This window comes from Enhydra lutris, unplaced genomic scaffold (assembly GCF_002288905.1).
Source record: "Enhydra lutris kenyoni isolate GAN:26980312 unplaced genomic scaffold, ASM228890v2 scaffoldscaffold25, whole genome shotgun sequence".
NCBI classification, from domain to species: Eukaryota; Metazoa; Chordata; class Mammalia; order Carnivora; family Mustelidae; genus Enhydra; species Enhydra lutris.
The window spans coordinates 6,676,744-6,746,706 of NW_019154109.1; the positions used below are offsets into that span (position 1 = coordinate 6,676,744).

Here is a 69,963-nt window from a genome sequence, read left to right on the forward strand (position 1 = left end):
CCCAATGTGGGGCTTGATCCCAGGACCCTGAGATCATGACCTGAGCCGAAGGCAGAGGCTTAATCCACTGAGCTACTCAGGTGTCCCAACACTGTGATCTTTTTAAAGGTGTTTTATTTTCTGTTTCTCGCATTAGACAAGCTCTCCAGGAGGGCAGAGACCATGTCTCTTTGACCTCTTCAGAGCCTCACACGGCACCAGCCACAAAGTAGGCACCCAAGAAACATCCGTGAACAGCACCAAGCCTGTGCAGGGTGCTGGGGACACCGTGAACCTCACAGAGCTGTGATCTGAAGGGGACCCCAAGTGACTTCAGTTCAGTAATTGCTCTGAAGACAGTCTCAAGAGGCAAGCAGAAGGTATGAGGTAAGGAGCCTCGAGTGAAGAGAGAAGGACAGGCCCAAGGAGGCAGGTGGCGGCAGGGGCGGGCCCAGGAGCCCTGACGGGGAGGCAGAGGGGCACCAGAAGATGCGTTTAGGACAGCCGGATGGCAGGGTGGGGGACCCAAGAAAGGGCCCAGCGCTGGGCTTAGAAAGTGGAGTGGGGTCAGGAGGAAGGCTGGAAAGTGGCTCCTGTGCCCCACCGTGGTGGTGGGTGGGGAGGAGGGTGCTCGGATGGGGAGGGGATCAGGAGCAGGGTCCCAGGGCAGGGGTGGGGGGGTGCGGGGGAGCGGGCAGTGGGTGCCCCCCCCGCCCCCCAGCCGCTGAGCTGAAGCCGGCAGTCCTGGTGGGCCTGCAGGGTGCGGAGGCTGTTGGGCCCGATGGGAGGGGAGGAGAGCAAGGCTGGAGAGCAGCGGCCCATGACTTAATCCTGCGGCAATGTGGCCGCTAATGAATTTCATATCCCCTCCCGAGCCTGGGGCTGCAGGAGGAAGCAGAAGGCAGGAAAGAGGGGGAAGCTAGGATCGAGCAGCCGCTCCTGCCTGCCCCTCCCCCACCAGGCCCAGGGGGAGGGGAGGCAGCAGAAGGACAGGTGAAGGGGGCCGAGTGGGGCAGAGAAGGCAGGCGAAGGTAGAGGAGGAAGGCCACCAAGGAGGAACCGAGTGTGACAGCCTCACACCCCCGGGGTCACCCACATCACACCCGCCCTGCCTCAGCGCCACCAGAAGCCAGGCTCTCATCCGCAGCCTTCCTCCTTGTCCCTAGACCCCCCCCGCACACCCCCACCTCCAGGAACAGACCGGAGCGTGACTGCCTGCTGAGAGCTACTGGCTTCAGGAGGGCCACAGATGAGTAATGCTGATGTTACAACAGTGCCAGTGACACACTGGTTACCCAGCACCATCTCCAAGGAGCCCAGAGCTCCCTCAAGTCCAAGTTCTGCTGAAGGCGGCAGGGGGCTTCCCTTTTCTCCAGTAAGGTCCTACATACAAGAGAGGAGCCTGAATTCCAGCATGAGAGGCGAGGTGGAGGGAAGGAAGAACTTCCCAACAAGATCATTTCAGTCTGCAGAACACTGTGGGAAGGAAGCATGGTGGGGTGACAGCCTTCATTTCGGGGGGGAGGTCTCTGGGGAAAGCAGAGCCACCACGATCCTGGCTGTTTTCCCCCACCCCCCACCCCACTTTGCCAACCCCACAGCCTCTCACTGAGCCCTGGCTGATGGAGCAGACGGACGGGGCTGCCAACCACCTTCCAAAACATGTTTTGCCTTTTTGCCTTCATTCTGTGGCTTGGCTCGATGGGGCTTGAAAATTCCCCACACCTGAAGTGGGCCAAGATGGGCCGCTCCATCGCTAGCATCACTGTTTCCAGCCTGAAAGCCCTACACTGTCCTCAGAACCGCCTTCTGGGATGCGACAGCAGGCCTGGGGCCCTTAGATTAATAGGGGTTGGGGGGAGCTTCCAGGGCCACAAAGGGGGAAGGGGTGTCAGGAGGCCATAACTTGGAGCCTCAGGGTCTTGCTGCACGGTCCATGGTCCCTTCGCCAGAGTGCCGCCCAAGACGGGGCATCCGGGATGGCTGAGAGCAGGCTGGGATGGTCACATTAGCTCACTGCAGGAGCAGCCTCTGTGCCCAGCAAATTACTTCCCTGCTCGCAGCCTTCAGGCCGGAGCTCCCTTGGCTAAATCCTCTGTCCATGGATACCAAGGCCAGCATAAACACCAAGAAGGAAACACAGTGTCTCTTGGCAAAGTCGCTTCATAACAATGCTCTGGATCTTTCCTTAATACTGTTTCATGAGCTGCAGACATAAAAAATTATTTATCTTTTACCCTGTATCCTTGGGGTCAGACAGTCGTTGTGGGTCTGTGTCCCGATTGTCCTGTCTGTGTAGGTACTGCCCATTTTAGTCTGCGAGTCCACTCTTATAGGAGAAGGAAGCACGTTTCCTGGCTCATTCCATGGAGCTCAGTGAATGGGCCCCCAGCCCCCAGCCATGCTCACCGAGCACTGAGTAGGGAGAGTGGGGATGAAGCCGAACACGACTGCTCTTTCCCACACCACCAACTGGGAGAAACCCTTGTCATGCTGCTTTTGGGAAATGCTAGTCTGATGGGGGAGACGCGGCATCTGATTGGGGACATGTTCAGCCTGATAGTCTAAGGGCAGAGCAACAGCTTATGAAGAGGGGAAGTAGGAGACCCAAGTACCAAGCACAGGCCAGGGAGTGGAGGCGGGCTGAGTGTAGGAGCAGGGGGGCTCTAGGGAGCTGCTGGAGAAGGGGTGTTTGCACACAATCCGGATGGGGGCGCTGCTCTCTGCAGAGCCAAGCCTGGGGAGAGGGCAGGCCAGACAGCTACCCGAGGACATGCTCTCCCTCCTTCTTCCTGCTTCAGTCTGCTACTGCCCTATGTCACCAGCCTCAGGAGGTGACGAAGCCCCAGGCAGTGGGCGGAATTAAATCCACACATTGCTTGAGACATCCCACAGGAGCACTTCTGACGCAGCAGCCCGGGCCTCCGAAGCAGGAAACTGGGGACTAAGAACATTCTGGCTTCCATCTTTGTCCCTGGCTGGGTCCTTTCCCTTTGCAAGGGCTGGAGTCAAGAGGCTCATACACTCAGAAGGGAGCCAGAGGTGGGCAGCCCGAGCCCCGTCGTCTGGCCCTGAGCAAGGCCAGGGCTCTGCACCACAGGTGGAAGGAGGGGGCCCACGAGGCCAAGAGGGAGAGGAGCGCTAGTCCTCGAGCTGCAGGCCAACCATTCAGACTTCGAAAAACAGAAGATAGGAGAAATAAGAAGAAAGGAGGCCAGGCCCGTGAGGTAATGGGTAATGGGAGGGCTGGACAAGCATCTGCGTCACCTGCTAGAAGAGATGACAGCTGTTATTTTACTAAAAGCCACAGACCAGGCCTCCAGAGACCAGGGCTCCAACCTAGCTGGACACCAGGAATGGCATGGGCAGACACTAAGTCACATCATGTTTTGGGACTCCTGGGTGTCTCAGTGGGTTAAGCCTCTGCGGTCGGCTCAGGTCATGATCTCAGGGTCCTGGGATCGAGCCCCGCGTCAGGCTCTCTGCTCGGCAAGAGAGCCAGCTTCCCCCCATCTCCGCCTGCCTCTCTGCCTACTTGTGATCTCTTTCTCTGTCAAATAAATAAATAAATAATCTTTTTTTAAAAAGTCATATTTTTTTTAAAGATTTTATTTATTTATCTGACAGACAGAGATCACATGTAGGCAGAGAGGCAGGCAGAGAGCGAGAGAGAGAGAGGAGGAAGCAGGCTCTCCACTGAGCAGAGAGCCCGATGCGGGGCTCGATCCCAGGACCCCGAGATCATGACCCGAGCCGAAGGCAGAGGCTTTAACCCACTGAGCCACCCAGGTGCCCCCAAAAGTCATATGTTTTATTGACTAATATCCCTCCTCCAAGTGCACGCGCACATGCACACACACACCCTGTGGATCACCATTCATTCTCTGAACACTAGCATTCTGGTGTAGACAGCATGGACCTTGGAGCCAGGCTGCCTGGGTTCAAATCATGGCTTCAACGTTTAGGGACTGGGTAACACTTGGTAAATTGGTATTGACAGTGATGATAGGAATACCCGCCCCTGGGGCTCTTATGACGTGAGCTGATGCCAAGTGCACACACAGCGCAGAGTAAGCTCTGGGCACACGTTAGCTATTCTGATCATTACTGATGAGCCGGCTCCCTTGCCAGGATCTGGTCTTCTGCCTTGGAGACCCTCAGTCACACAGGGTGGGGAGAGGGGAAATGAGCAGTCACTGACAGCGAGTGTGGTGACACAGTGGTGGCCCAGGAGAGCACAAGCAGGAGCACTCTGCCCAGGGGAATCAGGGAGAATGTCATACAGAAGGTAATAGAAGATTTAGGCCTTGCAGGGTGAATACAGCTCCCCAAATGGAGACTAAGGGAAGAAGGTGACGTGAACCCAGGCTGGATAAAGGCCTAGAGACACGAAAACCAGGGAAACCTGATCCCACAAGTCTGGTTCCCGGGTTCTGGAAGAGCCATGGAAGGATGTGCGAATGGCGGGGAAGCGGGGTCTGACTGTGGGAACCGCAGACATCATGCTAAAACGTTTGATTCTGTTCCTCAAACAGCTGAGAAACACTGCCGAATCCAACGCAAGGGAATTTCATGGTCAGGTGTGTGTCTTGGGAAAGAAACACACTCCGTGGGTCCTGGAAAAGAGATCAGAAAGTGAGTGGGCTGCAGAAACACGCCCGTGGGAGCGTTCTGTGACAACTTGCAAACACAAAGGACGACAGACTCTTCTGGTCCTTCCAGGCTCGCTGGGACAGGGGCACCTACTCTGTGTCAGAACACTTCCAGGTCCGGGGCTCTGAGGAGGAATCCGGTTGGGCACAGGCCCCTGGGGAGCTGGGGACCAGGCAGAGAGGAAAAGAGGGGAGGGCAGGGATGTGGTGCAGGTCCTGAGATGACCACACACCAGAGGACAGCTGCAGCACGTGGACAGAGTGGTCCTCCCTCCTTCGGTTGAGGAGGAGAGCACTGGCAGCAGAACATTCTAGAAGACAGAACACCTCGGGGAAAGGGTTGCTGTCTGGACAGAAGGAGTTGTGAGCAAAGATGTGTAGATACAAAATAGCTTGGGGTATTCTGGGTGCTGTGAGACTGCCTCCGAGGTTGAGAAATGGGGCTGGGGAAGTACACAGCAGTCGCAGCCAGAAGCTTGGGCTGCGTTCTGTGCACTGTAGTTGTTGGCCAAGGGTGTGGCCCGAACCACTCGTGGTGACAGCCGTGAAGGATCCAGATCAGACTGAATCCGTATCTCAGAGGCTGAGGCCTCTCCCCATTTCTCAGAACTCTCAGATGACTCTGACATGCGCTATGGGGTAAGAACCATCACGGGGACAGGGAGCCACCGAGGAGAAACCTGGGCAGATCCGTGCCTTAGCAGGAGCCTGGGGGAGTGAAGAGCAGCGGGAGGGGCATGGCAGGGAGACCCGGAAGGCATCTCCAACAATGGTCCAGGCCGTGGCAGGAAAGGGGTGGTGGGCACAAAAGCCATTAAGGCAATAAACCTGATGGACCTCAGGGAGCCCGTACAGAGGGTAAGGAAGACAGACATGGAGACTAACTCTCTTGTAGAGATGAGAAACTGAGTCCCGGGTCAGTGGTTCTCAACAGTTTCTCGTGTGAGGATTTCTTTCCAACATCAAAAAAAAAAATTTTCTTTTTATGATCATTAAACCCGCATGAATTGAAAATAGCTGATACCCAGCTGCGTGGACCTAGAGATGATCTGAAACTATTTGCAGTTTATGCATCTCGAGGGCACAGAGGTACACAAACAAGAGCATGGGAGGCAGAGCAACCTGGGTTCACATCCTGCCTCCACCATTACTAGACGTATGACCTTGAGCTCGGTAGCTGTCTGTGCCTTGGGGTCCTGCCTGTGACGTGGGCATTACAGCAGCACCTGCTGAGTGGAGTTGAACAGGGAACGGAGTTGTGCTCGCAGAAAAATGCCTGGCATCTGTGAGCCTCGACGAGCTTTAGCTCTCGCTGTCGCCACTGCCCAGTTTAAAGGTGATGCCAGGTGCCCGTGTGGGAGTGAGGACACCCAAGGCCATATGTGGTGGCTGCCCTGCTCCTGCCCTCCTAGACCATGCGACGTGGGGCGTGACTGACCACACACGTCCACAGGCTGGTTGTTGTCACCTGGCTGCGGCGTGTGTGCCCTCTGTGAGACGGCCTCACTGCCTGGCCCTCTTTTGCACGGAGCAGGGTGGCGCTGCTGGCTTTTCAGATGATACCGGGGGCCCAGAAGTTAGAGCCAGGTGTGGTGACTTGTGAAAAGTGAGTTTCACAACACAGAATTAAGTTCGACCGGAGTGCCAGGATGGGATGATGGCAGGGCAGCCGAGGCACCCCAGAACCTGGGAGAGGACCCCTTGGAAGGCAGAATGCCATCACCACTCCCTTGAGCCTGGCTTCTCCAGACCCTGAGGAGTGTCGGAAGCAGTGCTGACGGTGCACCCCAGGGCAGGGGGGTCGGCTTACACCTGATGAGAGTACGGTGGGACTGCTCAGCCCGCCCATGAGTTGATAAGCCATAGGCAGGATCATGAATGGTGAGTAGAAAGGGATTTCAGATCCTTCTGTCCCAGTACATTTACCGCGTGGCCAACAGATACTCCATTCCTTCCTCACCTGTCTTTGCCGCTCCTTCCCTTGGGTTGGAACCTGCGGACCAGCTCTGTGTGCCCTGCCTCAGGGGACACAGACATGGAGACAGCCTCCAAGTCCCATTGGCTTCATGTTCCACCAGACTCAGCCCTTGGGGGTGCCTGAGGATAGCTAAGTGTCTTGGCTAGAAGTCAGGGGGACAAGGAAGCTTCTGCCACTCAGAGAAGAAATGGCCCCTGCTTGGGGCCAGGTCGGGGGAGAATGTGGGGCTCTGTGGAAACTGAGGCCCGGGTAGAGAGTCAGGCAGCCAGCATATCTCCAGGAGGAAATGACAGCTCTGCAGGTTTCTGTCCTCTGCACACAGTCTTAGAAAGGGCCAGAAGCCCCACTCCCACCCCCACCCAGGGGCCTCCCAGGATGAAGGGCGGTGTGGCCAGCAGCATCCCAGGGGGGATATTAACTAGGAACCTTGTGGCGACCCCCCACCCCGACACCCTCCCATCCAGGCCCTGGAGCCCCATTAACTCACCCGAGCAGCTGTCCAGTCCCAGGGGGAGGGATACCAAGGAGGACTGAGAGGAAGTTTTCCACCATGCGTGAAATGAGCGCTGAGATTCGGAAATTAAGTGAAATGGTAGGAGAAAGTTCAATTATAGAATAACTGAACTACTGAGCTGGTGGCCTGCAGGAGATCCCGGTCACCTACAGCTGAGAAAACGGAGGCTCAGAGTGGACAAGCCAGAAGCTCAAGTCCTCCAAGTTCACATGGAGAGGAGGCAGAGTCAGAACCAGACCCAGGCTCGGCACTGCCTACCTTAAAAATGGGACAGGAGGGGGCACCTGGGTGGCTCAGTGGGTTAAAGCCTCTGCCTTCAGCTCAGATCATGATCTCAGGGTCCTGGGATCGAGCCCCGCGTTGGGCTCTCTGCTCAGCAGGGGGCCTGCTTCCATCTCACTCTCTGCCTGCCTCTCTGCCTATGTGTGATCTCTGTCAAATAAATAAATAAAATCTTAAAAAAGAAAAAGGGACAGGAGGACCAGATGCCCATCAAGAAGGACTGGCCAAATAAATAAGGGGCAGAGAGAGAGAGAGCCTTATATACCAGGATGGAGTGATTGTCGACATAAGCCACTAAGTAAAAATAAAAGAGCACAGTTGCTGGTATGAATCTCTGGTGTGTGCAGTAAATAAATCTAGCAAGACACAAGGAACTGCTATGCTGATTGTCTTCTGGAGGAAGCTGGGGGAGGGGGAGACAGCCAGGGGAAGTAGACTGTACAACCTTCTGTATCTTCTGGATTTTGAATTAAGACACTGTATTACCTGTTCATATTCAAAAACCACATTTTTTATAAAGTGAGTGACAGAGAATCTCCTTGTTCAACCCTCTTAAATGTGATGAAACAGACTCCCACTGAGCGTCCAGGCTGTGCCAAGCCCCTGGTGGGGGCTGTGGGTTATGCCACGATGAGCAGGACGCCACCTCCAACCACCAGGGCTCCCTTACCCCAGGTAACCCCGGCCCCCCAGGCCTGGGGTGGGGGTATAAGCGACCACTGGACTCCCACAGCTTCTCACTGTTCCGCACTTGCCAGGATCCCCGGCCGCCTTATGCTGTGAGCCTCAGTGGGTGAGGGGTGAGGGTCCCTCCCAGGGCCCGCCTCTGTGTTCCTGATGACCACGGGGCAGTCTGAGCCAAAACTCCTCCAGGCCACACTGCTCCTTCCTGGCAGAGGCTGGGGTGGGGCGGTGGGGAGGTAAGGAGCCTGAGCTGCCTCCCTTCTGTATTTTGATGGAAAGACATACCCTTTCTTCTTGGGCTATGAGTTTCACTGCTTTGTAACAAAACAGCCATTGCCGTCGGGGTCAAATAAGCAGAGAGCTGTGAGCTCTCAGATAGTTTGAACCTGGGTGGGAGAGTGAGTGGGTCCAGAGTGGAGCGTGGCCTCCCTCCCCTGTCTCTTTCCCCGAACTGGCCCCACATCTCCCCCCACCCCTGTCAAGCTGCCCCAGCCCCCTCCTAGGAGCAAGCAGCGGCAGCCAACATATCCTGACTTTTCACCACCATTGTTGTCCTCATGGGAAGAGATCAATGCCTCCCTTGGGGTAAAGCTATGCCAGGTGGGGTCTCCAAGACTTGAAGAGAGGAAGCTCTTTCTGGAAGAGTCTCAGGTCAGCATCTGGCTCTATGAAACCAGTGAACCACAAAATGTTCTCCCATCTGATGTTTCCAATGACCCTTGAGTTATCCCGCATGTGCCCTGGACAGGACATGGGTCATTGCCTTAGATCTGCTCACCAACCAGCTAGAGTAGCAGAACTGAGATGTGAGCCCAGGGTCTTGACCCCACATCTCAGGCTCTCTTCACACTCGGGCTGGAGGAGAACTCCGAGGTCACCTAGCACAACCTCACATTTTCAGATGAGGAACCGAAGCCAGAGAGGGAGAGAGGCATCTGCAAGGTCACACAGTGTGTGGAAGGCAAGGACACAGCCCCCTGTCTCCCACTCTAGAGGCGGTTTTGTCCTCTGCCGAGCAGATGAGAAAGGCAGCTTGGCTGGGAGAACCTGCCACCTTCGCCCTTACAGCATCCCCGATTTGCCCCGACTCACTTCGTTTCTCAGTTGCTGACCCTCGACCAGGGCTTATGACCTCGAACATCTCCCGGAACAGGCAGGGAAGTAATTAAGGGAGGTCATCTAGCCTGTTGACTCTACGATAAGACAGCACCAAAGGATGGTGATTGTCTTCAACTGGGACGTGCTTTCTCTGCCTAAAAGCTTCAAATCCCACTTCTGAAAATAGCAATGCTTTGGGGCGACCGGTGGCTCAGTCTGTTGACTGTCAGACTCTTGGTCATGATCTCAGGGTCATGGGATCTCCGGGTCATGGGATCAAGCCCTGCTTGGGATTCCTTCCCCCTCCTTCTCCCTCCCCTCTGCACCTCCCCCAGCTCACATTCTCTCTCTAGAATAAATAAAATCTTTGAAAAAAATCAATGCTTAAAAATATTCTAGTGGGTTTTGTGGAGTGGGAGGCATGGATGGACCAAGATGGGCCATGAGTTGGTGATTGTGGAAGCGTGTTGTTGGGTATATTGGGTTATTAATACTATTCTGTAATATGTATTGTGTATTGAAACTATTGTGTAATATGTAAATGCATATGTGTTTTCAATTTGCCATAATAAAAAGGTTTTTTTTTTTGCTAATGAGCTATCAAAATACATGTTGGGTTCTCAAGCCATTCTAGATCCACAGGCCACCAATTAGCAAACTCTACTCTTGAGATTCCAGAATATTCCCCTGGCCAACCGCATGCTTCATTTAGATTCTCTCTGCAGAGCCTAGGACAAGGCAGAGGAGGGAGGGAGAAAGGGAGAAACACTGACTTGACGGGGCTTGGAGCCGGTCATCATCAAGGAGCACAGACTCTGGGATGTGGATGGAACCCCATGAAAATGGAAGCAAGTCACACACTCACACACACCTGCACTATCTATCTCCACCCTTCTCTCCCCCACTCACCCTCTCTGTGCCTCATGTATCTTGCTTATCTTTCTTGAACTCCCTTACCACCTGGCACCCTAAGGAAACCAAGCAAGTCTAGGGGCTGATGGGCTTGCTCTGCAGGAGGAGACATATCCCATCTGGATGAAAACCAAAATTCATGAGTAGCCTGGCACATCCAGGGCTAATGTGGGTCTAGAATTGTGCTGACTTCCAGCAAGACCTTCCCAGCAGATTGTGGAAGGCATGAGCTTTAGGGGGAAAGGGGATAGGGAGAGAAGTGGTTTTTTTTTTTCTTTCTCCATTACTTAGGCTGATTACCGGGCACATCCCGAACATCTTCCTGGTTTCTAAAGCTCCCCCCCACCCCGCCACCACCACCATTTATGATATCATCGAATCCTCCCAACCCTGGGAGGCAGGTGTCTTAGGACACAGAGCCTCCACATGATCTGGGGACCTGCCCAACACAGCACAGCTTGTAAGTGGCAGAGCCCGGGGCCATAGACCTTAATGTCAGGGTTCCTTCCTCTACCCCAGATTGGAGGCGGGTGGAGGCAGCTCACTGTCACTAGACTCCCTGGCTCTATCTGGGATGACAAAAAAAGTAAACACTGAGTTTTCTAAGTAGTTGCCTGGGGCAGCAGGAAGTTTTGCTGGGCACTGCTTATCTGCAAATGTGTTGTGGCTTTTTAATTAAGGGAGATTGTGGGAGAGTGATGGTCTTGCTTGAAATGGTCTTCTGGGATGATGTGGAGAGGGGGCATTTGGATTTCCTCATGTACTGTGTGAGGACCATACAGCCCGGGATCTCTCCTGAGCGTGAGATTATGGAGAAATTGAAAGAGACACTGATATTGTTCACGTGAGCTAGGGACAGAGACTTCAGTTCTTACATCAAATCTTCATTCTGTCTGCCTGTGCTGTGTGACTCCCAGGCCAGACTCGTCCCTCTCTGGTCCTCAGAGCATCCCTCCGGCAGCCAAATCAAAACCATCTCCCTGGCAGTTCACTGCCCAGCAAGACCCCACTCCCTTGGAACCCTCCCAGAGGAGGTAAGAAGGGCAGGGTGGTCACTGTTCAGAGGAAATAACCCACACCCCTCACTGGTTTGGGAATGTAACACCAGGGAGGTGCTAGGCATCAGAAGCCCTGAAATGGTGAGGAGGAGGAATGGGACAGGCTGGGGCCGGACCCAGTTACGCAGCTCTGGCCTGTACAGAGCTTGCTTTTCATGCCTTCTTCCTCTGTTAATTTGGCTTGTTTTCCAAACGTGGGTCCAACCATCTCCCCCCCAGAAGCAACAGCGGCAGAAGGAAATGTTATTAAAAACGAGTCCGTTAGTGGGCATGGTGTGTGGATGGAGTCTCTGGGAGTTTTGGCTGCCAAATAAAGACTTTATTGTTGTCATTCCTCCTTTCCCAAGCTCCCTCCCTCCCTCCCTTCCCCCCTCCTTCCTCCCTCCCTTCCCTCCTCCTTCTCCTCCCTCCCTACAATCTGCCTGTCCCTCCCCCTAACCTAACCTCCCCACCCCACTAGGATCTGGTAGAAGAAAAGTCAGGCAAACACGAGCACGCAGGCACCACTGGGAGATCAGAACTTCTAGCTGGCTCTCTGCTGCCACAGCTCCACCGAAAGGGTTGGGGAGGAAGAGGGGGAGCCCTGCCGGGGGACTAAGCCCACAACTGAGAGGAGAGGCAGGTGCGTGCAGGTAAGCCAAGTGGGGAGATGGGGGAAAGACCCCTTCCTCCAGCAGGTTTCCTCCTATCTATCTATCTATCCCACTGATCTTGCTGATCTTGTCTCCATCTCCCCTACCTCCCTCCCTTCTTTCCTTCCTTCCTTCCTTCCTTCCCTCCTCCCACCTTGTCTCCTCTTGATGTAGGAAAGACACCTTTCAGATGAGCTCCAATAAGGCTTCCACATTTCTTCTGAGCCCTCCTCCTCTACCTTCTCTCCCTCACTCTGCCCATGTATTTGCTCCATGCAGAAGTTCAACGTTCTTGGTTCAGAGGTTTGCTGCAGCACAGGGAGTTAAGCTGAGCACAGTATTCCTACACAGCAGGTGTTTCTATGGAAACCTGACTCTAGAACCCATTTCTTCGCACCTTTCACATATCGTCACACACCACCACCGGGGCGCACACCCGTCACAGGGAGGCTGCGTTTTCACTGCACACGCACACATAAATACACACACATGTAGTAGAAAGATGTCCTGTCCGTTCACCTCCACACTCGGCATCCCACATGCTGACCTGGAGCACGGAGACCAGCTGCCTGTAGACACACACATACACATACACACACACACACACTCCATCTTGTCTTTCACACTCTCACATGCTTCCCCAGCTGGAAGAGCAAAGAGAAAGTGCGTCTTCCCACTGAGATGGCAGAGCCAAAAGAAAATCCTGTGTCCTAAGCTGAGGCCGAGAGGAAGGAGATGAACCAGAGCAGGAGCTGGAAGGGGGTTTTTCATTCTTTAGAACTTAATTGGGTAGGAGGGAGAAAAAATGCCTTTACAACCCGCACAGTATCTTCCCAGTAGCTCTGCCTTTCCCTCTCTGGTCCAAACCACTTGGCTTTTGGAAAGAAAGGGAAGAAAGCAACCCAGCTTCCAAGACTTGGAGGTCTGAATTCCCAGCTCTGGGGGTAGCTCATTTGTTTTTTTTTCCTGCAGGCAGCCAGAAAATGCTTCGCTTTAAAGCAATTTCAAAATCATCAGGCAAGGGAGCCTGTGGCAGAGGGCAAGGAGACAGTAATTCCTTAATCAGTCAGGAAGGGGAAAGCTAAAGTGGGTCATTGAATGGGGCTCCTTTCCAGGTAGCCCCTCCCTCCCCGCAACTTACTCAATTCTGCCACAGCAGCAAGAGTGTGTCCCAGGGCAGGTCGGTGGGCAGATCAGGGTCGCCAAATATGTTTGATCTTCAAAATCACCTGGGGGCAAGGTGGGGGGCCCGAGAGCTTACTAAAAATATAAATGTCTGGACCCGTCACTCCAGACCTTCCAGATGGAGCTCAGGAATCTCCTGTTTAATGGTTGAGGGGTTCCTGACGGTCAGTCAGGGTTTGAGAACCTGAGTCAGGGGCCTGAGAGAGACCTGAGCTGGGAATGAAGAGCCCAGGACTCAGGGCAGTGTTAGCTGGGCGGGAGAGCTGTGTGGTCTCCTGGACAAGAGCCGTCTGGTAGAGGACCTCCAGAGTGTCCCACATGGGCCACCGTCTTCTGGGGCATGGGAACAAGCTCCTGGAGGAATAGGGAAGATCTGCTGTGGGCTCTCCCCTCCTTCCCTGCAAGCACCGGCAACCACATCCTAGGGAACATCCCAGAAAGTTCCCCCAAGAGAGCTCCAAAGAGCTTGTTTCCTCTCACTTGCTAATGCGCCTGCCCTGGGCACTGGACTGGGCCTTTCCCCATCCCTCCTAGATCTCCTCTCCCCCTGCCCCACAGTTGTCTGTCCTGATGGGCTCAGAGCCAGGACAGGCTCTGCACTCCTCCTCCCCCTCCCCGGTGGGCAGCCCCATTTCCTGGGCAGGTGAGGGAAGACTGTCAAGGCTGGAAGGGGCAAAAAAGCCAGGTGCAAAAGGTTGGGAGGGGAAGTCAGAGATCACAGGGGGCCCCAGAGCCAGCTAAGGAGGTGAGACTGAGCCTTCCCTGGCCAGCATCCCCACAACTGAAAAGACAGAGTGAGCCTTCCCCCCACCCCAGGTGACTGGGGGCTTCTGTGGTCTCTCCAGATAGTTGGTTCTAAGACCCATGTGTGGCGTCACAGACCCCAAAGGGAGGACGCTGCTCTGTGTAGAAGAGCTGGGGGAGATCAGTACCCACCCGTCTCTGCCTTTGGGTGGAGGGCAGGGGTGCCCTCTGGCTAAGCCAGAGGGAAAGAGACTCAGTTACTTTGAAAATACGCCCACAGCAGCTTAATGTTCACTGAGCACTCACTTTAAACACATTTGCTCATTTAATCCTCAGAACAATCTGACAGGAAGCTGTTAATACACCCACTTTACAGATGGGGACAATGGAGCTCAGCAGAGGGACGTTTGCGCCAGCGGATCCAGCAACAGGAGACTTGCAGGGTTGGGACCCGGCTCTATGAGTGCTCAAGGCATCAGACAGATTCTTCGAGGCTTTCTTCAGGGGTGAGGGATGCTGGGGGATGGAGGCAGGACGAAGGGTACAGTGAGGCACCAGGCTGTCAGAGGACAGCCCTCTCCCCCTGCTCCATTCCTAGCCCCTCAGAATGGAAGACTTGCTCTTCTGGACTAGTGGCCTCAGGCCAAAAAAACTTCATTCTGTTTACACTTTGCCTTGTGGTAGACGCTGAGGAGACAGATGGTCTCTCCATAATAGTGTTATATTTATTTTTAGTATTTCTTGATCTGTGGTTCATTTTAAAGTCGCTTATCACACTTGATTCTGACAACAACTGGGTGAGGAATATAGGGATAGGAAAATGTGTTATCCCCGTTTTACAGGTAAGGAAACTGAGGCTGAAGACAGGGTCACATAACTAGGTAGCGGAAGATGGGCCAAGAACCCTCCCCCCAGGTCTGGTATCCCCACTGTCCCAGGCAGCTCACCCTTACACTGACTCACCCCCCAGGAAAGGGACGGCTGCATCAATAGTGTTGAATTCATCACTGCCTCCATATCAGCCCGTTCGTTCCCTGAGGACCACATGAGCCCTACTTGGAGGGGCTCAGGCAGCCTGGAGGGGAAGGCGGCCTGTCTCAACTCCTCTGCTAGCAAATGACCACCTGATTCTCCTGGCTTCCAGCCTCCTTCTGGGCTTCTGGAAGAGATAAAGGGAGCCAGACAGCTTTCAGAGGCCTGGGTGTAGAACAAAAAGAAGGGACAAAGAAAGAGGGTCACCCCAGTGTCCATGACTGTGGCTCTGGGGCCAGGGACAGCCCCTTTTCCACAGTGGGGTGACTGGCTGAGTTAAGCCATGGAGGCTTAGAGATGACCAACTAGGCAGGAAATCTGGCAAGAACAAGACCGCCAGTGAGTACAGCTGACCCTTGGAAAAGCACAGGGGTTGGGGTGCCAACCCCCACAACACAGTCGAAAATCTGCATGTAACTGTTGCTTCCCCCCAAACTTAAGTACTGATAGCCTACCAGTGACCAGAAGGTTCGCAGTGGATTAACACATATTTCGTATGCTAATACTGCATTCTTAAAATAAGGTAAGCTAGAGAAAAGAAATGCGATGTGAAAAGTCATAAGGAAGAGAAAACACGTTTATAGGACTGTACATACAGGTACTGAAAAATGTCTGCGTGTGAGTGGACCCACGATGTTCAGACCCGTGTCGTTGAAGGGTCAACTGGAGTGTGGAGTAATCCTCCTTCAACCCCCAGGGGAGACACGCCCAACCTTCCTCCCAGCCCAGCCCCAATCCCACACTCTCCAAGTAAAGCCAATCACCCTTAAACTTGCCCGTACTGATGTGACAAACCCACGTGAACTTCATCCCAGCCCTGCCCGGAGCCTCAGCATTGCGCTAGTCTTGGGCGTCCGAGCCTCAAATGAATGAACTCATGAGCCAGGCAGGGATGAGGGCCAGTTCCCTTTAAAAGTCAGTCTCCCTAAAGAACTGGCTCTTTTATAAATAAATAGGTGAAGAGAGGAACCCCCTGCCCCTGGTGGAGATTTTCTGCTCTACAGCATGCCTTCATGCGAGTGATCTCATTTCGTCCTCCTCCTCCTCGCACAAATGATGAGACTGGGGAGGAGGGTCAGAGCCAGGATGCGAGCCCAGATCTCCAATACTTGGAACTGAAATTCCAGCGAGAACTCTCGCAGGAAATGTTCCCAAGCGAAAGAGTGGGTGTTGGCTTGGGCTTTGCCCCCGTGAAGCAGCAGCTATCCTGAGCCGGTGCTGGGGCACGGAACTGCAGGTGCTGGGGCACGGGAGCCCGACCACGGAGCGGGGAGCACTGCCCGGCGAGAAAGCTGGGGCTGGGGAGGTGTGCCTACAAGAGCGCACGAAATTTAGAAATCGTACCCACTCCTGACCCACCCCAAGGGTGTTTATGATTGGACGGAAGGCTCTGGAAGGCAGGAGAAGAAAGTGTGACTTCGGGCTTCGGAGTCCAGGGGCCTCCACCCTGTCACACAGATTCTGCTTTCGGGGACTTGGGACCTCGCTGAGGACCGCGGGGAGCAAGGGCTGCCATCAGGACCTCCGCCTCTGGACACTTGGGCTCCAGCAGGAATAGGCGTTGCCCAGTGTAAAAAGCCTTAGAAATGAACTCTGTTTTCTCAAGAAAGAAGCATGGAGACACACACACACACACACACACACACACACACACAGTAGAAAGTGGTTGAGCCCTGGGGCTTAGAAGGGGAGCTGAGCAGAGGCAGTGTTTCTCCATGGAACAGGCACAGAGAACTTTTCCTCCGAACCCTCCTCATGGCTCTGAGAGGAGCTTGGCCAGCCTCAGAGGTTTGGAATGTAGAAAGGTCAGACAGCGGGTTGGGGGTTGGGGCCTGGGGGTGAGGGGAAGATAAGAGAAGTTCCGGAAGGGTCTGATGCAGGAGCTGGGGATGGGGAAGACTTGTGCTCACTGTGGTTGGAAGGAGCACTGTCCCTCCTGACCACGAGCCCCTTGGGGACACCCGTGAGCAAAGGCCAGCTGCCCAGTCCCGGAGCCCCACAGAGGGGCCTTTGCTGGATGCTCTGGACAAGTTTTACTTGCTTAACTCAAGGTCTGATACCTGGTAGATGCTTCTGGTGACAAAGGCAGGGAAAGGAAATGGGGAAGCCCGCAGCCAGGGCTGGGGAACCTCCCTGAAGCAGCGCTTCCCATCCCGAGGGACCTCTGGCTTATCTCCGGCTCCCAGGTAATCAGAAAATAAAGAAATGCTAGAACAAATAGGGCCACAAAAATTGGGGCTTTTAAAAATGTTTGCATTCCTCATACTACTCTTTAACCACTCCTTTAAAGGGCATATGACTGCGCTATCTTCAAGAAAATTATGGGACTTACGAAACATTAATTCATAGTTCATCAATCCTAAGGGGTGAACTCGAGTTTACAATGGTTGTCTGTTCTTTTCAGGCCTGTGGGACTGTTGGATCCTCAGCTGGAGGTAAAGCCAAGAATCTAACTGCATGGTTCTTCTTCGTGACAGGAGGCCCAGGGAAATGACCCTCGTGGACCCCCTTTGAGAGGCCCGCCTGGGGAGGGACCCCCTAAATGGGAGATGGAGAAGTAACAGAAGCCACAGGGCAATCTCTTCCCCCCTCCTTCCCTCTCTCCTCTCCCTCCCTCCTTTCCTCCCTTCCTCTTTCCCTCCTTCTCTCCTTCCCTCCTTCCTTCCCTCTCTCCCACTTTCCCTCATTCCCCCCTCCCTCTCATCCTCCTACCCCCCTCCTTCCCTCCTACCTACTTTCTCTCTCCTTCCCCCTCTTCTTTCTCTCCTTCCCTCCCTTCCTCCCCCTTCCTCTTTGCCTCCCTCTTTCCCTCCTGCCCTCCCTCCCATTCTCAGAGTACTGTGTAAGGACTCACACATACACACAGTGAACATGTGAACATGAACTTGGTTATGTGTGTGGTGCAGGGAGGTGTGTGTGTGTGTGTGTGTGTGTGTGTGTGTGTGTGTGTGTGTGCACACGACAGAGAGCGAGCAGGGTAGGCATGAAGGGCATGTGTGAAAGGGGCAGGGAGACACCCTCTACCCCCTGGGGTTGTGCTCTGCCCTCTCTCACCTTCAGTGCCTCCTGAGCACCTGGGCCAGGACTAAGCCTCTGGTGAGCAGTTTCTAGCATCTTCCTTTGAGCAAAGCCAGCAAGAAGCATCCAAGGGAGGCCTGTAAGCTCATGTGGGCTCAAAGGAAATCCAGTGAGAGGCCCGGCCCAGGGGCAAAATGCCAGGGTCCAGATGCAGCTGGGGACACAACGTGGAGGCTCCCCTCAGGTCAGAGAGCCTGTACCCCACCCCCCCCACCAGACCTCCAGAAGGAGAGGGGCAGACACCACCTCCTGAGGTGGCAGCAAGGTGGGCCAGGGGAAGCAGTGTGGGAACAGAGACGACTGAAGGCCCCAGTGGGGGAGAGGGGGCAGGACATCCAGGGGAGGTAGCTGGGGGACATGCCAGTCAGTGGGCAGCCCTGGTCCTCTCGCTGTTCTTCAAGCTTGATTCAACTCAACCCACGTGATCCCCTCTGAAGGCTCATCAGAGCCCCTGGGGAGCACAGCCCCAAAATAGCCCTTGGTGACTTATTCCGCTATGTCACGGGGGCCGGCAGGAAATTCTTCTTCATATCGTCTCAACACCAGCAGCTCCAGTGGATATGGGGGCGGCGAGACCGAGTCAGAAGAAATGAAAGTGATTTCCCCACAGCTTTTGATCCTTGCCCTGTTTATTTTCACAGGAGCCTCCACATCTGGGGAGAAATTCTTGGTGTGCCTCTGGCTGGCAAAGAGCAGCGTTCCCTGAGCCCGGGGTGGTGGTGGGCGGGGGGGGGGGGGGGCGGGGGGAGTACAGCATTTTCCTTTCTTTCCAGGACCTCCACAAGCCCTGCTCTGGAGGGCAGGAGACCCCCTGCCCAGGTTTTTGTCCCGGGTTTGCTGTTCAATAGCTTCCTCGCCTGGGCAAGCTGCTTCCTCCCTCCAGGACCCCCCCCCCCATTTCTGTAAATTGTAGAATCTGGGTTTGAAGGGTGGATTTCAAATCATTTTTAGCAACACGGCTCTTCTTTCAAATACATGCTTTGGTCAAACCTCTCTACACAGCTGATTTAAAAATACAGAGTGGCTAAGGTTGGCACAGGGGCGAGCTGGGGATGTCCCAGGGCTGCCCACTCAGTCTCCCTCCCTCGGAGGACTCCACAGAACTGGGGGCACAGTCTGAAAACAACTGAATTGTGGGATCTCTAAGGACACTTCCAGATGGACCGCTTAGGACCCTATGGCTCATGCCTCCTAACATCCCTCTTCTAGGAACAGGATGATTTGCTCACGCTGTAAGTGGGGAGACCAAGCACTTGAGAGGCTAAGGGTCTTCTCCAGCAAATCCCAGAGCTCCTGAGTCACAGCCGATGTGCCTTCTGCCAGGATGGCTCACCCTCACCAGAGCAGGCTAGGTCTTTGGCTGGGGGTCCTGACCCTCAAGTCCATGTTATTTTCTTACTTGCTGGGTACAGGCAGACAAAGAGATGCTTTGACAGGTCTCTCCCACAGCCCCCCTGGGACCCATCCTGGCCAACTCTTGTGCCAAGACAGGGCCTCTAATTCCAGAGGTCCAGCAGGCTAATAACTTCCTGTGTCTCCTCCCTGCAGGTGCGTCACCTGGACCATGAGGTCATCCCTCTACTGGCTCCTCCCACTTCTCCTCATCTTGGCCTCGGTGGCCCAAGGCCAGCTGACAAGGCGACCAAGACCCAGGCCCAGGCCCAGACCCAGACCCAGGCCCACACCCAGCATTCCTCCGCCCCATGAGCCATTGGAGCCTACAGACCTGCCCCCTCCTCTCCCACCAGGCCCCCCTTCTATCTTCCCTGACTGCCCCCGGGAATGCTACTGCCCCCCGGATTTCCCATCCGCCCTCTACTGTGACAGCCGCAACCTCCGGAAGGTCCCTGTCATCCCCCCCCGCATCCATTACCTCTACCTGCAGAACAACTTCATAACGGAGCTCCCCGTGGAGTCCTTCCAGAATGCCACCGGCCTGAGGTGGATCAACCTGGATAACAACCGGATTCGCAAGATAGACCAGAAGGTTCTGGAGAAACTGCCCAGTCTGATATTCCTCTACATGGAGAAGAACCAGCTCGAAGAAGTGCCCTCGGCCCTGCCCCGGCACCTGGAGCAGTTGAGGCTCAGCCAGAACCAGATCTCCAGAATCCCGCCCGGCGTCTTCAGCAAGCTGGACAGCTTGCTGCTCCTGGATCTCCAGCACAACAAGCTAAGCGACGGCGTCTTCAAGCCCGACACCTTCCAGGGCCTCAAGAACCTCATGCAGCTCAACCTGGCCCACAATATCCTGAGGAAGATGCCCCCCAAGGTGCCCACGGCCATTCACCAGCTCTACCTGGACAGCAACAGGATCGAGACCATCCCGAATGGCTACTTCAAGGGTTTCCCCAACCTTGCCTTCATTCGCCTGAACTACAACAGGCTGTCAGACCGGGGGCTCCCCAAGAACTCCTTCAACATCTCCAACCTGCTCGTGCTCCACCTGTCCCACAACAAGATCAGCAGCGTGCCCGCCATCAACAACAAGCTGGAGCACCTGTACCTCAACAACAACAGCATAGAGAGTGAGTGGGGGCGGGGCGGGGCCATGGCCATGGCCACGGCCTCAGCCAGGGAAGTGGAGGCTCTTATTGCCTCAATCCCTTCTAGGAGCTTAGGGCGAGGGGGGCGGGGGTAGAGCAAAAAAGCACCGAGTTTGGCACTGGACTTCAAATCTTTACCTTGCTACTTACTGTCTGTGTGACCTTGGACAGATATTTCCCCTCTCTGGGAAGTTTTCTCACCTGTAAAATGAGAATGGGAATAATACCTTCAGTCACAAAGTTGATATGAAGATTTAATAGGTTAATATGGACCAAGTACCATGTTTGGAGGGTAACAGCTCTTCCTCCCCATCCTTTCTCACTAGCCCCAGCTTCTCTGCTCTCCAGATCTACCGGTAAGGTAGACATGGAACGTGGTCTCGAACATTCTCGTGAAAGCAAAACAGTGACATGTTCTGAATGTCACTTCTCTGAAATGTCCTGGGCCTGTCCCCTGCACAAGCTGGCAGCTGGGAGAGGAAGCCTGAGGCTAGGTTTTGAAGAATCTTAAAAATATGTACATAGCAAGGCAGCTATGTACTCGGGGTAGGCAGCTGGGAAAGATGTGGCAGCCAGAAGAGCATGCCAGTGTGCTGGTGCTTTCTGAATTTAGCTGGAAGGCTGGACTACTTAATCACATAAGATAGCACATTTCAGGCAGAATTTGCCCAAGCTAAATCCATACAGGGTCCTGGGCTAGGGGTAAAAATTGCAGCCCGGAAGCAGAGGCTAGAAGTCCCAGCTTTTCTTCGATCAACAATGTCAGCTCTGAGCAAAGTATTGACAGAATGCTTTAAAAGCAAGAGAGAGTATTATCTGGTCCTTGAACTAAACCAGGCTCCATCCACACCAGGAATGTAGCAGCAGTAGGGTTGAAGGGGATAGTGGAAAGGGCAGCACCCCTAAGAGAACATTAGGAATCCTTCGTTTCCAAGCCAAAGAATGAGAGGGAGATTGTTGAATTTCTAGAATCTTGAAACAAATGAACAGGTTCATTCACTCATCTGGGATAATTACGAGAAGTAGGGGAGGGCTTTTTTTGAAGCTTGCAAAAAACAAATTCAGGAAAAGGGGAAACTGTTTAATTTTATCCTGCAGGTCGTAAACTGATGGAATGCGTTACCCCAAAAGCTAGATAGGCCAAAAATCCAGGCAGAATGGCCAGCAGTCTCTCTCGGGGTGTGGAAGGGCAGGCTGCTAGGGGACATCCAGCCCTTGGAGGCTGAAGTCAGAAAAATCACACTCCCTCCACCTGTCTCCTCTGTGCCCAGCCCATCTCCAGTGTCACCAACGGACAGAGAGGGTGGAGCCCAGCCCTAGGTCAGTGTGATAGCCATGTTCTCAGCAATGACTTCATGCTGCTTCCGGCCCTGTCCTTGACAGTCTGCACAATGCCTTTGCCAATATCCTCTAATCTGGAGTGACGGGCAGGTACCACTCTCACCAATTCACAGATTTGGGAACTGAGTGTCAGGGTGGTAGGTCATAGTCCAAAGTCACAGTGGTCATGCGAAAAAAAAAATCCACTGATTTTCTGCTACTCCAATGATGAAGAGAGAGGAAGAAGGAGACCAAGTAGAAGAAGAGCGTCACTAACAACAACGCTGGCCCTACAGATGATGAAAGAAGCAAGATTTAGGGGGAAGAAGAAACTCATCCAGAAGATGACAAACCTGCTGTCACCTCACCAGAGGCAAAGGAGACAGTGGAATCTTGTTTTCCATTTGAAAGCCTACCACGCGGCTGACCTGTCCAGCTTATCTCCTTAGGATATCTCTCTGTGCTAGTTACTACTCCCGGATTCCACCGTGACCTTCGTTGCCTCTACAACTTCCTTCAAATCGGGAGGTCACTCTAGTGGAACCCCATCCCCCACGTCTCCACCTGCTGTGGTCCCACCCATCTCTGAAAGTCCAGCTTCCTGCTGACTTCCTCCATGACTCTACTGAGTGGATTTCCAACAACAATGGTTGATTGGTTCTGACTTAATTGATTCTAAAGTAAAGTGAGCCTGGGGGTGGGTAGGGTTGACTCACCCTTGGTCACACATTCTCAAGGTCAGCCAATTCCAGAGAAGAGCACTCCAGTTCTTATCCTCAGCAGCCCACCCCATTCTCCTTCCTCATCTTTGCCTCCAGCCTTGTCTGTCCCTATCTCCCCACCCACGTACCTGCTGACTTCTCCCTTCTTTCTCCACAGAGATCAATGGGACCCAGATTTGCCCCAACAATCTAGTTGCCTTCCATGACTTCTCCTCGGATCTGGAGAACGTGCCACACCTCCGCTACCTGCGGCTGGACGGGAACCATCTGAAGCCACCCATCCCACTGGACCTCATGATGTGCTTCCGTCTGCTGCAGTCCGTGGTCATTTAGGCCTTACTCTGCCCCCTGGATCGCCTCTGACCGCACTTGAATGCTGGTGACCCCGGTGCCTGTGCCCACCATTCATGTCCTCTATCCTCCTTTCTCATTCCCAGCTTTGCCTTTCTTCTCCCACCTTCCCGAGGCAGGGACTAGCCACGTGCTCTGCTGCTCCTGAGGCTTTTAGAGCAAGCAAGACTTCTAAGGGCTTGATTTGGTTCACCCAGCTCAAGGACACCCACTGCACACCCGCACTTCTGGCCCAAGCAGCACAGAGCTGTGCCCAAAGACAACCTCTTTTCTCCTCCTCCTCTACCCTGACACTCCCGGTAAGTCGGGACCATGGGCTAACATCTGGAACTTGGTCCCGGCCGAAGCAAGCAGAAGGTGGTCAGAACAGCCCAGAGGTGAGGTTTGGAAAGTCCTGCTGGAGACTCCAACATCATGGGCAGCTCTGGCCCCGACAGACCCCTTAGCCACGGATCCTGCCTTCCAGAAATGCTGCTCTGCCGCCCTGTTCGCTGGCACCAGACGTTGTGCTGGCTCTTTACCAGCCCGTGTTCTCCAGCAAGGAAGTACAAAGGAAGGGCTGAAAGAGGGTGGAGGGTCAGGGTTCCCACAAGGGCCTGCCTCCGGCAGTTTCTTCACAGGACCGGCTTGGGCCCTTCTCAGCACACGCCCTCCTGGCTGGGCCTCTATCTCAAGAGTAAGAGCAGGGAGTCAAGGAGAAGAATAGTTCCAGGAACTTGGAATCAGCTAGTGGGAGAGGGGTGGGAGTCAGAGCCCCCGGGTGGGCCCCCTGTGGGTATGGATGGGGCCTGTAGCCCCCTTGCCGGTCTGATGCCTGGGCCCCTCGGGTGTCCATAGGGTCTGGTGCCACCAGCCCCACCCCATCATCTGTTCTCAATCAGTGTGATGGCCCAATCCTGTCCAAAGCCCGGAAGCAGTTCATGAGAAAGTGTTCTGGAAAGGGCGGAGCCCCGGAAATCTCCCAGAAGCACAGATGGACTTCCCCATGCTAAGACAGGCACATCAGTGACACCTGGTGGCTGGTGCAGGTCCCAGCTGGCTCCTGTCTTCCTCACCTCTCTTTGGGTTGGTTGTACAAGGTCAAGGAGCTGGCCTCAGGTTCCAACTTGAAAAGCCATGGGCCGTGCGCACAGTTGCTCCTCTGGGATGTAAAGGATGCAAAGTGACAGAGGTCTTGAGGCCAGGGACTGATGTCCACCATGAGTGAGCACAAGTGGGAACCTTCAGGAACCCAGGTGAGGATGTGGTTTGTTCCTGTTTGCTGTCTGACCTTGCGGGTCCCTTCTGCCCACAGCCCTTGAGTCTAGAAGCTAAGGGGGTAGATAAGATGCCCCGCCCAGGTCCCTCCAACATTCACGGTCTAGTCCAAGGCTCCACTCTTTAAACCGTGCTCTGGTTCTCTCTTATCCCAGCCTCTCGCAGTAATTTATTCCCTATATGGACTGTCCCTCCCCCTTGAAAATCCCCTCCCCTCTGCCTGGGCCAGGTGAGTGGCTTGGCTGGCCTCCAAGCAGAGCCTGGGCCCCACAGGGCTCACTCACCTTCCCCCTCTCCTTCATTCCTCTAGTAGACGCTGCCCTTCCACAGCTCTCTACTGTGTACGGCGGTGGGGGGGGTAGTGGGGGAAGGGAGTGGAAGTTCTAGAAACAAGTAGGACAACATGCCCAGCCTCATTAGGCTGAGAAAAGTTCCAGAGATTTTTTAACAAATTGGATTAAGCTAGGTCCCTAACTTCAAGAGATTCCCATTATAGTCTATCTCACCTTTCTCTTTAGCTCATTTACAGAATACATGGCCCACTTCCTCTTAGCCTCCTTCCCTCATTCTCCCATATAACTGCTCCGTCTTTCCTAGCTACCGCTGGTTTCTCCAAGGCTCCTGCTTAAAGTCAATATATTACCGTGGCTGTAAGCAACCCGGTGCTAAGGCCTGGATAAGCCCCGCTTCTGCCCTGCCCTCACCCCTCACAACATCTGCCCCTCGGAGGAGGCCCTCAGGGGAGCGTGGTGCCTGTGGTCCCCCTGGGGACAGGGGACATTTCGGCTCATGCAAACCTAAACTTTTGTTTCAGCAGCAAAACCATCCCCATCATCTCATCAACCCCATGTAGATGGAGTCTCTTTCCTCCATTGCTCCCAGCAGCTGTAAGCTAGAGGGGATTTGGGTGAAATTGCCTTTAAGCGATACCCCACCCCCACCCCAACGCACAGACACACACACACACACACACACACACACACACACACACACAATGTGCTGACCTCCCGCAGATTTCAGGAAGCCCCTCCTCCATACACAAGTTCATTCTTCCAGTGCCACCGACACCTACGTACACAGGTGTGTGAGTAGATGTGTGGGTTACTCTACATATATCTGTTCCTTCTTCAAAACCATGATAACCTTGTGAAACAACTTTTACACTCCAACACGCTTCACAGCAGAGGAAATAAAGGAATATGAAAAATCTCCTCCTTGAACTTGACAGCGTGAACAAGTCAAGACTATCCTGAAGTGCTCTCGCCTTCTCCCACCCCCACCCCGCCCGCCTCCCCACCTCTTACCTGGTTCCAAGAGATGGGTGGAGAAAGGATCTCATTCCTAAGAAACTCTTAAGAAAACAATTCCAAAGCCTTCTCTTGGCAAATATCCCCCAAACTCACAACCGTCATGAAAAATTGTTCCAAAAGTCAGATCAGAAATCCGATAGCTGCATTTGAAGCCCAGAGGCTCAGATTCCTTCAAACCACAGAAAGCAAATTGCTGAGGGTCTCCCAAATGCTCAGTCTGGGGCCAGGTACTGAAAGACACAGAACAGTCACGGTTCCCCCACCAAGGGCCACTGACAGGCTAGTGGGCAGCTCCGGGTAAGGAAGACAAACCAGAGGCAGAGCTGTACTGGGGCGAAGAACAAAGGTTCTCCAGGCTGCACAGAAGGGCGTGAACCGGGTGCCCGGAAGTCTGTCTTCAGACAGAAGGTGGATTCCGGAAGTGGGCTTGTGAGCTTCCCCTGCACACATAACCCTCCCCACCCCCCGTTTTCTTTAGAACGAAAACTGTCAGATGCTCCCTGCCCCATCCACTCTGCCTCCTTAACACTTGCTTTAGTTCAACTCAGCAGGTTTCAGTGGACCTCAACTGTGTGCGAGGTTCCCAGCTAAGAATTCAAGGGCAGTTAATATCCCGGTCCGTGCCCGTGAGGAATTCTTAGCGTGGGAAAGGGGAAATCCCATGGAGTGATCCCATGTCCTACGTGTTTGGAGTGATGCAGGGTTCAACGAGCACGGTGGAGAGGGCTTCTACCCCCGTGGAGGGACGCCAAGAATGGCTCCTATCATTTGAGCTGGATCTTCAGGGATGAGTCAGATTTTGCCTGGTGGGGAAGAGGTGAGGGGAGCACAGAACCAGGAGGGGAAACAGCACGAGCCAAAACGTAGGAAGGCATGGAGAAGCGTCTGAGGAAGGGAGAGGAATGTGATCAGGTCACAGAGTTATGTGGCTACAGGCCCTCAGCAGGGAATATATCCCTGTTGTTCAAAAAGCAGGAGGGTTCCTGAAATTTCCACACCCGCCCATGAAAGGGGCAGCAGCAGGGTCAGCTGGCCAGACTCCTGTCCCCACAGCCTGCCACCTCCTTTTCATCAGCACGCCTTGTGCTTCTCCTAATGAGCCCCGGGGATCAGCAGGGCCCCTGACCCTCCGGCCCCCTCGTGCCCACTGGCAGGGAGCTGAGCTGCACGCCACCACAGCCCAAGGGTTAGTGTGTTCTCACACAGGTCACACACACCTGCCACCGACCGTCCTGAACTTCATGGGAACTAGAGAGTGTGACCGGTGAGCTTGAAAAGGAGAAGCACGAGTAGAATCTGGGAGAGGGTCCCAAATGAGACTACTGCATCGGAAGGGGTTCTTTACAAGGGTGCGGGGGGAGCCTATGCATGCACCCCAGGAGACTGGCTGTGCCTGTGGGGTCCCGAAGAGCTGAAAAAGTATGTGGGGGAGGACCGATTGTAGGTGCGTGTCACCGAGAAAGTGGGGAGGGAGAGTGGGAGCAGGCGGCAGGGGGAATGAATGAACAGTCGCATTTGCTTTCCTTGCAGGGAATAAATGGCGTAGGATGGGAGGAAGAGCCAAGTGCAGCCTGCCTTGGGGGACGGGGGTGGGGGAACGGTTAGGCTCTGCCTGCAGAGCCCAGGCTGTGGAGAGAAAGTCGGGGAGGACAGAGCGCCAAATGTACCATCTGCTTCCTGGGCATCCTGCTGGCTCCAGGGCTATCTCTCCCTCCCCCCTGCAGAGCCCCTGTTGGTGCCTCTCCCCAGATAGTGGGCTGCCAGGGGCATGGGAACCGGCATCCCTTTGGTGAGCAGGTCCTTGGGCTGGGGGATGCCGCCTCCTCACCAGCTGGTGCCCGGGAACACGGCAGACCGTGCACTGTACCCTGGGCCAGGCTGGCGATCTGCCCCTTCCCCGGCTTTGCCAGGACAGAGATGAGTTCTGACAATGCCGTCTGTTTCCAGGGCATCGAGGCACAAGATCTCCAAGCTGGGGTGGGCAGGGTGGAGGGGATCAGGTGAAAAGGGGCAGGATCATATGAACAAAGGACAGTGCTCAGGCCTGAGCCTCAGGAAATCTAGGCCCAGGCTCTGGCTCTGTGTGACCTTGGGTAAGTCACTGCACCTAGCTGGATCTCTAGTTTCTTGTCTGTTGGATAAGCTGTTTGGACTAGATGATTTTCGTGGCGCTTCACGGCCAGGATTCAGTATCTTGTGAGGGGGACGGAGCATTGAAGAACTCAGGTAAACACACAGCACCCACCCACCCCCCACCCAGCTCCTGCCTTCACACCACAGGCACGGCACAAGAAATTGAGGAAAAGAGAATCTCTCTGACATAGACGGCTTTGGTGGGGCATGGGGAAGAGGATTCTTCTCAGCCTCCTGAGGAACCCACCCAACGGCTTCTGGGGTTCCTGATCAGGGCTCCACCTCAGCAGATGAGAAAATTTCTTGTATCCTCATTGCCACCATCATCATCATCATTGTTGGGAAACTTGAAGTTGGGCTTCGAATCCTACCTCATCCCCCATTCACCTTCTCTTGGGCCTGCCCCAGCCTTCAGCACCTCCCTCTGGTTATTTTTGTTCAGTCACAGTCCTATGTTGGGGTCCAGGTGGTGGGTGGCTGTGAGGTCACTGTGCCTTCACTCAGCCTCTTTGAATCTTTGGATACCATCCGAAAAAAAAACTAGAGAGGCAAGCCCTGTCCCTCCTGAGCGCTCCATCACCTGCCGCCCGCTCCCCTAGAAAGAAGAACCTGCCAGCGCTCTTAACAGTGGTCTGAAAAGAGAAAAGCAGCAGACAGAGAAAGAGGAGAGGTGAGGGTGGGAGGTGGGGAGGGGTATGGCGGGGCGGGGAGTGGAGCCAGTGGAGAGAAAGAGAGAGAGAGAACTCCCTCTCACCAAACAGAACACGGGGATGGGGGACCCGCTGAGCAAAGAGGAGGGGGAACAGCAGGACTCCAGGAAGAAGAGAAGTCTGACTGGTCACATGCCCCCTTGGCCAGCTCCCCACCCAACCCTGGCCCACTGCAGACGACCTTGCCACCAGAGTCCCCACTTCTCTGGAAGCTGTGAGGTTCTGTTCTACAACAAGAATAAGCGCGGGGTAAGGTTCACGGTTTGAGGGGTGTTGGGCTTATTGGTATAGAAATGAAGGGCTAGGGTGCAGTCCAGTGGCCAGCTTGGGCTGGCGGAGAATGGAGGGAATTTAGGACTCCAGGCTAGAGAAGCTGGAGGGTGGGAGAGGGGGAAGGCTCTGACGGAGAGCTCATTCTTGCTACTGCAAAGGGCTTACCTCTAGCCCAGCGAAAATGAACAGAGGGGGAGAATCTGCTAGACTCTTCCGTAGCCGGCTTTGGGGAGGGCTCCACTATCGGAGACGCATCAGATTCCTCACACCCACGCCACACACACTTCTTCCCCGGTCTGTGCACATGTGCATACACTTACACACGCTCATCACGCACATACAGAATCACCTGGGCACGTGCGCAGACACCTAGGGAACGCTCTAGATGCGGACACACTCACTCCCACAACTACCTACAAAGAACATTTTCATTTCTGCAGTCATTTGTTTCTAAAAAGGTGCATTTAGAAAGTGTATTTTGTAAACCAACATCCTTTTTTAGATCATATGTCTGTTTTTAAACCCATGTGCTCTGAGGGCACTAGGTGTGCCCTGTTTTTTTCTGTACCCCCAGAGGTAAGTCCAGTGCCTGGGACATAATAGACACCCCATAAATGTTTGTTGAGCAACGGGGTGACAGAATGCATAATCTCTTAAAAAGCACAAGACTCCTTGATGACGAAGTTTCTCTAAATCTGGCTTCGTGACTAACTGCAGTACTTGGTGTGTGTGGTTGTGTGCGATGAGTAAACGAGCCTTTACCGGGTGTCTACACACGCCTGTGTGAGTGAGTAGAAGTGTGTGTGTGCAAAGCATGTAGGCACTAAAGTGGGGTGGCGGTGGGAGGGGCTGTCAGGAGACATAGCCCCCCCCACCCCGACATAGCCCCAGCCTCAGGGGCTTGCCAAGGCCATGAACGCACTAGTGTATCAGGAAAGGCCTGAGTCTCCGGTGTGGGGGCGGGAAGTGGGGTGAGTCTGTGAGTTGCTCCCACGGTGAAGAGACAGACGGCTGTCCTTCCTCCTGCCCACTCCGCAGGGCTGGACTCTGAGGTGATTCAGCTTTGATTCAGCTTCTTCCTTATTTCAGCGGCCGCCTCCTCCCGGGGACCCCCATGAAGCAAACGGCTTTCCTGAGCCTGCTGGCTTTGGCGCTGCTGGGGACAGGGACTGCCTCTCTCCCGAAGGAGAGGAAGAGGAGAGATCCGGCCGGGGAAGGCGATGCTTACGGGCTCCTGGGCAATTATGTCCTGGACCTGGACAACTACGATGAGGTCATTGACCTGAGCGACTATGAGGGGCTCACGGACTATGGGGACCAGCTCCCCGAGGTAAGGGGCACACGGCAGACCAGCGGCGCTCCCCACAAGACACTGGGCGCCGGGGGCCTGGCTTTCAAGCCTCCCCTTCTTTCTCCAGGAGGTAGAGATTCTTGTCCCTCTGGGGGAACTTGTCACTTAGATGATACTAAGAAAGAGGACAACAGAAGTCCAATTTCTTGGTTGGTTTGTAGTAAACCTGGCGGTATTCACCCCCCTTGAAAGTCCTATATCTGTCCCCCTGCCCCTAAGTCAGACCAGAATCCATAGCGCCGTGGGAGGGACGGGGTCAGCCATGTCTTCACACACTCGCTAGAAAAAGAAGCTCCGTGACCCTGTCTGCTCGCAGGCTATCTTCGAGTCTGAACTCCTTTCTCGGCCCTTTCTGGCCTTTGCAGGGGCTGATCCGAAGCCGGCACCCAGTAGCTATGTGAGTTGGTCAGTGCTGGCCTGGGCTCTCCAGAGATGTGGATTCTAGCTCTGGCCCAGCTGGGCGGCCAGCTGCCTGCTGGATCCCTGCGCTCCCCTTTGCTGGCCGAGTCCCTTCTCCATATAAGGAAGACGCTGCGTCAGCCCCACTTTAGGAAGTTGCCTTCCTCCCTCCCCCTTTCCCCACAGTGACTCTTTGCAAGTTTGAAACTGGTCACTGAGGCCCAGAGTTCACAGTAAAGTCCTTTTCAAGCAAAAACTGGCCTACTGTGTGCTGTGTGCTCTGTCCCCAGGTCAAAGTGACCAGCCCGGCTCCTCCAACCAGGGTCGGTTCCGCTCAGAGCACAGTGACTCCGAGGACACTCTCCTCCAAGCCCCCAATGAACAGGCTTACGACACTGGGCCTCCTGGACTCCCCAGGCAGCCATGGTGAGTTCACAGTCACAGGTCCCAGGGCACGTAGTTCATAGGCCATGCAGCCATGACCCAGCACTGGCCCAGCACCGGTGTGGTCAGGGTAGGGAGTGAAAGGGCAGGGCTAGCCCTCACTGTAAGGGAGAAGCGGAGAAAAGGGCATAGTCAGAAAAGGAAGGAAGGACGGAAGGAAGGAAAGAAACCCAAAGGGAGAGGCTGGCTATCCCTAACCCTTTTGAGTGAATGCACAAATTGGATAGGAGGGGGGAAAAAAGCCAGCCCTCTGCTTGCCTAGCAGAGCTACCCTACCTTAATTAATAGCATCACTAGGGGACCAGGTTGAGTGGTAATTAGATTAGAGACAATTAAAAGCCTGTCGAGGAGAATAAATAATTTTGTGGCTGTCACTTGGCATGAGGGCAAGTGAAGCAGTCCTACTGCTTTTCGGCTCTAAATTCCCCCTTAGCAGCTCTTTCCACTCCCTGATGCCCTCCTGGAGCCCGGGATGCTGGCGTATCTGGCAGTAAGGGGTTGGCACTCTGCTGGGAGTCAGGACTGGAGCAGAGGCGGGATGCAGTTAATTCCTAACTCGCCTGTCCCTGGATCCCGTTCTCTTGAGATATTTGTCTTGGGTGGATCTAGGGTATTGGGGCATCAGTAGGAATCCGTGACTTCTCAGAGCTACAGGATCTCAGGCTTAAAGAGACCATAAAGGGCCTCAGCCGAATCTGCCATTCAAGGCCTTGGGGTAAGAAGGATGCTGAGATCGTCTCTGCTCTGCCCACCCCGGCCCCTGCCTGCAAAGAAGAGCTGCCTCTTCCTCATGGGGCTGTGTCACTGCTAACCGACCTCCCCCTTGAGTTGGATGGCCGATGGTCCCCCATCATCTCTGTCCCTTGTAATGGCGAGTGATGGAAACCACCTGCGCTCTTCAGTCAAATGAGCCAGGAAAGCCTCCCAACGTTTTGAAAACAGTTTGGCCCATGTCCAGTGACCACCGGCCACGGAATGAGAACAGGAGAGAACTGTTGCCCAGCAGAAAACTGGGATGCTGATACCCTAAGAAGGGAAATGATTTCTAGGCAAGCACTGTCCACTCCATTGTGACTTTCCTGTGCTTCTTGGAGCCATACACGCCATGTCTCACTCCTTGCCTGCAAGGCAGCTGGCAGAGCCAGTAACCGTTGGCCAGTCCACTTAATTCTGGCTTTATTTCATCTTCATTGTGCCTTTGGGGACCAGAGAGGAGCCTTATGGAAAAGAGATCAGTGGATGTCCTAAAACACCCACCTAGGCCCAGGAAAACCTGCAGAGGACTGGAGCCTGAAAAAAGCACCTGTGGGCCGGGACTGGGTAATAACTGGTAACGGGTCTGCCTCTGTTAGGTTGGGGGCTGAGTGCCAGGCTGGGAGCGGCTCCCAGCATGGCCTCAGCGCACTGTGTCGTTCCGTTCCGGCCATGGCTCACATGCTCCCTGAGTGAGGATCCTTGGTCCCAGAGGCTAAAGGAGGACTGAGAAGGGTCTCCCTTTGTTCTGTCTTCCACCTGGGCCAGGCCTGCCCACCTGTCTGGTCTGCGTGTGCCTTGGTTCCTCTGTGTACTGTGACGATGCCGACCTAGAGAGCATCCCTCCTCTTCCCAAGACAACGGCTTACCTGTACGCCCGCTTCAACCACATCCGCCAGATCCGAGCCGGAGACTTCAAAGGGCTGAGTACGTGGTGCCCTGGCAGAAGATGAGGGAGGGCCTATCGGAGGGAACCCCCGGAACCCCCAGGCCCCCTGCCTTGTGCCCCTTTCCACGAACAGTCACAGACACAGTGTCCCATGTGAGTTAGCCTTTCCCCCTTAGCTTTCAGTCTCCGCAGCTACCCAATGGCAATAACCCCAAGCCTTTGTAATCCCCTCCCTTGAAGATTTTGGATAATAAAAGTGTCCCGTCTTCATCTGCACTCCCCAAAGCTCTGGAAAGCTGGAAAAGGGAAGATAGGATCAAGCCTGCATTTTCAGATTCCAAGCCGCTGTAGCTCTGTGCCCTCCTGGTCTCTGGACAGACCAGGCTAACTCAGCCCCACAGCCCTGACGCGATTTGCCTAATTGTGGTTTGTTATGTGTTTTGCTCCTTGATGCCTTCTACCCTGCCTCTGCTAGGAGACCTGGGCTCTCATCCAGATCCTGCCACTAATTCCCAGAACCCTCGGGGTCACGGCAACCTTTTCTGTAAACTAGCTGTGAAGGGGCCGGGGGCGGGGGGCGGCGGTAGAATGGGTCCAGGCATTGGTGGGCCTGGCGGGTCTTGCCTTCTACCGAACCCTTCCGAGGTGGGCAGCCGCCCCACAGGGCAGAACTCAAGGGGAGAGCATTGCAGAATCTGAGGGCTTTCCCCCGGGGTGGGGTCCTGGTTTATGACGTTATATCTCCTGGCTTGGACCTCATACAGGTGGAGAACAGACCGGCCTTCCCTATCTTAAAAGGGATGGAGCGGGGTCCAGGTGGGTCCAGCGAGGGCGAGGAAAGATGGTAGGTTCCGTGTCTCTCTGTGTTCTCCCCCATGCCCCACAGCAAAACTGAAGCGGATCAACCTTTCCAGCAATTCTATCTCCTCCATTGATGACGACGCCCTCCGGCTGCTGCCTGAGCTGCAGGATCTGATCCTTCCAGAAAACCAGCTGGGGGCTCTGCCTGCGCTGCCCGCCAGCCTCGAGGTCCTGGACGTCCGCCAGAACCGGCTCCGGAGCTCGGGGATACAGCCTGGAGCCTTCAGGGTGAGCCAGGGCGTGTAGCCCACCGTCTCCCCACTGCCACCCCTGCCCACAGCCACACACACACACACACCCATGCCCTCATGGGACAGCCCTGCTCCAACCCTGTCCTGCGTCTAATAATCAAACCCCATTTTCTTCATCGGTTCCCATTATTGTATTAAACTTTTGTTGTTGTTGCCAACAGACTGCTTCTGACGCAAGGAAGGGTGTTTAGGGGCGCCCAGGTGCCTCAGTGGTTAAAGCCTCTGCCTTCAAGGGAGACAAACCATAGGTGACTCTTAATCTCACAAAACAAACTGAGGGTTGCTGGTGGGAGGGGGGTCAGGAGAGGGGGTTGGGGTTATGGACGTTGGGGAGGGTGTGTGCTATGGTGAGTGCTGTGAAGTGTGTAAACCTGGCGATTCACAGACCTGTACCCCTGGGGATAAAAATACATGATATCTTTATAAAAAAACAAAAATAAAAATAAATAAATGTATCAATAAAAAAAAAAAAAAGCCTCTGCCTTCGGCTCAGGTCATGATCCCAGGGTCCTGGAATCGAGCCCTACATCGGGCTCTCTGCTCAGCAGGGAGCCTGCTTCCTCCTCTCTCTGTCTCTGTCTGCCTCTCTGCCTACTTGTGATCTCTGTCAAATAAATTTTTTTAAAAAATGTTTATAAATAAATAAATAAAAGTCCTTATTATTTAAAAAAAAGAAAGAAAGAAAGAAAGGGTGTTTAACAACGTGCTAGCCATGAATCTCCAGGAAATGGAAATTCAGGCCTCATTACTGGAAATGGGGGGCGGGTGGTGCTGGAAGTCAAGGTCAGCAGCTCTCCCTCTCTGTCTCCCGGGCATGCAGTCTCTTGGCTTCTTCCCGAGCATCCTTCCATTCACCTGTCTGCACCCGCAGCTTCTGCTCCCCAAAAACACGGGCTTGCATGGGACTTGCCATAGTGCTGGCCCCAGCCCAAACTCTACAGAAACCTTTATTTCCAAAACCCGCCACTAACTAACTGTTGTCCTTCTGTGAGCAAATGCTTGTGGGAGACAGTCTGATTGCTCGCTGGCTGGCTGGTTCTGATGGGAAGGGCTAAGCCCCCAGCACAAATTGGGCTGAGCTCCAGGAACGGTTCTGGTGTGGAAACACACGCAGACTTAGTTTGCCTCGCGTGCCCGTGGCTCTCGTTCCGTGGCTCTGGCTAGCTCCCGAACATGCTCTCCACAGCCATCCCGGGTTTAGCATTGGAGACTTTTCATCTGGGAAAATCCCTTTCTGATGGCAGAAAAGTTGAGGCTGGACTGAAAGCGACCCCCTCCCACCCCCTCCCTGCCCCTTGCCCACCCTTCACCTGCTCCTCATTACCAGCTGACCAGCCCTACATGCTCCCCCATCTGCCAGGCCTCAACGCAGCCCCGATCCTTCTGTGTCCAGTAGGAGTTGGTGCCTGTGAGCTCTTGAGAGGCTGGGCAGTCCCTGCAGCACCCTTCTCACCGCGTGTGCTGAGCCTGGCTCGAGGCTGAGGCTCAGGAGACCCTCAGTGAATGAATGGGGTGACATCAGGCGCCCATCCCTGCCGGGTCCAAGAACATCTGCCAGCCTCCTGTGCCCTTTGTCTCCTCCTCAGGCGCTAGAGAAGCTGCAGTTCCTCTACCTGGCTGACAATCTTCTGGGCTCCATCCCCGGGCCTCTGCCTCTGAGCCTGCGCTCGCTGCACTTGCAGGTAAGCTGCACCCCAAGGGCAAGAACGCTGACTGGGGCCAGGGACACAGAGGTCAGATAACTGGGACCTTCCTTAGGCAGTGGCAGGCGTCTCCTTCACTGATTGCTCACTGGAGGCAGGGATCGGAGGTCTTGCCCAGGTCATTGTCCACAGCCTACGGGTGACTGCCTTCCTCTCCTTCTCCTGAAAATGCTTCCTGTCCCCCCATGTACTTCATCCCATCTCAGTGGACTGCTCTTTCCTTCCCTGCCTTCCCTTCCCCTCTGTTTCATCCTCCTGCCTCATCCCTCTAACTCTCTCCCCTCACTCTCCATCCATCCTCCATGGGCCACCTCCCCTCGCCCCTTGCTGCACGGCCTTGGCCTTCTGTGCCTCGGCTTCCCCAGCCTCAGGAAGGGACCTGCCAGGGATCTGCCTTTGGCGCTGCCTGAGGGCCCTCTCTAGGCAGAGGTGTAGCAGCTGTCTGTGTGTTCTTTCTAGAATAACATGATAGAGACCATGCAGAGCGACACCTTCTGTGACACCGAGGAGCACAAACACAGCCGGAGGCAGCTGGAGGACATCCGCCTGGACGGCAATCCCATCAACCTGGGCCTCTTCCCCAGTGCCTACTTCTGCCTGCCTCGGCTCCCCATCGGCCGCTGCTGCTAGCTCGCCTGCTCCGCACACGCGGCGAGCAGCCCTCGCCACCTCCCAAAGCACGACTGCCTCTGCACGGTGGTCTTCCATTCAGCCAGGAACCAGTTGCAAAACTCACCCCTACTGCCTTCAGCCACCTTCTATATGCATGCACGCACACACACACACACACACACACACACACACAGACAGACATACGTATACACAATCGATACACACACACACAGAAACACGTGCACACACACATATGCACACACACACACTCGTGTGCATAAATGTCCTTTAGTAGCCAAATTTGCATTTCTCATCCTCTTTGCTTAACACCTATGTCTCCTGACTCAGAGAAGATTAGCATCTGCAGCAAAGCTCGGAGAGTCCCCATCCCTCCTACCTACAGGGAATGCCGGGAAGTCATGGAAGAGGAAGAGAAAGGGGAGGAAAAGAAGGAGGAAGGGGGAGAAGCAGTGGCATGCTTTAGTCAGATCTTACTACTAGGTTCGCAGCACCAATTATTACATTTTCGAGAATTTTGTAAGCTGTATTGCTTCTCGGCCTTTTGGCTAAGATCAAGTGTAGGATTTTTGCAAGCCGCTCGTTAACCACAGCTTTTATTAAAGATTAAATTACAAGTTCGCATTTAAATACATTACATTGAAAATAAATGCAATAAATACTCAAACTCATTCCTTTCCAATTAGTTTACTATATTTTACTCGTAACCATGTTCTTGAGCTTATGTCTATGACATACTCTGCAATGACCTGCCCCTGGTGCTCATCTCTTCCCAGCGACACTCAGGGACATCACATTGGCAGATTGAACTTGTTCATGGTGAGAGTATTTACACCACAGACATCAGTACATGCTACACTCTTGGATTCTTTCAGAGAGAGAGACAAAGCTGGTTGTTAAGCATTTGCCAGCACACCACGGAGGAGAAAGCAGACTATTTTACCCACTACGGGTAGGGTGGGGTTTCCATGGGACTTTCTTTTCTCGCTCTTCCTAGACCAAGGGCTTCCTGCTAGATTTGGAGGGAGCCATTCATAAGGACGGAGACTAACAGGAATCCTCATCTGGATGCCCTCTTTGTAGCACTCACCTGTCCCTGGCTCACTGGACAGCCTTGGAGCTCGGCTCCACCAGCCCGAGGGGTTCCATCCGGGCAGTGCTCTCTTCCCTGGTTAACCACCAGAGGGCAGCCTTGCGCAAAGAGAAATAAATATAACCATTACCTGCAACCTTGACGTCTGGGTGAGGTCTGCTGAGATGGGAGACGGGAAGAAGGCCAACTGTGATGCAGCTGACTTGTTCCTTGAATTATGAAGAGAGGAGAGATGTCACCCTTCTTCTTATAAGAAGATGTTGGACAAGGGGGATGCAATAGGTGGGTCCTTGGCATCCGTGTTGATTGAAGCACAGAAGAGGGTTGAGGGGGCGCCTGGGTGGCTCAGTCGTTAAGCCTCTGCCTTTGGCTCAGGTCATGGTCCCAGGGTCCTGGGATTGAGCCCCCACATTGGGCTCCCCACTCAGTGGGATGTCTGCTTCTCCCTCTCCCACTCCCCTGCTTGTATTCTCTCCCTCACTGTGTCTCTGTCGAATAAATTTTTAAAATCTTTTAAAAAAAGAAAGGAAGGAAGAAAAGAAACAAGAATTGAGGCAGGCAGTCTGATTGAACATGTACCTGCCATGGGCTAGGCACTATGTTCCACGCTGGCGATGAGATGACGTGTAACAGACATACTCCTTTTCCTCGTGGAGCTTCGAGTCTGGCACGGAGAACACATGTACAACAAACAGTCACACAACCACACCACACAACTCATGATACAGACTATAAGGGGAATCCACGGAATGCTGTGAGAGCGTACGGGGGAGACCCCATCTAAGAGGCCAGCAGACTGTGAAGGAAAAATTTCTAAGCTAAAACCTGAGGGAGAAGTAGGAGTTAGCCAGGTGCTCTGTTACCAAGGCAATCACTCAAGGTGGGGCGCCATGGCGCAGGGGTGGGGGGGCCCCCAAGTCTGGCTGGACCCACGTAGCAGCGATTGCACTCCTCTGTGTCCCCTGCACGCCTGACACCCCTCCTTCGGGTCCTCAGGCCAGTCCCACAAGCAGACAAGTCGTGGATTATTAGTCACATTCTTGAGATGAAGAAACCAAGAACTCCAGAAGATAAAAGCGCTTCCTGGAGCGGACGTGGCCAGCTGAGGCTTGGACCAAGACACAACACACACATTGCAAACGGAGTGGGAAGTCTTAAAGGTGAGAGGTGCCCTCGTGGTTCCCGCGCTGCCTGCTTCCTCTCTCCTAGAGATCCAGGGCTTCCAGCACGCCTGGGACTGGGAGAACAGTGAGCCAATAGCTCCCTGCCTTTCCGAACAGTAGAGAACAGTAGTTCTGACCCTTTCTCTTCCCGTCTTCCAAGGAGCTCATTACAGTAGGAGGGCTCTCTGTCTCTCTGCCCATCTCTCTCTCTCTGTCTCATTCACCAATCCTATCTTCCTCCATGTCCTGTTTTACTGGATTATGACAGGGCCTAGGCATGCAACAGCAGAAAGCCTCAAGATCCCAACTGCAAGAAAACTTGGGTTGAAAAAAGAGAGAGAGAATTTTCCAGAACTGGGGCTCCTGGGGGCTAGAAGTCACGTCATACCCACATACCCCAGGTTAGTCTGTGCTGAGTACAGAAAGTCATCTGACCCCCGCTCTAGGGCAGAGAAGGGGGCTGGTGATTCCTGGACTCGTGGAATTTGCCAGATACCATAATGGAAGCTATTATGCACATCAACTCATCCAGTCCCAACAAGAGCCCTAGAAAGGAGGGATGTTTATCCCACGTTGGAGATGAGGCAACATGGTTACAGAAGGGCGGGACCCCAAATGAACAGGCAGTAAGTGGCAGAGCCAGGATTCAAAACTGGGTCCCTCCTGGCACAGGGCCCCAAGTCCTGCTCTCACAGCTCACGTCAGCGTGGGCGCCCCTTTCAAGGCCAGTGGAAGGAGGCAGCTCCTGACCATTGCTTCCCTGAGGCTGGGACAGGATCTCCCAGGGGACGGGCTGCCTGTGCAGCTGTCTCCACGCTGATCTCCTGATCTCCCGTTTGGGGCGAGGGAAGCCCAAGGAACAGAAAGAATGTCTTTGTTGGCTGCCTCTCTGAAGAAATTCTAAACAGCGCATCGCATCTGTCCCCAGGCCCCTCCAGAATCCGGGGGGGGGGGTGCGGGGCCAGAAATCCGAGGCTCCCAGCAGCTGCTCTGTCCCGACAAGGGGGGTGTGCTCTGACTTCTCCAGGACCTAGAGCAGAGAGCACCTCTTTCCCCAGCGCAAGGCCCTCCAGTCCTGCTGGATGACAAAGACTGAGGATGGTTGGGAGCCAGAGAAGGAGACCATGGTGGAGAGAGAGGGACAGTCAGGCACCAGGGCGGCCTCTCCACCAGTGAGCAGTCTGAGGTTGGCTCCAAATCCACATCTTCCAAGAGCAGGACGCTCCAAGCCTCCCTCATCTGGGTCATCAGCGGCCATCAGCATTCGTACTCAATGCTCAACCTTGGCGATCTTTTTTTTTTTTTTTTTTTTTAAGAGTTTATTTATTTATTTATTTGACAGACAGAGATCACAAGTAGGCAGAGAGGCAGGCAGAGAGAGAGGAGGAATCAGGCTCCCTGCCAAGCAGAGAGTCCAATGCGGGGCTCGATCCCAGGACCCTGGGATCATGACCTGAGCCGGAGGCAGAGGCTTTAACTCACTGAGCCACCCAGGTGCCCCAGCCTTGGTGATCTTGACGAGGGCTCTGGCTCTTGGGTGGCTCCCTGGGGGCCATCCTGTCAGCCCCGTAGGAAGAAGCACCTCCATCCTCTTCAGCACCCCGTGGCCTTGGGACCTCTGCCCTGCCCTGTTCCATGAGGCTCAGGGGAGGACGGGGGACACCAGGAGTGGGCGTTTGCAGGGACTGTCCTCCACCTGCCCGTCCTCAGCTCCACAGCAAGGCCTGGGCCAGAAGGGACAGGTGGGAGATGGAAGTCCCAGGGAGTGACGCACCCCCACCGACTTTCTTCCTCCTGCCTTGTCCCTCAGTCTCCTCCCTGAGCAACAGTCTCTTATGCTCCTGCTGTGAATCTGCACCCTACAGAGCTCTTTACATATGGGATCCAATGTATAGTCCCACCGACTCTGCGAGGAAGGTACCATTAACCCTACTTTCCAGATAGATTATGGGAGGCTGACTGATTTGATTTGAGCAAGATGACTTAACATCTAAGAAAACAAGACTGGGAGCACCTGGCTGGCTCAGTCGGAAGAGCACGAGACTCTCTATCTCCGGGTTGTGAGTTCAAGTCCCATGTGGAGTGCAGAGATTCCTTAAATAAATAAAACTTTTTTTAAAAAGGGAAAAGAAAACCAGACTGAGGGTAGGGAAGGACAGCCATCAATTCTTGGGAACTCCAGCTGCGGGAGCAAAAGATGAGTCCCCTCCTTCCCCAGCCCGAGAGCTCTTTGACCAGGGAAGAGTGGAGAGAACATCTCTCAGGCCGAAAAAAATGGGAGCTGCCCACACACCTGAGTCCTGAACCCACCTCAAAGCTGTCATGACCCTGATCCTGATGGAGCACATGGGGTGAAGAGGTGGCTTCTGAGGGTCTGAGCTCAGGAAAGCCCTAGGGTCAAGGACACACTGCTCCCCCCCATCTCTGCCCCACCCAAACCCACGTGGGTGGCCCAGCACCCACATGCCCGTGTCTGCGTCCTTGCTGCTCCAGCTAGGAGGGAGGCAGACAGACAGGAGGTGGACAAGGCTCTGCCCTGCTCCCTCCACTCTCTGGAGCGCTCTCTGCTCCTTCCCCCGCCTGGCCCTCTCCTCCCCGACACTACACACCAGCTTGGTTTTGCCACTCCTCTTTCTCGCTCAAGGTTGTCTCCCTGGCCAGGCGAGCTTCACCTTCTCCAGCAGCCACCCTCTCTTCCCACGCATCTCCCTCCCGTGGCTGCTGCCAGTCTGAACCAGGGTCTCCTTATGGAGGCAGGACATGGCTTTTTCCCCACCCTTCCCATGGCTCCCTTCTCCAGGAGTGACAGAGCAGCCCAGGGACCACCTTCTTCCTGCTTCGCAGCAAGAAACTCCCCAAACTCAGGCCTCCTTGTCTTTAGATCCCCCTGTGCATGCCTAGGAATGCCTGAGCACCCCCTCCCAAACACATCCCCCTGAGCACACCCCCTGAACACACTGCCTCTTCTTCCCCACTCGCAGCACCCCCCCAAGTTCTCTGTCTCCTTTCCCTTTGTCCCCTATTGTGCCCTGGGCACCAGAGCAAACAGCTTCTATCCTTCTCCTGGCAGCTTCTAGCCTTCTCCCGGCAGCCCTGTCTTCTAGAACCCTTTTAGCACACGGTTCATACACAGGAGGAAGGGCAGTGTTTCCTGCTGTGGCCACCTGCAAAGAGACTGCAGTGCAAGGGATCGAGCACTAGAATGAGAGTCTGCTGCCCCTGGCCCCGACTTGCTGTGGGACATGTGGCAGGTCATACCAACACCTTACTCTGTCCACCTTCCCCTTGGAGCTCCCTGGGCCCCAGCTCCCTGGCCCAAAGCACATCCAAGCATGAAGGGTGTTTTTTCTATCCCCACCCCCATCCCATTCCTACTGTTCTCTGCAACACAGACCAACAGTGACAAAGAGATGCCAGTGGTAAAGGAGAACTAGAAGCAAGGACAGAGAGTAGGGATAGCACAGGACTTGTCCTGTCTCCCACTTGGGCCCAGGAACCTTTGACAGGGACACCTATCCTGATCTCTACCACCCATCTTGACACATGGGGCAACAGATCTTGAACCACAACTGGTATGTAATTAACAGATGTCTACCAAAGGATTACCAAATGCAAGCTCAGGAGGGGTGCTCCCTCCCCCAGAAGGGCCCCTGTACCCCAGGATAGGTTCCTGGAGCCTGGTGCTTCTCTTGGGCAATCTAAGAAATTCCCAGGGAGCTGTGTCCTGGGAGACAGGCAGGATGGCAGGTTCAAGCCTTGGGGATAAGCAACGGCAGGGGAGACTTTGGCCTTCAGATGAGCACTAAGGGGGGCGGTTGGGGGCAGTGGGGAATGGGGTGGGCATAGGAGAGGTGGGACCTGGCAGTGCCTGAGGTCCATGGCTCTGGGTAATCCTGCAAAATACCAGGCCAGAAAGATGCAAACAGCCCCCAGGCAGAGGAGGAAGGTATTAAGCGGTTACTCAGTTGTTTTGAGCTAAAGCACCCTACAGGGGAAGGGGGAAAATGTCGTCTTTAGGGATTCAGGTCTCTCAGATCATCTATCTACTTGGGTTAAAATCACCTTGCCAAAGTAGATATTACTCCTTTGAACGAGTTGGTCTGAAAATACGGTCTTTCTTAAAATCAGTACATCAAGAAATCATCCCTGCAGAGATCCTGGGAGGTAGAGAAAGATGGGAAGCTGGGAAAAATTCAATATTCCAAGGGCCCTGAGAGTCCTTCAGTCTAAGACCCTGTGTCCAGGCAGGACTTCACCTGGCGCAGAAGGCTGTGTCCCCTAGTTTTAAGTCACGGCCGGGGGTCCCAGGAAAGCCACCCGGCCACCATCTGCAGGACCCAATGCCAGGCCCTGTGCCAGCCCTCTGCACCGCATGGATGAGCCTATTCCATCCCCAAAGTATCTCTAGGAGGTGGGCCCATTTTATAAAAGAGCTCAGACGGGTTAGGCTCTTCGTCCAAGGTCACACAGGTAAGGAGCTGAGTGGAAAGACTGCCGAGCCCTCTGCCAGCTGGGATGGGTGCAGCGTGTCTGGTCCAGCTGCTAAATCACGAGCCCCTCACACTTCCTCCAGGAGCCTTATACATAGAACACACCCCATAAACACAGTGCCTGGCCAGTTCCACTGTCAATGGCTCACTTTCTGCCCCCTCCCTCTCCTGACATCCCCAAACAGGGGGCCCAGGCACACCTGGATTTCTCCTCCAAGCCTTTCCAATGTAGATCTTCCCACACCCCTCTCTTCCCATCTATTGTCTCCGAGCCCAGCTTCTTGGCTCCTGAGCTCCTGCTCACTGATTTCTTTCCGGTTCCTTCCACCCTGAGCACAATAGGCTCCTTCCCCCTTGTTGGTAAACAGAATCCCAACAAGCCCCAGGGGGTGTGTTCCTGGAGGGGCTGGAGCTCCTGCAGTAGGAACCCCAGGAGAGGAGGCCTGGCACCTCCCCTGCCTCTCTGCCACCTGCCACATTCTTGCACACTGTAGCTTGGGAGACAAGGGGCTCCCTTTTTGGAGCTCAGGAACCATTCACTCATCTTGTGCCTGGAATCCTGGAAGAGGAATGGGAAGGAGAAAGTGTGTGTGTGTGTGTGTGTGTGTGTGTGTGTGTGTGTGTGTTTTGAGCCACTGCCAAGCCAATCCCCACCATTCCACTCCCAGCGTGAGGTCTGGTGGGTGGGCTTTCCAAGTCCCTGCTAGGCTAGGACAGGCTGCAAAGAAGCAGTAGTAGAGAAGGCAGAATCATCAACACTGGAGAAGGAAGACACGCCCCACGGGGACAGAGCCAGCAGCCACAGCTCCTCCATCACCGAGGCTAAGGGGGGGGGTCCCCTACTTCTCCATCTAGGCTCATGTGGACCCTGAGCCTCAGTGTTCTGAGCAGGATGGGAGAGGAAGCCCTGAGGCTTCAGAGTCTTACATAGATCCAAGCCCTGCCTCAGTGTTGACTATCTCTAGTGTCCTTCATGGACTCTGAACAACAACCCTTTATCAAACGCCAGGCACCAGGGGCATCATAATAAAGACAGGTACGGTCCCTGTTCTCTCTGGGGAGAGACCGGCAGTAATGGAATAAACAAACAATAACAGATAAACAATATAATTCAGGCAGGGACAGATCCTAGAAGACAACAGAACGAAGGTGATGGGGCAGAGAATGGTGTTGGAGGCCAGTGACACTAGAGAAGGTAGTCAAGGAGGGCCTCTCAGAGGTGGCGACCATTGAGGCCCAGCCTTCATGACCAGCAGGCATCAGTCATGCCAAAAGCGAGGGGACCCATTTCCAGGCAGAGAGGGAAGGGGGGCAGCGAGACCCTATGCAGAGAGAAGCAAGCAGGGCAAATGGGAGGACAGAGGAGTCCCTGGGGGAGCGGCCAGAGCAGGGTGGGAGGTGGGGTTGGGAGGCAGCAAGGCCCCAGGCATGAAGGTTCTGTGGGATTTCATCAGAAGAGACATGGGTCCTTCTCCAAGGAGTTCAAACACCTTTTACCCCTTTGTGTCCCTGTTCACGATGCTAGAAGTAAGGAAGGAGGGAAGGAAGTGTGATTCACAACTGGAAGGTGACAGTGACCAGAGCCAGCAGGACGTTTTAAGGAGGGAGACGCCACAGCTTGGCTCCAGGACCTGGGTAGGATAATGGGTGGAAATAGGGAGCGGAGGTGGAGGAAGAAGGGGTTGTAGGGTAATGGGTGGAAACAGAACGGAAGTGGAGGAAGAAAGGAGACACCTCAGGCTGAGGGAGGGGTGACAGCAGGAGAGCCTGAGGCGCTGGAGGCTGGCACACGCGGAGCAGGGAGCAAAGGCCCCTGCGCTGGGTGCCATGGAGACCGGAACCCAGGTGAGAAGTGTCCCCACTGGCACCTTGCCCTGCTGTGTGGCCTTCTCTGTCTCTCTCCTCTGGCCTTGACAGAGGTGGTTTCAATGATCCCCAAGGTACAAACGGTCTGGGAATCTGAGACGCCACATGGCCTTTGGTTTTCTTGACAGGGCCCTGAGAAGGTCAGGGCTTAGAGTTGAGGCCACCTACTGAGTCTCAGAGCCCACCAGACCCCCCATGACACCCCAGGAACAGTGGCCTCCCAACTGTGGTGTCCCCCCCCCCACCACCTAAGTGCGGAGGGAGCAGTGTCACAGGGGCCTGCGCCCTCACTCCTCAGACCCAGCCCCTTCCAAGGAACTGCCCCTCCCTCAGGGACAGGAACTCCCAGAAGCTTCCATAAGTGGCCATCTTTCCATGCCAGGACTAGGCGGGATGCAGACCCACCCCCTGCAAGGCAGAGAAAGGGCCCCAGTGACCGTGTAAACACCACCCCCGCAAGGAAGGAGTCTGTGACTTCAGTGAGGGAATGATCCAACCCCCCAACCCCCTCCCAGAGCAACAGAGCCCTGTTTCCTTGTGAGAGGGCCTGGGGAGGGGGAGAAGGTGGAGCAGGGGAGGGGGGAGGGGGGACGGAGGAGGGTGGGTGGGGGTGGGGTCAGGGGAGAGGCTGGCAGAGCCAAGATTTCAGTCCCTCTGCCCTTTTCACCTTGTTGCTTCAGGGCTGAACAGTCTCCAAACCCCAGGCAGCCCTCTCCTTCCTGGCTCCTTCCCTCCAGCTCCCGCAGGAGCCGGGAGAGCTTCTGGAACACACCGCCTGCTTTCTCATGCACAATAAATGCTTCCCCGCAGAACCCGCTGCGCTTTCCACCACATTAGTAATCAGTGCACAGAACAAGAGCTTTCTCTTCCTCTCCTCCCCCGCTCCCGTCTCTCTCCTCCCTTCTCTGTTTCTCTCCTCCACCCCTTACCTTCTCCTCCTGCCTCCTCCCCACCCAGCAGAGCCACTGCCACCTCCTGGGAAGCTGAGAAGGTTTCAAGTCAGGCTTCGGCATAAGGAAAACAGCCCTATTTTCCTCACTTTGAGAAGGTGCCGACGGGTACAGCCAGGGAAGGGTGTCTTGTATATTCAAAGCCTCAGTACCTCCGTGACTGAATCCGGCCCTATTTTCTCATTTCCCTGCACCGCTGCTCCTCTGTCCTGCCTGGGGTCCCGTCCTCCTGCCCCTCACATGTGAGCCGTTGCCCCCCCCCCCCCCCCCCCCGCCCACCCACGCCCCATCACTCGTTCATTCCGTTCATTCTGTCATTCGGAGTCATCTCTTTGCAGGAGCCGGCGACCCCCGGCAGTGGGGAGGGAGCCTGTCGCGGGGCCGCGGGGGTACAAGGAATAAGAGGTGAAAACACAAAGGGTAACCGCTGCTGAGGTGGCCCCGAGCTGTTGGGGCGGCCACACCCCGTTCCCCGGTGGCGACAAACACCCAGGAAGGCGCGCTGAAGGCGGGGTGGTGAGGAAGGTGCTGGAGAGGAGACCTGAGGCAGAGGGGGCGCTCGCGGGGTGAAGGGCGGCGGGGCGGGAGGCTTCCAGGCCCGCGGCTGGGTTCCGCCGACCAGTGGCCTCCGCGTGCAGTGCTGGGCGCGGCTGGGGCAGGGGGAGGTGCGCAGGGCTGAGCCGAGGCAGGAGAAGGGGCTTGGCACCCGGGATCCGGGATCGGGGATCGGAAGGCCCTGGCTGGTGTCGGGGAAGTTCAGTGCAAAGCGGTTTTGACGGGGACCCGACGCGGGTGGGGAGCCGGCTTGGAGGCTGATGGGGCGGGAATTAGTAGGAAGGTATGAGTTGTGTGTGGGACGGTCCGCCATGAAGGGTGGGACTCTCCTCCCTGGGGCGATCGGCATCCGGGGGTGACCGTGGGACCGACGTCAGGGCGCTCCTGGCCGGGCACTGGCCCGGGATGGCCCTGTGGGCGCGCGCTCAGAAGGGACAGCAGAGCTGCTGAGTAGCAGCAGCCGCAGAGGAGACCCAGTAGGGCAGGAAGGGGCTAGGAGGGAAGAAGGAGGGAAACAGTAGGGCAGGCCACCCTGGGAGCCTGCCATGTGGCAGTGCCCTGGCCGCCCAGCGAGCAGTCCGGGCTCACCACTGCCTCTCCCCCTCATCCCTGGGGTCTTCCTTCCACCACCCACCATGGGTCACGTTGGCTCCCAGGCCTCTGGGCAGGCTCCGGTGGATGGACAGCTCAAGATTCTCCTGCTCGGAGAGTTCTCGCTGTAGGGGGCAGGGGCGGCACAAAATCCCCACTCATTAAAAAAATAACCAAGTAATATTAGTAAGAAAGGCACCTAGTGTAGAAGAAGTGCGTGCTAAAGCCATGCCAGGGAGAAGGGGACGATCAGGGAAGGAAGGAGGCAGGGACACCCTCTCTGGCTCAGGAGCACTGGGACCGAGTGGGATGTGACATCCATAATTCATAGCCGATCAATCCTGCCGGGCCCGGTGCTCTGACCCCTTCCGAAACCCCGCTCTTCTCTGACAGCTGAGCCCGTCTCCTTGGAGGCCTAGGGCAGGAAGGTTTCCCTGCTAGACGGACTCAGGAGCCCCACAGCCAGGATGACGGATGAACAGGCAAGGGCTGCTCCGGGCAACAGAGGCCGGTGGGGCTGAGCAGAGAGAGAAATATGACCGCAGAGCAACTCAGAAGCAAGAGAGATGCCCAGGGGCTGGAGAGGGGGCTGCGGGGGAGCGGTCCTTCTCTCAGCCATCTCCCCTTGCCTGTCTGTCTCTCCAACCAGGTCCTAAGTTCCATGACACAAATGACACAGGGAGGTTGGGGACAGCTGACAGGGGAAGGAGAGAGATGAAGGTCCAAAAGATTATCTCTTCCCTTTTTTCTGGAACATGGATTTGGAAAGCCACGGGATACTTTGAGGAGTGGCTCACCCAGCAGCAGAGGCTGCTCCTGGTGCCAGTGCCCCGGAACTGGGCCCAGCCCCCATCTCTCCTGGCATATATGTTCAGGCTCCATTGAACCCCACAACTTCAGGCATAAAAGACATGGGCCAGCAGCTAGCGGAGGGAGAGACAGATCTCATGGGAGTAGGAAAAATCAGGACTCCATTCCAGAGCCCCAGGTAGATTAGAACTGCAGAGATCTGTCCGGAAACTGCTGTGTGAGCTGCCTGGCAGATTGGGCAGTCCATAGGTGTGGGGGGTAAGGCCACAGCCCACTCTTCCCCAGCCCTTGAGGGCCATTTCAGGCCTCCAGGCTGCACAGTATCCTATCCAGGCAGACACAGGCCAGCAAGGATGCTCACAGGGTACCATCGCCCCTGCGCGACCCCCCCCCCCCCCCCCCGCCACTTCCTTTCAGCTGCTGGGGGAGGGGGAACAAAGAAACAGTCAAGGGAGCCACCCTTTCCAGTGGCTCATTGACAAGAGGCCCGGCCCTAGGGGAAGGAGGTCCTGGGGCTGGAGGCAGCTGCCCTTCCTGGGCTTGCCTGCCCAACAGACAGAAAAGGACAGCAGGATTGGGCCATTGAGCTCTTTTCTGAAGGTGAGCATGCGGTGGTCAGGATTATAGAGCTTCTCTCCAGTGGACACTCCAGGCCCTGTGGCCTGTAACTCCCAGGTATGAGGGTTATATTGATGAATCAAACACGTATCCCCTCCTAGGGAGTTTACACTCTGAAGGCCACAGAGGGAGGCCTGTTAGCAATGCTAACAGCGTGAGCACAGAAGCTCTGGAGCGCCTGGCTGTGGTCAGCTGGAGGACTACCTGGAGGAGGTAGTGCAGGAACTTGGCCCTTCCTCACCCACTTAGAAAGCCAGCTCTCAAGGGCCAGGTGGCTCAGGGACAGCAGCATCCGTGATGACAGCAGGGAAGGGCCTTGCAGTCAGGACATAACGCAGATTCAGAGAGAGAGTGACTGTTGGCAGCGCGAGTGTCTTTGGAGGTGGGAAGCATGCAGACACTCGTCCTGGGTGGGCTGGCCTTTGCTGGTCCCTCTCTCCCCTTCTTGTTTCCTGCAGACCGTCATTTTCTCTCTGACTCCCCCCCTCTCTACCTGGCTCCCCTCTCTAAACAGGCAGACCCTGGTTCCTCCCCTCGGTCTCAAGCATCCTGGACTCCAGGTGAAGGCGCTGCCCTGAATACAGGCCAAACAGCACAGACTGCTGGCCCGGCCAGCCCCTCTCTTGGAACATCAAGCAGGGTATGATTCTCAGAAAGTTCCAGAAGCTCCCTGCATGGACGAGTCGCCATCACTCCCTCCATCGCACCCCTTAACTCTCTGTCCTGCTCTGTGCCCTGTGCCTGGAAGACTGACCCCCTTGAATGCAGCAGCATCTGGGCTCCTTGGTCCTGCAGCTTCCGCGGGGTCAGTGGAGGGAGATGGGCTGCGAGAGGGTCAAGACCACGCAGTCCTCATTCACTCTGGTTTCGGCACCCCCTGCTGGGCCTTGGGGTTCTGGGAACACTCCTCTAGTGAGGCCACAGCTCTCCCAAGGTCCCTGGAATGGCTCTTCTCCGGGTCCCTTCAGGGGAGATTATACCCACCCCCACCCCTTGCCGGTTTCCCTTCACCCTGCCCAGGGCAGCGGGGTGGGGGGAACGGGAGGAGGGGGAAGGAAGGGGTCCTGCCATCTCTCCCCCAGTGGACCCAAACTCACACATACTTCGCCCTGTTCTCCTCACCTGCAGGAAGAAAGAGGGAGAAAACTTGCCCCTAGAGGATCGTCCCGGGATGACGCCCAGTGTGGGTAACACACAGAGAGGAACGTGGGTTCAAATCTTAGTTCTGCCACATGTAAGTTATCTTTCTTGTGTTTTACCTTTGTCACCTGTAAATGGGGCAAGCCCTCCCTCTCTGCGTTATTACAAGGACTGAATGAAATATTGCACGCACATCCGGTGCTTTGCCATGGTTTGGCTCACAGAGCTTGACAAACAGAAGCGATGGTGAATCTTGCTGTAAGAGAAATATGACGGATGCTAAGCCCTCCCTCTGGGAGCCCCCGTTTGGAGCCCATCCAGCAGTCGGGGTGACCAAGGGGCTGCTCTGGGGCCTCCGAGCGACCACAGGGCAGTTCCTGGAATGTGGGGCCAGGTCCTCCTCCCTGGAAAGGCTCTTTTCCTAGGAGATGTCTCCCTGATGTCATTTAAAATAGCCCAGGAGCAGCAGGTGTGTGGAAGGGAATCCCAACCATCGAGGGCAGGGACTGAAAGCAGCCTGCCTCTCTCATGCATTCCCAGGTTTCACGGAGAAGCTTCTAATGTTCATATCATACGGAGATCACAGCACCGGCTGCTCCCCTGTCTGTGCGATCAGCTTGCTGTGACTCATTTGCCAAGTCTCAGGATGCATCAGGAGCCACAGAGGCCATGGAGATCCAGAAACATCATTTCTCAGGAGCGGGAACGAAGGCTTAATGCCTCAGGCCCCACAGGGGAGGCCAAAGTGGACAGCAGCTCCCGCCGGTATCAGGATCCCTGGTGCTGGATGAGTCGCAGGCCTTTCGCATCCCGGCTCCAGCCTGATGCAAAGAAGAACACGAATTAGCTAGGAGGAGGAAAGGGAAACAGAGAAGTAGGGTGGAGGCGCCCCATCCCGCACCCCCCACCCCGTGCCAGATGCCGGGCTACACTGAATGTGCACTTTCGCCTTCGGTCCAGACCGTTAACCAGGTGCTATGTCCATTTTACGGATGAGAAAAATCCAAGGCTCAGAAGGAGGGTATGGTTTACTATGTGACCCGCAGCTAATCAGCAGGACTCCAGCCTCAGCCCTCAGCCGGCCTCCCCCCAGTCTATGGCCCCTCCGGGAGGACTGCACCCTCCCCAGTCACACCGGGCTGCCTCTGGACGTTCAGGCAGGGAGTGATGGAGGTCAGGGGGCGAGAGCAGGGTGAAGTTTGGTGGGCTGGTCGAGCTGGTGGTATTTGGGCCTGGACGGCAGGGGCCTGGAGCAGCACCCTGGGGGGAACCAGGGGACAACCAGCACTCCAGGCCCCTTGAGTGGGGAACTGGGCCCAGGGTACCTGCCCTTTTCTGAGATGATGGGAGTGGGGTTGGCAGAGAAAGAGGCACCAGCTAATTCAAATAATAGTAACAACGGGGTCGGCTTCTGGGCCCGAAAGAGATGTCGAGGGCCAAGAAACCTGGCCAAGGCGACGGCGCCTCCCTGGGAGCAGGATGCCCTGGATGTGGGCAGCCCTGTCCAAAGTACAGAAGTCACCTGCAGGTCTCCCAGCCTGAGCTCTGAGAGGACAGCCTGGCCTGCCAGTGCCCCAAGCCCTGAGGCAGCCCTCAGAGAAGACAGGAAAGGGAGAAAGGAAAGGGAAGCTGGGGAGGGAGGGGGAGACCAGGGGCTCTCTGTGCAGCATGAGAAATGGACTTGGGCAGTGGGGGAGGGTGGTGCCACCTGGGTGGCTCCATCGGGTTAAGCATCAGCTCGGGTCATAATCCCAGGGTCCTGGGATAGAGCCTGGCATAGTGCTCCCTGCTCAGGGGGAAGCCTGCTTCTCCCTCTCCCACTCCCCCTGTTTGTGTTCCCTCTCTCGCTGTGTCTCTTTCTGTCAAATAAATAAATAAAATCTTTAGAAAAAAAAAAAAAGAGAGAGAGAGAAAGGGACCCCTCTCACGGGGCTGGAAGATAGGCCTTGGAAACATTCGTGTTCACTCCTCTTCCCAGTCTTCCCAGAAAGTAGAGGGTCCCCATGTCAAAGGAGCACTAAGACATGGGTCTGTACAGGGACAAATCCCCACTAACAGATTTCTGTGACATTTCCAGTACAAGCATTCAGCAACACATTGCCTGTCCTGACCCCTGGGGCACAAGCCAGGTGTTGGGCAGGCCCCCAGAAGGACCCAGAATTCACAGGCGCCAAGCACAAAGGCCTGCAATCATTTTTAACTGTTAACACTTAATTCACTTAATATTTTCAGTTGAACTGAAAAATGTTCACATTATACATCCATTTGTTTGTGGGTATATGAAATCCATTTTCATAATGTTTAATATTTTTGATTTATTGCATTTTCATTTGACTTTTATTGGCTACTCCCCCCTTCTGCACTTGCTTCAAGAGATTCACAAGGCTCTGGTTTTCACAAACCCAGCCAGGAGACAGGACGCCAGTGCAGAAGGGTGTCTGGAGGGCATAGCCAGGAGCCAGAGCTGAAGCCCAGGGCAAGGCCCAGGAGCTCTTCTCGGCGGCCCAGGGCTATAGCCCAACCCCGGAACCCACACCAATGGCCCTCATCGGGGGCAGTTTCCGTTCTCCTGGGCTCCAGTGCATGGTGAATGTAAAACTCATCAAGGATCCTCAGTGCCTGCACAGAACAAGGTTGGACGTGCAGGACTGACATCCACAAAGATCTAGAAGATTCTGCCACCACCAGTCTATGAAAGGTTTTCCTCACCTACAAAATATAAGACCCGAGTCCAAGCCCAGCTCTACCCCTTCCTAGCTGAGTGACCTTGGGCGAGTCACTTTGATTTCCGGAGCTCAGTTTCCTCTGCAAAATGGGTTTAGTGATGTGCCTGCCATTGGAAAGGCTGACGTGTGAACACTGAAGAAAATAATGCGGGCAGAGCTCCTAACATGCTGCCTAACACGGAGTTGGGCTTCGACAAATGTTCATTCACTCACACTCGCCCCTGACCCCAGAGACCAGGACAGGGGGCCATGGCCACGCCCACCTCTCCATAACCACTGCTCCTTCCTGGCTGTGCAGTCACTGAAGCTCTATCCGGCTCAGCGCTCTGCACGACTGGAGGGAGGTGGGCGAGCCAGCTGGGTGATCGCGGAGGAATGCAGGGAAGATCGGATACTTTGGCCAGGGGAGCGGGGACGGTGGTCCATCCGGGAGAGCCAGTGCCCATCATGCCTCTGCTGGAAAAAACTGCTGATCAGCCTCTATAGAGAGAAGCCCAGGGTGGGGCCGCTGCCCTTTCCATCCCCCACTTCGCTGCCTGCAGAATGAGACCGGATGTTTCTGAGCTAAGTGCTCTGTATGACTCCGGAACCCTGGGGACCTCGCCTGCCTGGCTGGAAAGGTCCCAGCGTTCAGCTCCCCACTTGTCCTGGGGTCCTCGGTGGCTTGTGTTACCAACATGAGCTGCAAATCTCAGTTTAAAGTGCTGCTGCGGGGAGACTCGGTAGCCATTGGCAGCTGAGCCTCTAATAAGTCTAATCATCATTAAGGGAAAGAGTGGGGGAGTGAGTGAGGCGACTAACACAGGGATTATATTCATCCGTCTCCATCCCCTTCTGCATCGCTCTGCTCTTGGTGAGCCATCCGTCCCCTGGAGCCCACCACGAGGGGCGGGGGCTGCCAGCCGAAACGGGCAGCCTTGCTTCACCCTGCTCCCTGCTGCTGTGGGCTCTGCAGCCCCCAACACCTGCATCTTTCACTATAGGTCTGAGTCTGGGGTTTGGGCTTCAAGAACCTCTTTCTCTGGGGCGCCTGGGTGGCTCAGTCGTTGAGCGCCTGCCTTCAGCTCAGGTCATGATTTCAGGGTCCTGGGATCAAGCCCCGCATGGGGCTCTCTGCTCAGCAGGGAGCCTGCTTCTCCCTCTCCCACTCCCCCTGCTTGTGTTCCCTCTCTTGCTGTGTCTCTGTCTGTCAAACAAATACATAAAATAAAATCTTGAAAAAAAAAAGAACCTCTTTCTCTGTGAGTTCTGTGAAGCCAGTGACTTATTGAATCACCTGTCACAGAAGCTTGCATAGTGTTTGCCACATGCCAAACATTACTTTACGCATTTTGCACGTCTAAACTCATTTCTTCCTCATAAGAAACCACAAGGGTGATGTTATTCTTAGCCCCACTTCGCAGATGTGGAAACTGAGTCACTGAGCTGGTTAAATAATTTGCCCAAGGCGACCAAACCTTAAGCAGCAGCTGAAGGACTCGAACTAGACCCGATTTTACTGTCTGTGCACTTAATCCCCTTTCTGGTGTGGCTTCTGCAGCCCCTGTTCCTGGCACGTGTCCTTAGCTGTCTGAGGCAGTAAGCCTCCCCGGGCTCCTGTTTGCACGTGCTCTCCCAGTCCCTCCCAACGATGACATTCAGCATACCCCCCCATCTTTTCTTGCATTTAACACCCCATCCCAGAATCTGGGGATGTTCTAAAATGTTTTTCTAGAAACATTGGCAAGCGTGAGGCCTTGGCCTGTGGGAGAGCGCCCTCTCGGCCCTTCTCCCGCACCCTGGCGAGGTCGAGAACACTGATTCTACCCTCCTCATGGCTGTGGGGCTGTGACACCAACACAGAAGTCCCCCACAGTGCTTCCCTGATGATTTACATGTCTGCCCATTCCATGGGTCTCACCTGCTTTCGAAAGCCTAGACCTAAGTGAGCTGGAAACCGCCATCTCCCACAGGAGGAGTTTTCTGGAGGGCGGGCCAACACAGAGGGGTTCACTGGAAATGGTCTGGCCCACCTCATCTACCCAGGACCTGGCTCATATTCCGGACTCCAGACAAGTTTTTTTGGATTTTAGAAAAGAGAACTTTAAATATCCTTTTCGTCTTCTTCAGTGCATTTGTTTTTTATTGTGAAAAACATACATATCATAAAATGCACTGTGAGAACCGTTACTAAGGGTACTGTTCAACAGCAGGAAGCACATTCACATTGTTGAGCGACCGTCACCACCATCCGTCTCTAGAACGTTCCATCTTCCCAAACTGAAACCCTGTCCCCATTAAACAGTAACTCCCTTTTCCCCCCTTCCCCCATGGCCCCTGGCAACTCCCATGCTAAGTCGTGTCTCTAGTGAATTTGAGTACTCTAGGCAGCTCACAGTTGCATACATTTGGGTAGACGGCTCTATCAAAATTTAGTTCACTGTTGTCTTAGGATTAATGGTATAGATTATTTCCAATTTTTTTCTTAGTGTCAGTCACACAGCAACAAATATATCTGTGCAACAGCTTTTTTTTTTTTTCAGTGTGTATTAAGGATTATTACCTCTGGTTTGATGATCAAAATCAAGAATTCCTGGGGAAAAAAAAATAACTTAGACATTTTTAGGGTTGTATTACATATTGTCAGTTATCTCTCCTACAGGATTTTAGTGGCTTATATATTATCTCTGAAACATGGCACCGGCAATGTATAAATGGGCCCATTTTTCTGTATTCTTAGCACCACTGGATTTCTCTTTAAACGCATCGCTCATTTGCTAGGCAAAAATCTATACGTCATTATTAGACTAAAAATATGTTGTGGCAACTGGGCTTTAGTAGGAAGAGGGCTGAACTTGGAGTCAGATCTATTTTTGGAACGTGAGTATAGAGCAAAATGTACCCTGAACTAAAAGGAAAACAAACAGCTGCTACCGATGTTCGAGAGTTTCAGCCCAAAGTGGAGCAGCAAGAAGGGAGCTTGAGGGAAGGGAACGAGCTTCTGCTCGCCGCAGGAGCCCAGGGGCCCAAGTCTGTAAGGCCATCCCTCCATCTGCTCACAACCGGATACTTTAAAAAAAAATCCATTTTGCAGATGAGAAAACTGAGGATAAGAGCTGTTAAAGTAACATGCAGCGTCCTTCAAGGCATCGGTAATAGCGTCAGTGGAAATACGTAGACAGGTACAGATCAACTCGTTTTCTCCTTACCTCCCGAATCTCCTGAAGCTGGCCCCACTCGGCCCCGCTTTACGGACTTTTCAAGATCACAGAGCATGGATGCCTACTCGGGGAGCCTGCCTCCATGGTCTGATAGGGTATGGCTCCATTGTCTCTCACGGCCCCCAGTACCCCATTCCAGAAAATGCACTGCGCACCCCCTTCCTTGGCTCCTTGCTATTTCCTCTTCCTGGAACATCCTTCCTTAGCCCCCAACCTTTTTTGGCTTGGCTAACCTATTTGCAGCCATCAGCTCAGAATCAGCCCTGACCGCCAGCACCCCACCCCACCCCACCCCACACCGGGCTTAGGTGTCCCTCCTATGTGCTTTAGTGGACCTGCCTGCCAAAGTGCTTAGCACGCAGCATTGTAGTCGCTTCTGTGTCTCTCCCCCCAGCCAGGTGTCTTTAAGATCACACGCTGTGTTGTTTTATCTCCATATCCCCTCACCTTAGCTAACGCTCCTGCACACAGTAGGTCTTAACAAGCTTTCAGTGGCTTGTTGACTGGTGTTCTCTGCCATTCAAACCCAGATTTGGGCCCGTTCCTGAGGCTGAGGAAGTTCTAGAAAAGAAGGGAAGCAGGGTCGGAAGAAGCACAGAGGGCTGGAGTTTTCCCCTGGGATGACTCTGAATTCTCCTGGGCCAGCCTCCATCTTCCCATTGTCCACTCCTTCACCTTGAGACCCCAAGACCCCGTCAGAAAGAACTCTGGGGTGCCCGGGAGGGAGGCGCCCCAGAAGCAAGACCGTCAGCCTGGCGGCCGGGCACTAATTAAATTTGTCTGCTAACAAGCTCATCCGGGAACAGCCGCCCCTCCAGCCGGGGTCCCCTGGGAATAGGGACCTGGCTCTTTTCTTTTTCCGATGCCAGACCCAGAGACTGACTGGAAGGGCTTGGAGGCTCTGGAAAGCTGCTGGCACCCCGTGGGGAAAGAGGGCGGGGTCTGGCTCCATGTCACCTGGGGCCTGGGACTGACAGGTTCTCCCAGGGCAGTCAGAGGAGCCCCCAGGACCAAAGGCCACCAGGCAAAGAGCGCCAGGACTCCAGCCATACCTCAGACATGGGCCTGTCCTGTGATGACACCCAGCCCTCGGACACCTACGGGAACCCTGGCAAAGCAGGGGCACCGAACTGATACCCAAGTGACTTCCTGCTTTATATCCTACTCATCCTTATGGGAAAATCAGAACTCTTTTGGAGTTCCTTGCTCTTAATTTCTCTTATATTTCGTTTTCTGTTACATGGGGAAGCCGGGACAGTTGAGAAATCATCCTAATCTTTTTAAAGCTTAGTACCTCCCAAATATCTTCCTTTGGTGCCCGTGGGCCCGTATCTGGGGGAGGGGAGCCCTCGGTTTTAGGAGGAGTTGAGCAGGGAAGGCTTCCCGAAGTGGGGTGTGAAGAGAGCAGTGTCCTGGGTCCCCATGAAGTCAAGCCCCAGCGAGGTTTTGTCTGCCGGTGGAGCCCCGCCCTCCCCTCTGGGATGAGACACCCACACCAGGGGACACTGAGGGGGGCTGCCCTTTGCCCAGCCCCAGCCCTTCGGGCTGATGGCTCACAGCCCTACTTTAGAAGCCGTATCTCCCACTTCCCGACATTCTGTCCTCACAGAGGAAAGTTACCAGAGGGGAGGGGGGGGGGTTCGGGAGGACGGTGAGGTGGGGGGAGGAGGACTGCACTCCGCCTGGCAGGATGGTTAGTCTCTCGGCACTACAGTGTTTAAAGACCAGGATGAAAAATTAAAAAGTAAGAATCAAAACCGGCAAGCCAATTACTCTAAAGAAGCTTCCCTGAAAGAAAAAGGGGGAAATCAATATTTAATTCAGACTCCATTGATTTGCAATTTGGGTCCCACACTCAGCGCTTGATTTTGTTTAGGATTCTCTGTGAGGGATGATGTGGAGTTGGTGGCCATGGGTATGAAGGGGCTCCCGGAGCGGCTGTGACGGAAGGCAGAGGGCCAGGGGCCTTACCCCGGAGCCAGCCTCCCCATCTGCTCCCCTAGCCACCTCCTTCAGGGCTTGGGGACACAGTGCCTGAGCATGAGAGGTCACCCTCTGAACGCCAGGAGGGATGTGAGAAGAGCTGTGGTCCATCCTCCCGCCTCTAAGAAGAACAGCATCCAAATCCTCCCTAAAAGAGCCGCCTGTGCTCACACACACACACACACACACACACACACACACCCTGCCACCATCATCACTGCAGCAACAAAAGTGCCCTAATTTTTCACACATGCAAACTGAAACATCTAGGAATGAAAAATCATCTGTCATCTACTCTAAAATACTTCAGGGAAAAAAAAAACCCAAAGACTAAACATCTTCAAAGAGAATCTCAAAGCTTCACAGGGTCTCTGGTCTCTCCCTTTGCATCCCCCGTGCCTTCTGACTACCTTACTCTATGTAAAGTCCAGCCTGACTCCATTCCCTTGCAAGGGAGGCTGGTGCCCTTCTATTGTCATATTGGCTGTCACCCGCCGCCCCACCCCCACCTGGGCCCCCAGACAGAAAGGAGGCAGTGACTGGGTATCTCTGCGTCCATGAACTGTTGTCAGCCACTCAGCACACACTGTGGCATGCCAGCCCTGCTGAGCTGCCGGGGCAGGTGGGGATGGGGGGGTTGGACACGGAGGGATGGGACAGGGATGGGAGAAAAATGGAGAAGTAGGATCTTTGGTCTTCTCTGCCTGCACACAGTCTGGATGGAGACACACAAGTCAGCAGTGAATGGCATATGCCCCACTAGTGGGTTAGACAGGGAGAAAAAAATAATGAATGCATTAAAATCTACAATACCCCAAATCCTCCCCTAGCCCTTCAGACTTTGTGACAATTGTCAGTGCTTTTCCGCCTATCACTTCTGCCGAGTCTTGCTCGGAATACTACGAAATGGTTTGGGCTGGAATTATTTGTCCCCGTTCTACGGATGAAGACACTGAGGCCAGGGAGGCTGTGTAATGAGAAGCATAGGTAAGTCCGTTGCAGGGCCGGGACCAGGACCTACGCCACTCCCCACTCTGCCGTGGCTCTTCCTGAGGTCTCCAGTCTGAGAGGCACTGGTGTCTCTGAACTCCCAGCCTCTGAGCCATCTTCTGTGGCTTACCTCTTGACCTGGACAGCAGAAGATCCAGCCGGCTGCCCATTCTTCTCCTGAAGGGGAACAGGACATCCGCCCTGAAATGTGCACTTTGGCTTGTGGGTCACTTTGATTTGAAGTCAGTCAAGGCCCAAAAGACTCAGGAAGGGCTTTTACCACCCCCTTAACTGCCTTAAAGACCTTCGACAGGGGAGCAACTGGAAGGTATAGTCGGTTTAGCATCAGACTTTTGGTTTTCAGCTTGGGTGGTGATCTCAGGGTCGCTCGAAACAGCACAGAGCCTGCTGAGAGTTTCTCTCCCTCCCTCTCCCTCTGCCCCTCTCCATAGTGCTCTCTCTTTCTCTCAAATAAATAAATAAACTTTTTTTTTTTTTTTTTTTTTTTTTAAGAATTTAGATAGGGGGCCTGGCCCAGAAAGAAAGCTATTAGCAGAGATAACTTTTTTTAATCCGAAAGACAGTCTGCAAGGGCAAACACCGAATTACCAAACATCTGCTCTTCTTACCGTCCCCCCTCCCCCTCATAGCCCCGGGCCCCTATTCCACTCCCTAGCTCAGGCTGGCATACAAAGTCCTTGACTCTCATATCTTTGGGGCTCCCATACGTACGGAAATTAAATTTATTTTTCCTCCTGTTAATCTTTTCTTGTATCAATTCAGCTATTAGACCAGCCAAAGAACCTAGAAGGGAAGAAGGAACGTTTTTCAGCCCCTCTACTGCCCTTCTCAGAACTGCTCCCAGGAGCTTACTGTGTGGTGGCAAGTCTGGAATCAGAAGACCTTGCTTTCCGGTCTGGCCCCACATGGGGACACCGAGGCAGCCGTTCCACCCTGAGGACCCGGGACTCCTTTTGGTCCCATCTCTGGTGTTTTTCTCACTTCTTCCCAGCCTCTGGAATGTGCCAGAAACTCTGTCTGCCTCCTTTTCCCCTGAAAAGCTGCCACCACCCACACATCCTTTGGGGTTCCCCCTTTCCCATGGGGTAGGATGCTGTCTCCTTGGTTCCTGCTTCTTTGCTGCCCCCAAATTATGCAGATAGTGATTTTCCTTATTAGGATTTGACTGCTCATCCCTCAGGGGAATAGGATGGGGATGAAGTCACCAAGCGAGGGGAAGTGACAAGCTTCCGGAATCTCTGGGCATTTAGATAGCCTTGGCCTCCCAGGGCCTAAGGCTATTTTCTAAGATAGTAAGAGAGAACAGGGGTCCCTCTTGCGTCTGTCCTCTGATTGTGTTACCCCCAAGTGGCCTACATGACCTCTACCACCTTCCGACCCTTTCTATGTTAGCCAAGGCCACCTTGATTCCTGTTCCCTGTGGTCTCTCCTCTTCACACTTGGGCCTGAAAAGGCAGTTAGGCAGAACAGTTCCCGCCCCTCTGGGTGACACCCGGCTCGTTAGCTCTCTATTATAATTTTTAAGATTTATTTATTTGAGTGAGAGAGCCGATGCGGGGGGCAGTGGAAAGAGGGAGAGGGGGAGAGAGAATCAGAAGCAGACTCCCCGCTGAGTGTGGGGCCCTGACACAGGGGTCCAATCTCATGAGCCTGAGATCACCACCTAAGGTGAAACCAAGAATTGGACAGGTAACCGACTGAGCCACCCAGGCACCCCTGAAATTTATTCTTTCTTAGCATTTCCACATTAGCTCCGGGACCTTGACCAAGATACCTCACCTCTCTGAGCTCTGATCCCCCACTGGTGAAAGGGGGCCCCAAATACTTCCTTCCTAGTGTGGAGATAAGTTCCTCAGCCATTACGAAGGGCAATTCTGTGATGAGCTCTTCATTGTGGCTAAGAGAAAAAAAAGATCAATGCTTCTCGTTAATAGCCATCATTCACTGAGTTCCAACAGGGTGCCGCACACAGCATTTAGTGCTTTAAATACACAAATTCCAACACTTGCAAAGACAGTGAGGAAGGCATGGACCTGGTCCGATAAATAAGTTGCCTAAAACATTTCACTAAGTGATGGAACTGAAATTTGAAGCTAGGTGACACAGTCCGGGTGTTTTCCTCTGCCCTGAGCTACCTTATAAGCAAACCCCTAGATCACACACAGCCTTCTTTCTGTTGCTGTATTATCACATCCCACCTGCCATTTGCTTGTCTCTGGGTTTGTCTCCTAGGAGACCATGAACTTGCAAAGGACTAAGATGCTACATCTTGGTCATTTTCAACCACGCATCTTGGTTCTATCTCTGTGACTATCCCATAGTAGGTATTCTCTGTGTGGCTCTCGGTTGGTTATATAATATGGCCATTTGTCTCTTCTTTCCTCCTCAGCATCTTCAGAGGCCTTGTATGTGGATGGTAGAGCGAGGAGTGGAGGACTAAGCACCCAAGCCCTGAGCCACTGTCTGTCTAGGGTCCTCTAAATTCAGGAGCTGTTCCCAGAAGCCCGCCTCTTCCCTAAGTTCTAAGAGCTCATACATATTCATAAGGGGAGAAAGTGCTGGGAAGAAATATTTATTTTGTTTATTAAGCTGGCATCTCAACAAATTTATAACAAAAAAATGAGTAAGTCTGTTTTCTCCTGTGCTTTCCTCGTCTGAGAGGGGAATGGGTGGTGCCTGGCAGGGTGGGAGAGCAAGGTCTGAGCCATCAGCCCATGGCCCCTGGGGTTTGGGAGGCTCAATAATTAACACTCCTCTTTTTTCCACCCAAGTGGGAAGAAAAAGAGAGAAGAAACAGATCCAGAACTTTTAAGGATGGAGAAAACAAAAAACGATTTTAACAAAATATTCACACCTGCTTGTTAATATCCCCTCCACCAGGACTGAACTTACCCTCATGAAAAATTACCATGAATTATAAAGAACTTGGAAATAACGAAAAAAATGACTGCTTGTCCTCTCAACGTTATAGTGGACGGTTGTCTAACAGCCCCACCAAGACTTATTTAATTCTCTAGGAGAACTGAGTCTTTGTTTGAGCTCGGTTGACTATGTTTTAGTCCCCAGATTCATTAACATTCATTAACAGTACGTGTTGGGGCACCTGGGTGGCTCGGTGGGGTTAAGCATCTGAGAGGACTGGGATGAGAGGTTAGGAGTGTTACTCTACAGAATTCTTTTCTGGTAGAAACAGGAAGAGTAGAGAATGTGTCCTTACCTGACGGGGCCCCAGCATGAAGAGCAGCCACAGCCAGTGAGAAACAAGCTACTTGGCCGGTGGCCAGTGGAAGAGGACAGGCAATAGATCTTTCCTGGTGAAGTCACTAGGACCACAACTCCAATGTCACAGCCAATAGCTATTAGGACTCCATTTGCCCAGAGGCTGAGCCTTCTGTGACCCAGGGCTTGGTGGGTCCAAGTTTTCTTGATCATCATCGCTGCCTGGGTAACTGCTAATTATATCCTTCCCGCCGGTATCACCTGCGTCCTGAGGTCCTGAAAACTCTAAATATGGTCTGGCATCCTGGGGAATCAGCCCAGCCATATCTCAGTGGTCCTTTATTTAGACCAGGGAGATGGTAGCATGTCAGCATTAATCAGAGCAGGAGAAGAAAATAATGTACATGTCCCAGGTGCTGGCTGGATGTTTTTGTACATTTTTTTATGTTGCAATCCTCATGACAATTCTGCGAATGAGAACCTACTACCGACTAGATAAATTAAAACTGAGAGGCCAAGTGACTTATTCAAGGCCAAGTGACTTGTTCAAGACCACAGAGCTAATTAATATAGAGATGAGGGAAGAATTCAGGTACCTGGCCTAACTCTGAAGACCGTGCTGCTTCCTATGAGCAACTACAACAACATCTCCGGGGGCAGAATTCTGTAGACCCGGTTGCTATCCACCGTGAGACCTCAGAAGACGTTTGAACTTGTTTCTCTTCCATGAGGACCACCACCTTGACTGCTTCTACCACCTCCGCTTCTACCACAGAAAACCAATATGGTCCCAGAAACCCAATTTCCATTGCAGTTTCTGTTGGAGTTGACTTTGCTTCTGGCACCAAGAGGTTCTCAAAAAGCTAGCTATGGTCATAAGATAATTAGTGACTGGAACAGACTGAAGATAAGATGGCCATTGAAGAAACCACAGACCAGGCCATGTCACCTCTTTTGGAGCCAAGAGGTCTTGCTTGGGAAATGACTCCCTATGCTTCCTGCTCTTGGAGGACTTGTCCACACCTAGTGAAACACTCACATAGTAGAGGACAATCTAACTTCCACAGCCCAATCAGTGTTACCACTCTGTAGAAGAGAGTCTCAAATCCTTCTCTAGCCATGGAGATGATGGGTACACAGGAATGATCTATCTTTTTTTTCCTCCCTGAACCTCAGTCTAGGAGGGGCCAGAAACAGAGGCAAAGAAGGAGGCTGAGTAGAGGGAAAGGGTTAATATCACCCAGCCCCCTGCCCCAGAGATCCCACCTGTACTGTAGCAGGCCCAGCCAGGGAGAGAGGGGCTGCAACTTAAGTGGGAAGGCTTATTACATTAATTTCTAAATTGGGACAGTAATAACTTAACCATGAACCAGATAACTTAACTTGACATGAACCAGAGGACTTCCTACCTAAGAGTGAACAGAAAGTCGTGAGACAGAGTGTGCTGTATAGGAGCAGAGGAAGAAACTTCCCAGCTGAATACATTTTTTTTTTGAATTAAAGATTTTTATTTATTTATTTGATAGAGAGAGACACAGTGAGAGAGGGAACACAAGCAGGGGGAGTGGGAGAGGGAGAAGCCAGGCTCCCGCTGAGCAGGGAGCCCAACACGGGGCTCAATCCTAGGACCCTGGGATCACGACCTGATCTGAAGGCAGACACTTAACCAACTGAGCCACCCAGGCACCCCCCAGCTGAATACATTTGAAGGGGAGTGGAAGACAAATAAAGTCACTCTGAGATTATAGCCCTTGCGTCCTGTGGGTACATGTTCAGGTCCCACTTCGCAGAGGCCAAATGTGATCTGTGCTCTAGTTCTGGGTCTTTGCCTTAATCGTCCCCTGCAAAAACTGCCCACCCCTCCCCTCCTTGCCCTGACAGCTCTCTATCCTCCCACTGAAGCTGGTCTTTTCCTTGTCCCCAGAAGTCTGGCAACCTGTGGCGGGCTCCTTTTCCTATCAGTCTCCCAAATCCACACTCCAGTCCCAGACACAGAATAAGCCTGTTGGGGCTGAATCATACGTCCCCCAAATTCATATGCTGAAGCCTCCTACTCTACCACACCTCGGAATGGGATTGTATGTGGAGATAGGATCTTTAAACAAGTAATTAAATTAAAATGAAGTCGTCAGTGTGGCCCTTAATCCACTAAGACTGGTGTTCTTCTAAGAAGAGGAAATCAGGACACAGGCCCATACAGGGAGGAGACCACTTGAAGTCAGAGGGAGAAGAGGCCATCTGCAAGCCCAGGAAAGAGGTCTCTGAAGAGACCAGCCCTGCCAAAACCTTGATCTCAGACTTCCAGCCTCCAGAACTGTGAGGAAATACATTCCCATTGTTTAAATCACCCAATCTGTGGTCCTTTGTTGGGGCCGCCCCAGCAAACGCCCACAGCCCCTGCCATCAATATTAGCTGAATTGTTTTTGAATAATACAAACTTGAAGTATCGTCTTTCATGTCCTCCTTACACTTCATTATACGGACATTTCATGTTTTATTTAACCAGTTCCTATTGTTGAACTCTTGATGGCTTTCAAATGCACTCTACTAGAAAGAATGCCTCTGTGAACACTATTGTTCAAAGAGCTTTTGGTGTTCTGTTTAATTATTTCCTTGAGCATAAATTTTCTAGACGCAGGATCCCTCGTCAAAGACATGAACATGTTTATGGCTCTTAAGAATGGCACCAATCTGGACTATCAGCCCTGAATGAGTGCACCCATTTCCTGAAAGCCTTTCCAGAAGGGAATTTACCAACTTCAAGTCATTGAATTCTGACCCAGGGATGCTGCTTTTTTCTACCTCTTAGCTATTCCCCCTATTTTTTTTTTTCAACTGGGCTCCACGCCGAGCAGGCTTGAGTTCACCACCCTGAGATCAAAACCTGAGCTGAGATCAAGAGTCAGATGCTTAACTGAATGAGCCCCGCCCAGGATCCCCAGCTATATATTGCTCAAAGGTAACCCCATCCCCCTTGCTGACACAATCTACCTGCCTGCCCAAGTTCTCGTGCATTTCTAACTCCTGATGAAAATTCTTTCTCCAGGAAATCTGTCTTGGTTTACCTTGCATGGCTCTGATCTTTCCCATACTTTGCCTTTTCTCACGCACTAATCTCTTTGGACTCTCTGCTAGGTTGTTAGGTAATTGTGGGCAGAGTAGTGGGGTAGGAGAAGCCCTGAGAGGAACATTCTGGAATTCCTGGTGATAAGGGCACCTTAGGCTGAAATATGGAGATAAGTGAAAGAAATGTGATCGGATTGTACCTAAGCTGGTCAAGCAAGTCATGGTCATTGCAGAGGCTTTCCAGCGTGTGTGGGGAGGGGCTAGGGTTGATGATGGGAGCAGGTGGTTCCAGATGATCAGCGTGAAGGGTATCGAGGTGGAGTGAAGGCAACGGGAGCCCTGCCAGGCAGGCAGGGATCAGACAGCAAAGAGTCTGGTACCCTGCTAATGAACTCAGATTTCTCTACAAAGAGAGAGGAAGCATGGAAGGATTTAAAGCAGGTCAGTGACTTGACCAGATATGGCTTTTGTCTACCTGGCAGCCATGTGGGGGATGAGTCAGCAAGGGGAGATACTACAAGCAAGGAGGTTAGAAGGTTGTTTGTTTCCCCCAAGGGAGAGATGCCCAAGGCCTGAACTAAGGGTCCTGAGTGTTCCCATGGGTGCCTCTTTGGTCTCTTCAGGGAGTCTGGAGCATGGGACTCCTGAGCGAGATAGGACCCCTGGAGGGCAGGACTGTTTTGTCATACTTATGTCTCTCTCAAGATGGTAGCACCACGCTCCGCTCACCGAAACATTCATGAATGGGCTGGACACAGGGAGTATCCAGGGGGAGAAGGAGCCACAGTTCCTCTGTCTTTAGGGAGCTCCCATTCTGTGTGAGAGAGCTAGAAACCAGAGAGTATCTTTAGTCAGAAGGACCTGAGAGATCATCTAGTGAAACCCCCTCATTTTACAAATGGGAAATTGAAAGTCAGAAAAAATGACCCAAGACTGGAATCCAGATCTCCTGGCTCCCGGTCAGGGACGTGAGACACTTCATAAGCATTTCGCGTGGAGGGCACATGGCGCCTGCTCTTGGGAGACGTCCAGCCGGGTATGGGAGGCCCCACAGGTAGCTGGTTGTGAGGGTGAGAGGCAGGGCGCAGATGCCGACCGCAGACATCAACCCTCGGTCATGGACAAACACGGGACAACTGTGGAGCACAGTGGGTGAGGGGTGAGCAGGGACGAAGCGCCTTATATGAGCCAGGCGCCGTCACCGTGGCCTTCACCAAATGCGCACACCACCCTCGCCACGCATGGAGGAGCTGAAAAGGCTATTCATTCCCGTGCAGAAGATGAAAACGGCCGCCAGGCCTGATAAGAGTCAGAGCTCTCTGGCTTGATCCGGGCTTGATCGCCTCCCCAGGCGCACTCTCACCAGGGCCCCAAGCTGCCTCCACTGAGGAGGCACAGGGTTCGGGGTGACGGGAGGTCACACTTGGTGTGGGGGCAGGAGGAACATGGGGCCGGGAAGCACCGGCCAGGCTTTACATCTCTCTCACTCCATCCCTGCCACGTGGCAGGAGCCGTGGGACTTCAGGAAGTCGTTTAACCCCCTTCAGGCTCAGTCTTTGGTAAAACAAAGTTAAATCTGTCCCTGCCTGTCTCAGTGGAGAGGGTGGTTGAGCGTCTTAATCAAGATAGCGTTTCAGAAGTTTGTCTGTAAACTGCAGGAGAAAGTTCTGTGCAGAGGCAGGGAGCCCAAGATCAGGGTTTCTCCTGTGGATCAGCAGCCCCAGCCCTGCGATGACAGGGGTGGGGTTATGCCGGGAGAGCTTGGTGCTGAGGGCTTTGAGCAGACCTGAAATGCAACCAGGGCCTGGGCTTCTTGGCTCCATTTTTCCTGCCATTAAGTACCCTGTAAACTACAGCGTTTGCCAAATGACGGACCTCCATGGGAGCATTTGCTACTTGTGGTTTGTAATAAGCCTCTGAAAGCCAGAGCTGGCTTCTCCATCACACAGAGTTCACCACCCGCATCTGGCGCAGCAGTCCCAGAGCTCCCAAGAGCAAGGAAAGCCACCACCCGGGCTGACAGTGGACAGTTTGGGAATCTGGAAGTGGCTTCTGGCTCTGCCACTTGCTAGCGGTATGATTTGGAAAGTTGCCCTACCTGCTTAAACTCCAGTTTCCTTCTTTGTAAAATGAGAAAGCACTAGGAGTCTGGTCATTCGATGGGACTGGGACTAAATAGGTAGCTGACTGGGAGTAAATAGGTAATCTTTTTTTTTTTTTTTTTTATAAAAAGTATTTTATTGTATGCTGCTGCCAGTGTATATAAAACAATTACCCTTATGAAATAGAAATTTATGAGAATTCAGAGAGGTAGATGTTAAGGACTGACAAAAGTAAAAGTTTATATAGTATGGCACGTGTTACAGGGATAAGCTTTTGTACAGGCTTCAAATTTAGTTCTCCTTTGAATAGTCACTGGTTCATGAAAAGTGGTCTAGAAAACCATCCAAAGAGTCATTTTACTACAAAAAGGAACAGACTTTCTGGGGTCTGAATGGATTCGTACTTGAAGATACACCAGTTAGCAGGGGGTCATGTTGGGCATTCTGCAGACAGAATTGTTTCAGATCTGCAGCTGACTGGGAGTAAATAGGTAATCTACTGTGGGCGCTTGTCCAGTCCATTTTGGTTAGTAAAAGCAAGAAATCATAAAAGCAATACATATTTACTCTAAGTATTTATTTTCAAGGACATGTATAGGTCAATCCTTTGATGTAAGGCCAGGGCTTTGGGGTTTGCTGATAGGATTCCAAGAGAATTTTCTCACATGAACTGTATTAGCAACACATAATCAGTGACTACTTCAAAATGGAGCGACAGGGGCACCTGGGTGGTTCAGTGGGTTAAAGCCTCTGCCTTTGGCTTGGGTCATGATCTCAGGGTCCTGGGATCGAGCCCCACATCGGGCTCTCTACTCAGCGGGGAGCCTGCTTCCCCCCCGCTCTCTCTCTGCCTGCCTCTCTGCCTGCTTGTGAGCTGTCTGTAAAATAAATAAATAAAATCTTTAAAAAAACAAAACAAAACACAAAATGGAGCGACAACATAAAGCCTCCTAAAAAGAAATATGGCTATAAAATTCTTCGAGATGTGTATGACTTTATCCCAATATTTCATCATTGTCTCCCCTACACCTAATTTAGTGGCAAGTTTTGAGGGACTCGCTTTCACAAGTATTTCCAAAGTCTTCAACCCAGTTGTCTTAGTTAAGGAAAGGCTATTGGCTCTAACAATCAAGCACCTTCATTTTTGGCTCTGCAATCTTCAGCACATGGTTTGATTTGGGGATGAATCAAGTGGGAAACGGGAAAGAGTGATGAAGGCACACCTACTCCTTAGCTACCTCTGCCTGCAAGTGATGGTATCACCTTGCTCACATTCCATTGGTGAGAAGTAGAAATATGGCCCCATCCAATGCAAAGGGGTCTGGGAAATGTAGTCCAGCTGTTGCCCAGGCATTAAAGGAGACAGGTTTATAAGGGCTAAGCAGCCTCTGCCATGTCCACTATCACAGAAACAACTCCCTCTATCTTTGCACTCATATTTCACTGATTTCTTTGTTAGTGCCAAGACTGAGAAACTCTGATTTATGTGCTATGTGACTAAATTACATAACTACAATAAGAAACTATAAGGAACAGGAACAAAAGCAATTTGGTGAGCTCTATTGATAAAGCAGTAACAAAGGTAATTTGGTGTGGGGCATCTGGGTGGTTCATTGGGTTAAAGCCTCTGCCTTTGGCTCAGGTCATGGTCCCAGGGTCCTGGGATTGAGCCCTGCATGGGGCTCTCTGCTCAGCGGGGAGCCTGCTTCCCCCTTTCTCTCTCTGCCTGCCTCTCTGCCTACTTGTGATCTCTGTCAAATAAATAAATAAAATCTTAAAAAAAACCCCAACAATTTGGTGAGCTCTATTGATAAAGCAGAAGTATAAAGCATCCCAGACAGTGGCCAGCCTTGAGCATTTTGTGTTCTGTGCACATCACTCATCGTGTTTTATGGAGGAAACAGAGAAAAACAATTAGGTTAGTGAATTAATCTAGTGCAAGTCCACTAAGAGAATTCCTACTGTTCTTACTCCACAGGGGTGGAGCAAATATTAATGAGATAATCCCTGTGAGATGCTTTATGTCGCCTAATGTCGATAGTCCACCTTGGGGCAATGGACATTCTAGCCGAATAATCCTTTGTTGTGGGGGCTTGTCCTGTACATTGTAGGATGTTTGGCAGCGTCCCTGGCCTCTACCCACTAGATGCCAGTAACAGCCTCCTAGTTGTGACAACTAAAAATGACTCCAGACGTGGCCAAATGTCTCTCGCAGAGTAAAATCACCCATGGGTGTGACTCTGCTCTTTACGGAGCCAGGCACTTAGCAGTCACTGACTGTATTTTGGTTCCCTTCTTTTCTGGATCCCCCACGCCCGTACCTTCCACCCAGGATTCCTCTGCCTCAGCAAAGTGACAATGAGTGTGTTAGAGCAACAGCTCCTCTTGACTCAAAAATGGGAAAGGAAAGTTAATAGCATGTTGGATTCGTGGGGGCATTTTACCAGTTTTCTAACTGCTCTTCCACGGGTGCTAGAAACTCAGATTGCCCTCTGAGCATTAACATAGTAAAACTCATACACAGTGAATGTGGGAATAAACTGAGATGTTTTCTGTAAAGTGTGACTCAAGAGTTTGGAAACACCCTAGACTCTAATCAAAATAAATTGGGCATAATGTCAGAAAGATAAAATTGTAATTTGTTGAGGGTAAACTTAATCAATCGTACCCTGCTCAAAGAAAGACTGTGTGACAGAAATAGGGAATGACCTAGTTTTGCTTTGGTTTTTTTATGCTTATAATCTGCTAAAGGAAACATCCTTGTACCCATCTATTACTTAATGATTGAACCTGGGTAAGTATTTCTACTTAGGGTTAATTCCTAGAAATTGAACTATAATGGGATAAATATTTCATATTGCCTTCCTAAAACTTGGTATTTATTTACATTTACATTCCCACCAATGACATATGTAATCACTCATGTTTCAAAAATGTTAATTATCCATCACTTTGCTTTTTAACTTGAGTCAATGTGATGGGTAGAAAATAGTAAATCAGTCTTATTTTAGTTTGCTGGTGAGATGAGTTTCTAAGTTCATATTCTTTTAGAAAGTACCTCTTTAAATAATTAGACCATTTTTCTTATTAATTTATAGAAACTGTTATACGTAATGGATGTTAGCCTATTCTCCACTGTACATACTACAGATATTTTTTTCTAAGTCTGCTTCTTATCTTTTGATTTTGTTTATGTATGAATGTCCCAATACAAGAACGCATTTTACAGTGGAATGCATCATAATATTTGTTTACAGGGCATGCATGGAAAGCTCTCTGGAGAGACTCAGGTTCCTCATGTTTCAGTTATACACTCTACCAGTTATCGGTATTCTTCTCCTTTTCTCATCAAGGCACTAACTTGAGCCATAGAAAGGTCATGGCAGAGAATTCACTGTCACAATTTGGCCAAGTAAAGTAATAATTTCTTGATGTGGCCTGAGCAGCTCAGAATTCTCGATACTGGCACAACGGAAAGAACATCCAACAAAGGGGTAGGTACATAATTGCATCGTGTGCTTTCGGCTGGATGAGCTAGACTGGAGTTTGTCCCCCTCTTGCTATCCTCCATGCATGACTGCAAGAAAGAACCAAAACAATCCATTAGCCCAGGGTTTGCAGCTATAAAGTCCTCCAAAGCTTTGACCT

General features: G+C 53.2%; 2 protein-coding genes across 3 annotated transcripts; both read left to right on the plus strand.

Moving 5' to 3' along the window:
* The first annotated feature begins 11,572 nt into the window (after positions 1-11,572).
* On the plus strand, positions 11,573-25,178 carry LOC111150991 (proline and arginine rich end leucine rich repeat protein). Of its 2 annotated transcripts, XM_022508672.1 has the most exons (3): positions 11,573-11,789; positions 19,377-20,356; positions 22,574-25,178. In XM_022508672.1, the coding sequence occupies exons 2-3, from the start codon at positions 19,393-19,395 to the stop codon at positions 22,747-22,749; spliced, it is 1,140 nt and encodes a 379-aa protein (XP_022364380.1). In that variant the 5' UTR covers positions 11,573-11,789; positions 19,377-19,392; the 3' UTR covers positions 22,750-25,178. The 2 variants fall into 2 exon arrangements, with proteins under 2 accessions (XP_022364380.1, XP_022364379.1); XM_022508671.1 differs by lacking the exon at positions 11,573-11,789 and having other exon boundaries at positions 18,733-20,356.
* A 4,276-nt stretch (positions 25,179-29,454) lies between these two features.
* LOC111151195 (opticin) lies at positions 29,455-35,731 on the plus strand. Its single transcript, XM_022509003.1, has 6 exons — positions 29,455-29,780; positions 30,491-30,626; positions 32,166-32,324; positions 33,173-33,375; positions 34,985-35,080; positions 35,561-35,731. Exons 1-6 carry the CDS (start codon positions 29,565-29,567, stop codon positions 35,729-35,731), a joined length of 981 nt encoding a protein of 326 aa, XP_022364711.1. The 5' UTR covers positions 29,455-29,564.
* The last annotated feature ends 34,232 nt before the right edge of the window (positions 35,732-69,963 follow it).

Coding starts and splice junctions, on each gene's coding strand:
- LOC111151195 (XM_022509003.1), top strand. CDS start 29,565: ATGAAGCAAACGGCTTTCCTGAGCCTGCTGGCTTTGGCGCTGCTGGGG. Junction 29,781..30,490: donor ATGGGGACCAGCTCCCCGAG/GTAAGGGGCACA, acceptor CTCTGTCCCCAG/GTCAAAGTGACCAGCCCGGC. Junction 32,325..33,172: donor CGGAGACTTCAAAGGGCTGA/GTACGTGGTGCC, acceptor CATGCCCCACAG/CAAAACTGAAGCGGATCAAC.
- LOC111150991 (XM_022508672.1), top strand. CDS start 19,393: ATGAGGTCATCCCTCTACTGGCTCCTCCCACTTCTCCTCATCTTGGCC. Junction 20,357..22,573: donor CAACAACAACAGCATAGAGA/GTGAGTGGGGGC, acceptor CTTTCTCCACAG/AGATCAATGGGACCCAGATT.